Raw genomic sequence first — 71,243 nt, 5'->3', positions numbered from 1 at the left:
AGTACGTGTGTGGGTGGAGGGGGAGGGAGTTGGGGGGTGCTACCCTTAGAGGCATGTGGGTACATACACACTCTGTGGGAGTGGAGAGGCCGGAGGGCCTTGTGGAGCGAGACATATCTAGCCCACATTCTTCTCTGATCCGAGGTCAGGGAATGTGACAGGGTGGTTTGGAAAGAGGTCAGATCGTAAAGTGGTGGGGCCTTGTGGACAGAGAGCTGGGCCATGGCCTGTGCCTTAGGCTTGTCACTGGCCAACCCACGAAGTGACTTTGAACAGGTCTCTCTGGCCCAGCATCTCAGAACTCAAAGCCAGCGCCTGACTTGGGAGACGGGAACCAGGATGGTTGTGCTGCATCGCCCTCGGGCCAAGCTGAGCCTCCTCACCTCCCTCATCTCAGCCCAACTTGGCCTCTGCCTTTACCCAGGCTAGGGGCCACTCACCAGGGCACAAGAAGACAGCAAAAGCACCATCCATGAATGTTTCTATGGCCACGAAAATGAACTTAGCATGCATCACGCTACCTCTTCCTCATCAAAATAAAAAGGAATTTGACAGGCGCCAAAGGTTGCATCTAACAGGATGAGATTTAACAGGGATAAATGTCAGGCCCTGAACTTGGGTTTAAAAATTCAACTGCGTGAGCCCAGAGTGATGAAGGCAGGACTCAGAAATGGAAGATGCAGGAAAGTTCTTGGGGTCTTAAGGGATGGTATGTTTCAAGGAGGTGGCAGAAATGAAATTGGCCCTTCAGCTATACAAATATTTACAGTATAGCACAATCTCATGCTATTCTCAAAATAACCTAGGGGAGAAGTACTACCTTATCCCCATTTTGCAGAAAAAGAAACTGAGGCACAGAGAGATTTAAGTAACTTACCTAAGATCTTGTGGTTAGCAAGTGGTACAGCCAGGATTAATCTGGACCCAGACCCTGAACCCTGTGGAATGGAAGCATGGAATTTAGAACAGATGGGCAACAGTCATTCTCCACTCTGTGCTGACGAGAACCCATTTTCAGGAGTCTTCCATTTCATAGAATAAAAGAAGATCAGCACTTCATATCTTCATTTGAGGCAAAATGGAGCCTATTCAAAAGAGAGTGTTTAGGGATACTGAAGAAAGGAAACACCCTCTTTTCCTTACATTCTTCATCTTCATCTTCCCAGGTGATCCAGCCTACAACATGGGGAGTCATCCTAGATTCCACCCTCAAATTCATTCCCCCACGCCCACCCATTGCCAGCTCCTTGAGTCCCAGCAAGCTTAACACCCCCTAAAATCCTGAAAGCTTTCCTACACAATCCTAAGCCCCGCCTTCTACCTCCAAAATACATCTCGAGTTGACCCACTTCTAGCCATCCCCATGGCCACTTCTCCAACGTAAGGCAGCAGCAAGCCTCGCCTTGATCACTGCAGACCCCTTCTAACTACTCTCTCCAATCTCTCATCACCACACCTGAGTGCCAGATGGGCTCATCTAGCCAAATGGAATCATGCCACTCCACTGCTTAAAGCCCTTTCATCCTTTACATTCTACTTAGCATGTGATCCCACATCTTAAATCTGCACCCCCCTCCACCTCTTCTCTCACAGCCCCTCAGTCCTTGGCACTAGCCACATCAGCCTTCCTCCCATTTCTGCTACATGTTATGCCCCTGCTTGCCCAGGGCCCCCACACATGCTGGTCCCTCTACCTGGAATGCTCTTTCCCACCACCCAAATCCTATACCTGCTCCTTCTCATCCTTCAGATTTGAGCTCAAAGGCGATTTCCCCATATAGACCTTTCTTAGCCCCCAACACCCCAAGTAGGTTTGCCCTGTTATTCTCTTGCAGTGTCTTATTTTTTGATTCTTTAGTAGTATACAGCATGATTTGACATTATGTATTGATTTGTGCATTGACTATAAATCCCATGAGCACTGCAACCGTTTTGTTTTGTTCACACAGCCGACCCAATGCCAAACACAGAGGCACATGGTAAGTGCTCAGTAAATATTTACTGAGCAAATGAAGGGCTTGGAGAAGAAGAGGTCTAGGGAGCCTGTGAGGGCTATCCAGACCTGCAAGATAAGCTGGCAGCTGTGCAATCCCATATTTCAGAGCTGGGACCAATTTACTTAGCAAATGCTAACACAGGACTTACTACGTATCAGGTACTGCTCTAAGCACTTCCTAAGTATTAATTCAATTAGGCTGGGCATGGTGACTCACGCCTGTAATCCCAGCACTTTGGGAGGCCAAGGTGGGCAAATCACCTGAGATTAGGCGTTCCAGACCAGCCTGGCCAACGTGGTGAAACCCCGTCTCTACTAAAAGTACAAAAATTGGCCAGGCATTGTGGTGGCTGCCTGTAATCCCAGCAATTCGGGAGGCTGAGGTGGGAGAATCACTTGAACCCAAGAGGCGGAGGTTGCAGTGAGCCGAGATTATGCCATTGTACTCCAGCCTGGGTGATAGAGTGAGACTCTGTCTCAAAACAAAACAAAACAAAACAAAGAAAAACTCAATTAGTCACCCTAACAACGCTGTGAGGTAGGTATTAGCTCTGAGACCCAGAAAGGCTAAGGAATTTGGCCAAGGTACCACAGTTGGTAGAGGGCAGAGCCAGATTTTGAACCAGAGTCCATGTTCTCAAGCACCTCAGTATGAGGCCAGCGTGTGGAAGTTTCTGGAAGTCTCCTCTCTGGAGCAACAGAAGGCACCGCTGTCTATGGGGGTGGTCTCCAATGCAAGAGGCAGCAGACTCCAGGGGCCTGGGGAGCCAATGTGCTGGGAGGGATGCAAGCACAGACTCAGGGCCCTCCGCGGCCCTCAGGCCTGTCTCTCACCTTATGTCTGTCCAGGGCTGCCAGAGGGATAAAATGGATTAATAAATGAAGGTGCTTTGAAAAGCACCCGAATATATCTCGTTGTTCTTCCCCAGGCTGGCCTGGCCTGGAATACCAATGAGGCCTTCTAGTCTGAGGCAGGTCGAAGGGCACAGCCAGGCAGAGGGATGGTTCATGCTCAGCTCAATCAGCCCATCAATCCCCTCCGGCTGCTTTCCCTCTGTTCCTGACCACTCCCACCCCCTTTATCCCCCACCCCGCCCCCCAACTCCAGACAGGGAGTGGGAATGAGGCAAAAAGCAAGCAGGGAGCCGCCAGCACAAGAAAGGTCAGGTTGCTTACAAACCACTGCTCAACGAAATAAAAGAGGACACAAACAAATGGAAGAACATTCCATGCTCATGAATAGGAAGAATCAATATCGTGAAAATGGCCATACTGCCCAAGCTAATTTATAGATTCAGTGTCATCCACATCAAGCTACCAATGACTTTCTTCACAGAGTTGGAAAAAACTACTGTAAAGTTCATATGGAACCAAAAAAGAGCCTGCATTGCCAAGACAATCCTAAGCCAAAAGAACAAAGCTGGAGGCATCATGCTACCTGGCTTCAAACTATACTACAAGGCTACAGTAACCAAAACAGCATGGTACTGGTACCAAAACAGAGATATAGACCAATGGAACAGAATAGAGCCCTCAGAAATAATACCACACATCTACAGCCATTTGATCTTTGACAAACCTGACAAAAACAAACAATGGGGAAAGGATTCCCTATTTAATAAATGGTGCTGGGAAAACTGGCTAGCTATATGTAGAAAGCTGAAACTGGATCCCTTCCTTATACCTTAAACAAAAATTAATCAAGATGGATTAAAGACTTACATGTTAGACCTAAAACCGTAAAAACCCTAGAAGAAAACCTAGGCAGTACCATTCAGGACATAGGCATGGGCAAGGACTTCATGTCTAAAACACCAAAAGCAGTGGCAAAAAAAAGCCAAAATTTACAAATGGGATCTAATTAAGAGCTTCTGCACAGCAAAATAAACTACCATCAGAGTGAACAGGCAACCTACTGAATGGGAGAAAATTTTTGCAATCTACCTATCTGACAAAGGGCTAATATCCAGAATCTACAAAGAACTTCAACAAATTTACAAGAAAAAAATCAAACAACCCATTCAAAAAGTGGGCAAAGGATATGAACAGACACTTCTCAGAAGAAGACATTTATGCAGCCAACAGACACATGAAAAAATGCTCATCATCACTGACCATCAGAGAAATGCAAATCAAAACCACAATGAGATACCATCTCACACCAGTTAGAATGGCGATCATTAAAAAGTCAGGAAACAACAGATGCTAGAGAGGATGTGGAGAAATAGGAATACTTTTACATTGTTGGTGGGACTGCAAACTAGTTCAACCATTGTGGAAGACAGTGAGGTGATTCCTCAAGGATCTAGAACTAGAAATACCATTTGACCCAGTGATGCCATTACTGGGTATATACTCAAAGGATTATAAATCATGCTACTATAAAGACACATGCACACATATATTTACTGAGGCACTATTCACAATAGCAGAGACTTGGAACCAACCCAAATGTCCATCAATGATAGACTGGATTAAGAAAATGTGACACATATCCACCATGGAATACTATGCAGCCATAAAAAGGATTGGTTCATATCCTTTGAAGGGACATGGATGAAGCTGGAAACCATCATTCTGAGCAAGCTATTGCAAGGACAGAAAACCAAATACCTCAGGTTCTCACTCATAGATGGGAATTGAACAATGAGAACACTTGGACACAGGGTGGGGAACATCACACACCGGGGCCTGTCATGGGGTGAGGGGAGCGGGGAGGGATAGCATTAGGAGATATACCTAATGTAAATGATGAGTTAATGGATGTAGCACACCAACATGGCACATGTATACATATGTAACTAACCTGCACGTTGTGCACATGTACCCTAGAACTTGAAGTATAATTAAAAAAAAAAAAGAAAGATCAGGCCGCTTAGAGCAACAAGCCCCTCCTGATTTACAAGATTCGGTCCGCGCTTCGAGTTTTGGGATTCCACCGAAATCCTTTGGCCCATCCTGCAGTGGCTTGGCACCGGGTTTGTTTTCCAGGCAGATTGCCTCCACCTGCCCTGGAATTTTTCTGGCAATGAGGTCAGCACAGTCAAGGAGAGGGGTCTGGGACAAGGAGAGCTAGTAGCACCCACCCTGTGGAATGGCAGGAGGCTCTACAGGTCCCTTTGGCATTTGTCAGAGGAGCTAGGAAGGCGGCCTCAACTTCCACCTGTCCCCTCATCCTACTTCTCCCGGGAGCAGGCAGCTGGGTCAGCCAGCCAGCAGGATCCAATACAGACTCACCCTAGCTGTTTGGTTTCAGTCTGCCCAGGACGGCAGCTGGAGCTGCAGTGTGGTGGGCAGAGATAAGGTCTCCGCCAGAGGCGGGCACTGAGCAGGGCTGAGATGTCTGGGCGGGAATGGGATGTGGGAGGGGCCACCCTAATATGCGGGATATCATCAGTCTGCTGCCCATCTGAAAAGAAAAGACAGGGACAGGGGCACAGAGAGAGGGGTGGGGGTAGTTCTAAAAGCCCAGGGGAAGGAGAAAAGGAGGAGAAATCAGGATATTGAAGAAAAAATAAACAGATATGGTGGAAAAAGAAGGGAAGAAGGAAAAAATATTTTTGCATCCTCCTGGAAAGCAAAACAGAGAAAATAACTTCATTCCTAAATTGCAGCAGGAAGTATTGGGCTAGATGGGAGGAAGAAGAGAGGCCCTACCTAACTTTTATCCACTAGCCTGAGTTATACCGTGAAATGCCTTCCTTAGAAGCTCCAGGATAGGATGAAATGCTTTAGAGGGAAGAGAGGGGTCAGCCCTAAATACATGCAGGAAAGTGGGCCAAAAGACCTCTGAGAGGCCCTTCTAAGTAGACCTTATGATTTTCTAAGAGGGAAAAGACAGAGAAGGCAAAACAACTCCAAGAACCGGAGGAAGGGGCAGAACTGACGTTTATTGAGAGCCACCATATCAAGCACAGGGCTGGGCACGCTGCAGACATTATCCCATCTGTAATTCACACTCCAGCCCTCCAAAGTAGGTGCTATTTCTCTGTTTCACAAGTGGGTAATCTGAGTAATATACAAGGCTCTCTTAGTTGAATGGCAATTAAGTAGCAGAATCAGGATTTGAACTCAGGTTTGACACAAATATCCATGGTCTTTCTACCAGGCACCTTCTTGGGAATGGGCAGTTGGAGGATTCTTACTGGTGGTAGAGGAAGCTGAAATGGTATAATGGAGAGAAGACTGAACCTCAAAGACCAAGGTCAAACAACTGGATCCAACAAGTAAATGATGTCCTGTGACCTTGGACAAATAATTTCCATATCACAGTCTCAGTTTCCCATCTTATAAAGTGAGGGTGGGGGCTAGATGCTCTCTAAAGCCTTTTCCACCTCTGAGCATATGGAATTTAGCTGGAAACTGACTTCTCATTTACTACTGTAGCTTCTCATTTCCTACTGCTGGTATTATGTAATCTTCTGGGCATAAGCTTTAGGTGTGAGAACTGTTCCTGCAGCCTGTTCAAGATTGAAGTCAAGACTGGAAATTATAATGACATTGCCTTAAGTGAGTTTGATCAATGAATAACTAGTTAACCAAATAAAGAAATAATTCTTTATTAAGCCTCCCATGTGCCCAGTGTGATGTTTAACTGATAATACAAAGGAGAATTGGACTTGATCTTCAGCTCCAAGGAATTTACAGGCTAATCAGAAATCCACACCCACAAAGGATGTTTGCCAAGTGTGATCAGAAATCACTTACATCTTATGGAAAAGCTTTGAAAGCCATGCCTGCATCAGCCTGCCTCTTCCACTTAGAGATGGGAAAGTTTATGTGAGCTAGGGTCGAGGCTGTTTGGGACTGTGTGATCTCTGTTTTGACGGCTGTGCTTTGCCCCCCTTGATGCTGGCTGCCTCTCACACATTGCTGAAGCCGTAGTTAATTGTCTCTGACTGTAATTGATCATCTCGGAGTGGGGAATCTGGTGCACTGGAACATGACCAGTCTAGGACCATGACCATGGTTCAGTCTAGGACCTGTCTAGGGGGAGACAGACCAGGAATAACAATTCATGGGGATGGCGTGAGCATGCAGCAAGCAGAGAGCGGCATGTTGCACTTAGGAACAGTGACCAACCCGACTTCAGAAGGTGAGGTCCTCGCAGGAGAGACCACTGGTATCAGGAGAGATCAATGGTGTCAGGAGGAGCAGGAGAGACAGGGAGAGGTACAGGTGGAGGCCTTCCTGGCAGAGGGGAGGAGAGTTGTTCACACAGGCCTGGAGGAGAGAGAGCAAGGGTCTTGTCCCAGGGATTGCAAATAAATACTTGAGTCAGCTGGAATAGAGGACCAGGGTGCTGTGGGAAGAGGCAGTAATGAAGGGTGGGCAGAGCCAGATGAGAAGGATCTTGTGAGTGAACTGGGGGGCCTGGCTTTTCCTGAGCGTAACAAAGGAGCTGCTCCCCATGCTCCTGTCTAGAACAGCCTACTGTGGACTGTCCCCTTCCTTACCTCTCCTTTTAGGGCTCTCCGCTGCACAGGATACATTCCTTTCTACTTGGCCTGGTCAAATTCCACCCATCCTCTCTGGGCCCTGTTCAGATTTTCTTTCCTCCAGAAAGCCTTCCTAAACTACCTCATTCCACTAATTCACTCAACAAATGTGTACTGAGCTCCTCCAGCAGGCCAGGCACTGTGCTAGGCGGGCCCACCCTCAGGCAGCTTGCAGGGTGCAGTGGTGCACAACCCTCACTGACATTGCCTCCTGTGATCTCTTCCATGTGCCCAGCCAAGGTGGCTGTCAAGGACACGTCCATAAGCAGTCTCCTCTCTCCTCAATAGACAGCTCTTCTTCATCTCTGCATTCTGGGGCTGGCTGGCACAGTGCTGGGCACGTGGGGGTCCTCAGCCCATATTTTAGAGATGTCCGGATTTCCAGCAACATTAAACTGAGTGGAAATTTCTCCCAGCTGACACCCACTCCTTTCCCTATTCTCCCTCTGCAGAGAAGAGAGACGGAAGCTCCAGCAGAACCTTTAGCACCAGGATGCAGAAAGAGAATGAGAAAGAGGGATGGGAGGGGAGGAAATGCCTGGGCTGCGTGCCAGCCCCACATGCCTTGAGCCAAGCTGGGAGTTCGTGGGCCTTTGTGCTCTGGAATGTGACAGGGGCTTGCCAGGGCATCGTGGAGTGGCTCCTCTGCAAGCCACTCACTCCTCACCCTGGACAGAGCTGTGCTGGCAGCTCCTCCTGGGCCTTCCTTGAAGTGCACGGGTGCCCCACGGTGGACAGAAAGCAGGCCATGATCTCACTCCTCCTGAAGGCTTTTGTCCCATTAACTAAAGGGCTCAGAAGCTTTTGTCCCCATAGGGTGTTGTTCCTTCCCTTACATGGAGGTGAGCCTTGGGCTCCATGGTCTAAGAATCCCATGTTAAAGCCCTTTCTCTGACATGTGACCTGGGCTCTCTGGGTTTTTGCCTGACAGCGTGGTACACTCGTCCTCAGGTCAGCCCTGGGTCCCTGTGTCATCCTCTGCCAAATCAGGCAGACACCCACCCCCCTTCTCATGGGCGTATCTTGCCCAGTGCAACTTTAAGAACAGAATTCAACTCTTCTGAGATTAGTCTAAATGCCCAGATTGGGGCTGGGGCATCCTGTGAAATTCTCCCACCTTCAGGACCCACTCACTGTCTCCAGAGACGGTCCCTGCTCTAGGCAGAGGCATGGAGAGCAGAGGCAAAGGGAACAGAGGCCAAGGAGCCACAGAGGCTAAGGTGAAGGGCTGAGGCGCAAGGCTGCAGGAGGAGTGGGGTTCTCCCTGACTGAGGCAGAGCCTTGGAATGCTGTGGAATGCAGGAGCCTACATCTTTAAATTTTATTTTTTGTTTTTTCCTGAATAGCCAGCTGTGTGTAGCTGCTGGAAAGACAGGGGTGTTCACCCCCCAGAAGCCCTGGGATGGGCAGTTCTATCCCTCTTGGCTCATCTCTGAGCTGCCTGCTGGTCCCTCACCTCCTAGGGCATGAGCCTCCTGGAGGGACACTGCCGGTACCCTACCAAAGAGGCTAAGCTGGAGTGAGAGACAGAGATGCAGCAGGGGAAAACAGCTCCAGCGAGCAGTAACCAAACCGGGAAAGGCCAGGAGGACACAGGATTAGAGACAAGGAGGATGGAGGAAAAAGGCAGCTTGGAGGGATCAAAGGCTAAGGGACAGTCCGAGGGCAGGGAAAGTGAGCAGGGGCTACATTTATCCACCAGAGAGAAGGAAGCCTGCAGGCCCTTCCTGAGATCTATGAGCTAGGGGCTGGATTAGGGGCTTCTCATTTCATTTCATTTTCAGTGACACATTCCGCTTAATCCTCGTTGCAGCAAGGATCCATGCTGCTGTTACAGGAATCTCGTCCTCTGTAAGGAGTTCAAGTAATTTGCTTGAGTATCCAAGACTAAAGTGATGGAGTGGGGATTTGAATCCAGGTCTGTGTGATTCCAAATGGTCCCTAACCCTCTGTCAGCAGCTCACCTGAGAGAGAGGAGGCTGGATCAGTGGAGACAAGAGAACTTGAGCTCCAGAATTCTAGAATTTTAAGACTGACATCGGGGTCCCCTATACCAGCTCTAGCTCCAGGAGAAATTAGATGTCAGTGAGAATAATGTTATGTTTCAGTTAGGTAGCCAATTAATTTTGAAAGGAAGTTAGAAAACCAACCAATCTCTCTCCTCCTCCTTCTTTCCTATCCTCCCTGCCTTCCTCCTTCTATTCCTCCCTCCCCACCTTCCTCCCTTCCTCCCTTGTTCCCTCCCTTTTTCCCTGCCTTCCTCTCTCCCACCTTCCTTCCCTGCCTCCCTTCTTCTCTCCCTCTAAATTATTTATGGAGCAATTACATGTCAGGCATGATGTAAAGTCTGAAGAACAAACATGAATAAGAGCCAGTCCGTGCTCTTGGGGAACTCACAATCCCTTGGAATATTTCAGGAACCCGAGGCAGCTCTTTACGCGACCCTCTCTATCAGTTGTTTTTTCCTTCCTGTCTTTACTTCTGTACTTCCGCGTCCACTATCAGGCCCAGCAAACCTCTTCTCCCTCCAGCCCCAGATCCCTCTGTTTTGAGAAGCAGAAGGTCAAGCTCTTGACAAGCCCCTCCCGTCCCGGGGCTACACTAGAGTGGACAGTGATGCCACAAACAAGGCTTCTAAAAGCCCCGAGCCTTTGAGCTCCTTGCACTCATCTGGACGCAGCTGGGCCCGGGACAGCCCAAATTCTGCAGGTCATAAGTCACGCTGACTTCCAATTCTGGAACAAATGAACAGTTCCTTGGCATCCATCCTCTTCCCCTCATAGCCGCTGACCGACTGTCTCATATGCCCAGAGCCACCCACCACACCCCATTCCTCTCTGCTACTCATTGCAGAGACACTTAGAGCCCCATCACCCACATGGTCCAGTCTCAAAGTGGTTGTCACCAAATAAACTCAGTCCAGCAACCAAAAAATATTTCAGAAAAACTCAAGTTATCGGTACACCTTCTCTGATGCAATGAAGAGGATGGGGTAGGCCAGAACAGTACTTCTCAAGGTCCTAATTTTTCTCTCCCATTTATTTCTGTACATATCAGATCTGATCCGGCACCTCTCCTTTCCAAAACTCCCACCTCCCAAACTCCTCTTCCAGCTCTAACCACACACCCTTTCTCCTTCTTTTCTCCCTTTTCCTCCTGATTCTGCAACACAAAAGCCCTGCATATACAACCTGGCTAGGCAAGACCCTTCCTGGAGAGAGGAAAGGAAACGATAACTGAGTATCCTCTTTCCCAGGCAGGAAAGAGGGAAATGGCCAGAAACCCTCAGATAGTCATGTTGTTTCCCCATCATAATTGCTGTCACTCCAGGGAGCTCTTCCAGATCACTCAAAGCCCCAACTGGGCAGAACAATTTTTGGACAAAGTGACCATATATCTTATATACTATTGTGGTCAGCCCTGATTCAAATATTTTGTCCCAATTCCAAGCTACAATGGTCTACTATTAGTCAATTGCCCCAATTTTGAGTTGGAAAGATATGGTCAGCTATCCCTGACCGTCCCTTCTTGCTAGTGTATTCTGACTGGATTAAACACTTACCATATGCTGTTGATTGTGTTAATGTCTGCTTGGTCACCTAGAGACTCTAGGTTTCTGGAGCCCCCAAATTGGGTCTATTCTCATTTTGTCCTAAGCCTCAGGAATAGGTCTATATTAGCTAAAGCTACATAACAATTACCTTGAATATTAATGACTTAAAACAACAATAATCATGGACTGTCTCACATTGTTTCTATGGATCAGGAATCAGAGTGGCTTGGCTGGGTGGTTCTGGCTTGGGCATTCTCACGAAGATGTAGTCAAAATGTCAGCCAAAACTGCAGTGTCTAAAAGTTTGACTGGGGCTGGAGGATCCACTTCCAAGGCTGCCTACTCACATGGCTGGCAAGTTGGCACTGGCTGTTGGAAGAAGGCTTTGGTTCCTCTTCAAGTGTATCTCTCCATGTGGCATGGGCCTCCTTGCAACATAGTGGCTGGGTTCCAAAGGTGAGCATCTGGAGACAGAGAGCCAGCCAGAAGCTGAGCCCTTTTTTATGACCTAAGAGAATGTAAACCCTGCCTCTCGGTGGGAAGACTATCAGTTACAAGAAGAGCAGATGGCTTGGGATTAATGTGTAGGTGTGACCATCTTTGGAAAATACAGAGTGCCACAAGGTCTCTGACACTTTTGAGCCCATAACAAATGCTCTTTGGACAACTTAGTGTTTACTGACACCTGGCAATGAAACTGCCATATCACAGAGGGCCTGAGATAGGAAAATAATTCAGGGTTCCAATTCTTTGCTCTGTATTTATACCCTTTGCCATGAAATTTCATAATGCCTTCCTACCTGACACTGGCCAACAACTTGACTTGCCTTGACCAGTGGAACATCAACAGATGTGAGTCAGGCAGAGGCCTCAAAAAGTGCTTGCACATTTCTCCCTGGGCTCCTGCACATCTACCTGGCCATGCAAAATAAGTCCGGGTTAGCTGACTTACCTATTATCCCAGCTGAGCCACAAACATGTGAGCAAGGCCAGGAGAGATGAAAAGAACCACCCAGCAACCTGTAGGTTTGTGTCCGAATAAACACTTATGGTTTCAAGCCCCTGAGTTTGGGGGTTGGTCAGTTATGCTGTGCTTTGAGGTGATCACTACCTGATATAGCCCTTTCTTCATGCTAACAGGAGAAGCACCTCATGAGCTGGGAGCCAGGGACCTGTGTTTTAGTTCTGGCTCAGTATCTGTGGTGGATAGAATAATGCACCCCCATCCCCACCCTGCCCCAAAAAGATGCCTACATTCTAATCCCCCAACCCTGTAGACATGTTATCTAACACAGCAAAGGAGACGTTATAGATGTGATGAAAGATCCTGAGATGGAGAGATTATCCTGGATTATCCAGGTGAGCCCAGTGTAATTGCAATGGCCTTTACAAGAAGAAGGCAAGAGGGTCAAAGTCAGAGAAGAGGTGTGATGACGGAAGCAGAGGTTGGAGTGAAGACGGAGGATGGGGCCACAAGCCAAGGAATGCAGGTAGCCTCTAAAAGCTGGAAAAGAACAGGAAACAGCTTCTACCCTAGAGCCTCCAGAAGAAACTCAGCTCTTTATTTCCTCCTGTAAGGCATATTTTGGACTTCTGACCTCCAGAAGTATAAGAGAATACATGTGTGTTGTTTTAAGCCACTAAGTTTGTGGTAATATGTTACAGGAGCCATCAGAAATGAATGTAGTATCTAAGGACCCTGTGACTGAGAAGCTGTCGGTGAGCACTGTGGGCTCCACTTATTCCTTCTAGAAAATGGGGATATGTGGTAAATTCAAGAGGGCCCAAAATCTTTGCTATTCCTTCTTTTGAGATCTGGGTTGGCTTTAGTGGCTTGCTTAACCAATGGAATATGGCAGTTGTGATATTCTGGAACTTTCAAGGTGTGTAATAAGAAAGCTTGCAGCTTCCTTCCAGGTGGCTCTAAACACTCTCTGAGAGCCCCGGTCCTCTCTGTAAGAAGCCTGACTACCCTGAGACTGCCATGCTGGAGTGTGCACTCTGGTCAGCAGTCTCTGCTGAGCCCAGCCTCCCAGCCAGCCTGCCAAGGTGCCAGACATGTGGGCGAGGCTGTCTTGAACCCTCCTGATCAGCCCATCACCAGCTGAACACTGAAGTGACCTCAGGAAAAAACACACGGAACAGAAGAACCATCAAGCCAAGCCCTGCCAGAATTTCTGACCCACAAAATCTCAAGATGTAATAAAATGGTTTGTTGTTTTAAGCTACTAACTTTTGGGGTGGTTTCTTATGCAGCAACACTTAGCTGGCACAGTATGTTAATACATTATTTTCCCCTCTTATAGGATAATTAGGAGTCTCTAGTGAACAGCTTGGGTAAAGAACCCTGAAAGTGAAAAGTTAAATTATCTTCACACAAGAGCAAAACAACTGGTATGAAAGAGGACAGGCAATGCCCCTTAAGTGGATGGTGTTGAGAACAAGACACTATGAAAATGAGAAAACTTAGGCTCAGAAAGAGAGTGCTATAGACTGAATTGTGCCCCTCCTCCCCTCAAACTCATATGTTGAATCCATAACTCCCAATGTGACTGTATTTGGAAATGGGGCTTTTAGGAGGCAATGAAGGTTAAATGAGGTTATAAGGGTAGGGTCCTAATCTGATGGTATCAGTGATCTTATAAGAAGAGGAAAAGAGAAAAAGAAGTGAGAAGGCAGCTGTCTTCAAGCCAGGAAGAGAGTCCTCACCAGAACTCCACTATGCTGGATCCTGATCTTGGACTTCCAGTCTCCAGAACTGTGAGAAAATAAATGACTGTTGTTCAAGCCACCAGGGCTATGATATTCTGTTTCAATAACCCTAGCTAAGTTAGATTACCTAAGGTTCCACTGGCAGTAAGCAGGCCTGGGGCCTGGGGGCAGTTTGCTTTCCTGACTCCTGGTCCATTGTTTTTTCTGCTGTCTCCACTGTCTCTGAGAAGATCCTCACTACCCCGTGTCCTCTGGGTATCCTGTTGGCAGGTTTCTTTGACTAAACTGCTGCACAAAGGACAGGACAATTGGAGAAGTCAGCCCTATTTTAAGCCATGTCTGTCTCCTAAGCAGCTAGTTATCCTTGCTCAATCTTTCACCAAAATTTCTACCCCCTGGAGAGTCACTGAACCCCTCAGTCCCTTCAGACTCCTCAGGGAGATCTGAAGAGCAAAACTTTGAACAGGTGTCCACAGATGGACTAGACAGAGAGCCAGGCTATCACCCTGGTGGAATAGCTGGGTAATAGATTGGCTCTCCTCCTCTCTGTATCATTCTTTCCACTGGCTTCTGGAAACAGGGTAGCCTTGGCATCTTCCCTTGGAACTGTGATTCAGGGCTCTGTCTACCCTGCTGTTTTCCTGGAAGCTGGTGGGTTCAGTCTGAAGTTTGGTGGGGTTAGACAGGGTGGAGAGTATGGTTCATCAGAAGGTCTGTGAATTAGTCTAGATTTGGTCTGGGACACGGAGAAGGAAGCAAGCTCCCTTCTTTAATTTAGAGGAAGTTGTTGTTGCAGTCCCCACCTTCCAACTCACTTACTCCAACTTCCCTTTTCCACCAGCTTTTTGCAGCCATGACCTCCATGTACCTATTCCAACTTCCCTTTTCCACCAGCTTTTTGCAGCCATGACCTCCATGTCTGTATTTGCCAAACATAGGAACAGCATCTCCATTTTTAACAATGGAATTTTCTACCTTTTCCTAAAGATACCATCTACAATTTTAAAATATATTTTCTTCCTCCTCTCGTTTCACAGACTACTCCCGTTATCTCCCTAGCTTTCTCTATGTTAAGCATCTCTTTGCATTCTCTCCAGGAAATAGTGGAGTGTAGGAGTTAACATGTGGGCTCTGGAGTCAGATGCTCCTGGGTCTAAATCCCAGCCTACTTTTTAACAGCTGTACAACCTTAGTTGAGTTACTTAGCCTCTGTGTGCCTTGGCTTTTTTTTCTGAAAAATGAAACTAATAATAGTCCCTACCTCATAAGGCTGTTAAGGGAATTATAGAAGACAGACTACACCACATCAAGGGCCTGGCATATAGTAATTGCTGGAAAATGTTACACATTGTTATTTAAACTCTCATTGCCTGACTGGGTGCGGTGGCTCACAGCTATAATCCCAGCACTTTGGGAGGCTGAGGCAGGAGGATTGCTTGAGCCCAGGAGTTTGAGACCAGCCTGGGCAACATGGTGAGACTCTGTCTCTACAAAAAAAAAATAAAAGAAAAATTAGCCAGGTATGGTAGTGTGCACCTGTAGTCCCAGCTACTCAGGAGACTGAGGAGGGAGAATTATTTGAGCCCAGGGGGTTAAGGCTGCAGTGAGCTGTGATCACACCACTGTACTCCAGCCTAGGTGACAGAGGGAGCCCCTCTCTTAAAAAAGAAAAATGAAATAAAACAAAAGAGTCTGTGTCATTGCTTGATTAGGTCTGATCATTACACAACTGACTCTTTCTCTGTTTCTTTATCTAAAAGACAAAAATCTGGGGAGAAAGGGAGACAGGAATGAATGCCCAGACCCAAGGTGTTTCTATTCTCCACTCCCCCAAGGTCAGAGGTGATAGGCTAATGTGTTCAGAAATATTCCTGAATTTGACAAGAAACCCTGAGACTGGAGATGGGTAGTCATCCTCTCTGTTCTGTCCATTCTTTTGCACTAGCCTGTCTCCTGCTGGAAGAGGAGACCCTCTCCACTTGAGGATTAGGGAAGTCCCCAATTTCCCCTGGGGACATGAGCCAGTGTTTTATGGTCCAGATGATCTGGTAATGTTCCCTCCTGCAGCCAAAGCCCTCTTTTCCTTTCTGAGTGTCGAGACAGTGAACAAACAGCCAGGGCCCCGCTCTTCCCCAGCAAGCATATTTTCTAAATCTGCACAGCCTGTCCCAGTGGGAGGCCCCTGATGGCAGAAGGTTCCATGGCTCCACCTCACAAATTAGGGAGGGTGCAGGGGGTGGAGGGACAGGACTCGCTGGGGTGAGGTGGCCGTTCCAGACATCAAGGCGTCAGGGCACTAAATACACAAAGGTCAAGGGAGCCTGTGTCTGGAATCTCTGCTGGGCTCCCCTTACCAGGAGGCACCAGAACGCGCTGCATTCATGACCCATTACACCAACAGAAGTGGCAACAACTACAGAATTGCAAAATATTTTCCATCCCCAGTCCCTGTTCTGGTAACTTCTTTTTTCATTGCTCATTCTGCCAATTTTTCCACATTTGCCTGAGATGAATGAATGGCTAGATTCAAGGGATTTTTTTTTTTTCTGTGAAATGTTTAGAAAATGACTACTGGCACTACAATGACTTTCTTTCTCCTGGTTTGTTTGTTGGTTTGTTTGTCTTTTAAGGGAGTGGACTTGGATTTTTTTTTTCCCTTCTTTTTAAAGACACCTAAAGACTCAGGTTTGTTGTATAGTGACCGCTTGTCTTATATATATTCCTAAAGTCCCAGTATTTTTTAAGGCCAGTTCATCTATACATATGTATTATATTAAATGTATGGATTTTTGTTCACAATTTATGTGTGCAAGAAATGTGGCTTTCCTTTATTTTCTTTAAGAAATTAAATTTTTATGAACATATTCAGACTGGAAAACTAACATAACACCCAAAAAAGAAAAAAAAACAAAAATCAAAGAAAAAGTGAAAAACATAGAAATTAGATTTTTATTTTGACTTTTCAGTCTTTTAGGCTGGCAGAATCTTTGTCTTGGTTAACTCAGGAATCAACCTCCTTTTCCCCAGGGTTGGGTCTAATCTATAGGATGGGATGGGTCCAGGTCCGGGAACTCATTGTCACCTATTACAGAGGCATCCTCTGAGACCTCCATCAGTCTGTCTCGTCCTGGCTGGTGGGCTTGTCAGATAGGAAAAGATGCCCCTTGTCCCTGCCCCGTGGTCCCTTCAGGTTGGTGTCTTTCCCTGTTACTTCTCTGCTACTCAGCAAAGACTCTGGAGCTTCACCACATGCTGGAACAAACAGATTATATACGAGGAAATCATCTATTTCCTCCCAATAGTGTATTACCTGCCTAGGAACACGCAGCACTTCTCAGAGCTTGTTGCTCCATGGGTCTGTCCAGATATAGAAGGCACAGACCCCACTGTTCTTGGATCCCTCTTATCTCCTGGTATTTAGTCCCTCTCTGGGGCTAAGTTTGGTCCATGAACGAAGAAATGGGTGCAGGGCCCACTTCTCTAAAACTCACCAATTTCTGTATTCTCTTGTTCTCCTTCATCCTGTACACCTGAGTTTTAGGAGATGTCAATCATGCATGGGGTAGGGGCCTTACGATATTCCTCTCCCAAATCTTTTACCTAATCTATGTTATCTAGTCAAGGGAATGAAAGCTGGGTGCAGTGATTTTTTCTCTGCTAATACAACCCTGTCTGGAGGCTTTGGGAAGCATGGGCAAAAGAGGAGGAGGGAATTCTGGGGAGGAATGTAAGTTAGCATTTCAGAAAAATTTCCTGCCCCTCCTAAAGACTCACAGCCTTTTAATATGGTGAACACATGTCCAGTACTTTCTATAACAGTCCCCAAAAGGAATAATTTTATTCTTTAAAAGGTGATCCTTTATTAAATCTCTAGCTAAACATGTTTTAGCTTGCATCCTCTGGCGAGGCTTTTCATAAAGAAACATGAAAAAGTACAAGTGGGGAGAGGTGGGAGGGCTCTGAGCCCTGCCACTGCCACTCCCATGTGGGATGCATCATGGCAAGGGGTATGTCACCGGGTCCTGCCATGCTGACCGGAACAGGGATTTCTCAGAAACCCCCTCCAGAGGAAGGAGGAGCGTGCCTGAACTTCCTTCTCTTGAGGGACAATGGAAGTGTTCCTGGGCTCCCCCGTCCTGCCAGGGGAGCTGGCCACTCAGCCAGAGAGCTGTGGAATCCTATCTGCTTCAAGGACTCTCAAATGATCGCACAAGCCGATTATACCTGAACTTGAAGCAGTGACAATGACGCCTTTCACCCCTCCCTCATTTTGTCCTTGCTCATGTCATCCCCTGCCCCCACGGGCAGCATCCCTGACTTCCCTACTCTGAAGTAGTTTATTAATCAGGGTTTGCTTTACCTGGTGAGGTGTTCTTAAAGTAGCCAAGGTAAGTCCCGTGTGTTTGAGTCCCGATCAAGCCTGACTGTCTTTTGCTCTTCTCACCCCACACACCGCCGCCAACTCTAGGTCGTCCCAGCAACTCCCATGACTTCAGCTACCACCAGGCTGCAGATGAGCCAGATCTCTGTCTCCAGCCTACCCTTTTCACCTAAACTCCACACCGGCACACCCACCTGCCTGCTAGACATTTCCACTTGGATGTCAAATTTGAAACACCTCGGGCGGGCACGGTAGCTCACACCTGTAATCCCAGCACTTTGGGAGGCCAAGGCGGGTGGATCACCTGAGGTCAGGAGTTCAAAACCAGCCTGGCCAACATGGCAAAACCCTGTCTCTACTAATAATACAAAAAAATTAGCCAGGCATGGTGGCACATACATGTAATCCCAGCTCTTGGGAGACTGAGGCAGGAGAATCACTTGAACCTAGGAGGCGGAGGTTGCAGTGAGATGAGATAGCACCATTGCAGTCTAGCCTGGGTGACAAGGGCGAAACTCTGTCTCAAAAAAAAAAATTTTTTTTGAAACACCTCAAATTCAACTGTCCAAAAGTGAACTCGCTAATATCCCCCTTAACCGGGTTCTCCTTGTAGTCCATATCTCAGTGTGTCACACTTGACAGTGGTTTCACTGTCAGTGGATGGGCTTGGAGTGGGGGCAGTGTCTATGAACCTCCTGAAATTGCATGTGAGATTTTGTGTGTATATTCGTTTTCTTCCTGCAGAGAGGGATGGTAGCTTTGTCAGATCCTGTCTGAGAAACAAAATGACCACCGAGCTAGAGTCAAGCCCCTGTGTATTTCTCTGTTTTGTAACTTCTGGCAGTCTTTTCCCTGTCCTTCCACCCCCGCCCCTCATGAACCTATGCTCCATGGACACTGACTTGCCTCCTGCAGTTTCCAGAAAATGACACTGATTTAATGCATGCTGATCCTTCTGCCTAAAAGGTGATGCCCACCCACTTTGCATGAAACCTTCAGGCATCACCTCCTCTGGGAAGCCTACCCTGGCCCTGGCTGACCCAGGTGGAGTAGATTAGCCTCTCCCTAGGGCTCTCACATTAATATGCCACCCATCATACTACAGGGCAGCCTCTTGTAGATTTTAATGAAATGCAGATGTTCCAGCCCTGCCTCCACCCTAGTTAATCAAAACTGTGAGGGAGTGAAGCCCCAGGGGACACTGAGGCACACCCTGCACAGAGAACTACAGTTGTAGAGACGTTCTTTGTGTTCATTTTTCTTTGATGCAATAGATGATGAACTCCTTGAGAGCAAGGATCTTGTCTCAGTCAACCCTCTAATCCTTATGGCACTCAGGACAATGCCAAGGAATAATACTATGAGTGAACCCTGATGCAGCGTTTTATATGTGGCAGGCTCTGTCCTGGGAGATTTATGTGTATTTATGTGTTCAGTATCCTCACAATTTCCCCAGGAGGTGTACTACCAGTCCCATTTATAGATGAGGAAATGTTTGATAAATGAATGAATAAGGGAACCATACTTACTAGAGAGCTGATTGTTTTAGCAAAATCTGAATTGGATTCATTTCATAACATGACTTTATTTTTTGCATATATTCAGATTTTTCAGTGAGTGAGTGTAATATAGGTTACTAGCTGTGTCCTAAAATATGCCTTCTCCTGCCTTCTCAGAATAAAAACTACATTTCCCAGCCTATCTTGGGGCTAGGTGTGGACATTGGAGTAAGTGGCCAACAGGATATATACAGTGGTGGTCTTTGCTACTTCTAACAACCCTTCCCTTCCTGCCAGCTGGAAAGTTGGTATGAGGATGTGCCCTCTTGGGCCATGCAAACAAAGAGTCAGCTAGAAAAGAGGGGAGGATGAGGTAGAAAGCACCTTAGCACCTGCTGACTCTATGAAGCCAACTGTCATGCTTTCCCATGCTTTTTATACCAGCAACAAATAAACTTCTGCTTTGCTTAAAGTATTTGTATTTGTGGTTTCTGTCACAGCACATGAACTTATATCCTAACTAATACAGTAGGTTTGAGTGACAGTGTTTCATATGCCCAGGACCTTACTGGCTCTTTGGGACATAAGAGAGAGACATGCATAGGACTGCGTCCCTACCTTAGGACCTTGCATGGCGAGTGTGAAGACAAACGAATGGAGGACAGACCAAGGCAGCAGCAGAGGCATTCAGCTCAGACTCTACACCCTCAGAGCACAGGGCTGAGAAGTGTCTCATTCTTCTCTGACTGTATCCAGGGAGACCTTCTCAAGCGGTGCCAGAACCAGACGGGCACTACGAGAAACCCACCCAGGAAGACCCGGGACAGTCTAGCCTGAGCTGGCTCCTTGCCCAAAATGGGGGAAAGAATGGTATAGGACAGAAGTGGAGAGGGCCAGCAGGAAGGGAAGATGGCATTCTTGTTTCCTGCCTCCTCCTCCTCCTGGCCACCAGCCCCAGGATGCAGCCTCCAGCTATTATCTGCTCTCTTGGGAGGAAAGTGATCAGGAGAGCACTTTAAATAACCAGGTTGTTGTTATGAAGCATAGGAGGCAGGTGATCATGCCCATTCACAATTACCCCTAAGCTGAAAGAGACCACTGCCCCTTACCTCTGTCCATTTAATGGAATTAATAGATTTAATGAAATTAATGGTGGGACCATTCCCAGCCAGATGTTTGTTGGAAGGACAAGTGGGGTTCAGGAAACAGTGATAAAGATCAGTAGGAAGGATCCCAAACCATACCACAACCACGGCCCCTGGGGCACTCCCACCCTTACTCTCTTTTTCAGGGACCACCTGCTCCAGAAGACTTTCCAGAAATTGCCTGCTGTGTCTCCTCTCTGAGCTTCCCACGGCTCTCAGACATCCACACACAGCAGGCTTTCCCTTCCAGCTTCCTTCTCTCTTCCTGGTCTGTGAGTCCCAGCTTCCCCAGGGAGCTGTGAGCCTCATCTATCCCAGACTCCCCTCAGGAGCAGGCACCCCATTGGGCTCAAGAGATTTAGGACATCGTGACTGTTCCACTTGCTGGTGAGTTAACACCCAGTGAAATAATCTCCCACCATCTGTGTGAATACTTTGCCCTTACTTATTTTTTTTTTTTTTCCTGAGATGGAGTCTCGCTCTGTCGCCCAGGCTGGAGTGTAGTGACATGATCTTGGCACACTGCAACCTCCACCTCCCAGGTTCAAGCAATTCTCCTGTCTCAGCTTCCTGAGTAGCTGGGATTACAGGCACCTGCCACCACGCCCGACTAATTTTCGTATTTTTAGTAGAGACAGGGTTTCCCCATGTTGGCTTGGCTGATCTCAAGCTCAGGTGATCCGCCCACCTCAGCCTCCCAAAGTGCTGGGATTACAGGTGTGAGCCACTGCGCGGCCCCTACCCTTACATTTTTATGTAGATGTTAGGGTTATCTCAGCAATGTTTTCCAGAGAAAACACATTGAAAGAGCTCGGCAGGGGCCCTGACCTCTGCACCTACACTTACTGGATTCAAACCCCAGCTCTGCCACTTACAAACTGTAACTTCCCAGGCAAATTCCTTGACCTTTCTGTGCCTCAGTGTCCTCATCTGTAAAATGGGGATAATAGCCTATACCTCAGAGGGCCTGTGTGAGGAGTGAATGAGTTCATGCACATGTAGTGCTTGGAACAATGCCTGCCACATAGCAGGCACTCTTATTAATTAAATTCATTTGAGTGTCACAGAATCTCACTGGATTCTCACGACACTGGGGAGTAGGTAAAAATAACTCAGGCCAGGTGCGGTGGCTCACGCCTGTAATCCCAGCACTTTGGGAGGCCCAGGCAGGCGGATCACAAGGTCATGAATTCGAGACCAGCCTGGCCAACGTGGTGAAACCCTGTCTCTATTAAAAATACAAAATTAGCTGGGTGTGGTGGCATGTGCCTGTAATCCCAGCTACTCAGGAGGCTGAGGCAGGAGAATAGCTTGAACCCGGGAGACGGAGGTTGCAGTGAGCCGAGATCACACCATTGCACTCCAGCCTGGGCGACAGAGCGAGACTCTCAAATAAATAAATGAGTCTTCACAGAAGAGAAAACCAGGCTCAGAGAAATGAAGTGACTTGCCTTAGGCAACACAGCTAATAAGTGACCACATGGTTCCTTGAAGCTGAGATTCTGAGCCCTGCAGACGTGGCATGTGGAAGCCCTGAACGCTGGCCTCCCTGCCATCCCTCCATCTCCCCCTCCCCTGGCATTCCTGTGGCCTCCCCACACATTCTTGAAGCCTCCCAATAACGGTCGGCGTTCCTACCCCACACCCACCAAGGGCGGGGAAGTGGTACCCACCTCACCACACCCCTGCTTGCCTGGTCTCAGGCAGCGAGCCCAGTGCGAGCCACACGGCTCCAGCGGCGGTGCGGGTGGGCACCATGAGCGGAGGGGCCACAGCCCTCATCTGCCTCTCAGGGCCCGCCTGCACAGGATCCTGTAGATTATCTTCTGGCCTCAACCTGCAGGGCTTTGCTGGCATGCCTCCTGGCCCAGGACAGTGGAGCCTTGTTAGAGAGAACTCACAGACCCCATGGCTCTGCCACTAAGACAGTGTGGCAAAGCAGACGTGCCAGGAAGGGGGCTGGGTAGGGGTCCTTGGACAGGGGTCTTTGGACAGAGAGGAGTGAGCAGGTCACTGTCTGCATGGGAGCCAGATGTTATCTGAGAGGCAGAATGAGGCTGCATGGGATATTTGGGTGGGGTCCTCAGGCAGGGCTGGCCTGTATAGAGACACATCAGCAGCCCCTGATGTGTTGATGTGAATGGACGTGATGTGGAGCTTGATCCCTTCAGGGTGTTCTGGGCTTTGCAGCTCACACAGTCCCTTCACAAATGCCTCATCAGGTCTCATAACCACCCTCTGGGTAGGTATTACCTCTATTTACAGATGAGGAACCAAACTCAGAGGTCCTGACTTCAATTCAGAGGTCTTGCTACTTGACCTCACCATTTAGACAGACACAGGCCTAAGCCAGGGAGAGCAGGCAGGCCCCAGCCTCACACAGGAAGGGAGCTGGTGGGGCGCAGGGTGGGGCCAGAGGGCAGGCGCTGCTCCGGGCTGCTGATTGTTGCCAGGTGGGAACAAAGCCTCTTGATTGTGAGAACTTTGGGTTTTTCCAGAGAAGCTGGAAATCTGGATTTTTGAAATAAGAAATCTCCCATCCTTGAATGTTGACAACTAATTTAATTTATTTTAAAATGTCTAGTGGGCTAAACAAAACACATTTTTGGGCTGGTCTGGGCTCCAGGCTGCCAGTTTGCAGATTTGGGCCTTACGTTTCCTCCACGATGCCAATAAAGCCCAGATAAAACCTTCCCCACCCCAACTGAATTTAAAAATTCAAATGCCCCTGGGGTGGGTCAACACGATAAGATTATTTATTGAGCACCTATATGTCAGAGCTGGTTTTGGTAATATGAGATATAACTCAACAGAAACAGACAAAGCCCCAGCCTCATGGAGCTGTCATTCTAATTAGAGGACATAACACAAAGATTCATTTATAAAATTTATAATGTGTTAATAATCACTGCTAGGGAGAAAATAAAGCCGAAAGGGGGTTAAGAAGTTTTGTGTGAGTATTGCAATTTCAGGTAGGGTGGCCAGAGACAGCCTTGCTAAGAAGGTGAAATGTGATAAAGCCCTGAAGGATCTTAGGAAGAACACCCAGAAGGAGGGAGTAGGGGGTACTAGTTTGGTGCAAAAGTAATTGTGGGGTTTTGCCATTACTTTCAAGGGCAAAAAACTGCAATTACTTTTGCAACCAACCTAATACAAAGACCCTGAGGCCCAAAGGGGAGTGCTGGATTGGTTGAGAAATAGGAAGGGAGTGAGAGGGTCTGGGTGAATGAAGGGTGAGTAATAGGATTAACAGTCAGAGAAGTAAGAGGAGTGGGGACGGGGAAGCCAAAGGGCCCAGAGCCTTGGGTTTTCCTCTGAGATTGGAAGCCACTAGAGTAACAGGATTGTTCTTGCTGCTGTGTTGAGACTGAAATGAAGAGAAGCAAGAGAGGAAGAGGGGAAACCCTTTGAGAGACTATTGCAACAATAGTGCTGGGACTAGGGTGGTGGCTGTGAAGGTAGTGAGAAGTGATCAGAATCTGGACGTAGTTTGTAGCTAAACCCAGTGGTGTGCTGGCAAAGGTTTAACAACTGGCTCTTGGGAATGGGGGTTGGCTGATTTCTCTGATGTAAATATTCCTATCATGGCTGATTTCAAGCTACCAACAGGATGTCAATCAGCTTATGAGATTTCTAAAACTTGTAACTGTTGGCTCTTGGGAGTCAAAATAGGCCAGTTTCAGCACACCACTGAGTAGGTCTAACAGGATTTGCTGATGTGAGAGATGAGAGAAAGAGACCAAAGATGACTCCAAGGTTTGGGCAATTAATAAAATGAAGTTGCCATTTATTTAGATGGGGAAGAATATAATGGGACTAGGTCTGGAGGAAAATATCAGAGATCTCAGTTTGGACATTACAAGTTTGAGAAATCCATTATATCTTTAAACTTTAGACTTCACAAGACATTACTGTTACTGTTTTATACAATGAATGGTCATTTGGATTACCCACACATTTGCCACTTTATTGCTTTTCATTCTTTCTTGCCTCTCAGACTTTCCATCCAAGATCATTTCCCTTCTGCTCGAAGAATAGAATTTCCTTTAGAGGAAATCAGCTGGTAGCAAACACATCTTTGTTTGTTGTTTTTCTACTTTATTTTTATCATCTGAAAGCATCTGTATTTCACTCTCACTGTTGAAATGTATTTTCACTGAGAAAAGAATTTTAGGTGGGCAGTTATTTTCCTTCAACATATTAAAAATTTGTTTAGGGCAGGTGCAGTGGCTCACGCCTGTAAGCCCAGCACTTTGAGAGGCCAAGGTGGGCAGATCAGCTGAGGTTGGGAGTTCAAGACCAGCCTGGCCAACATGGCGAAACTCCATCTCTACTAAAAATGCAAAATTAGCTGGGCGTGGTGGTACATGCCTGTAATCCCAGCTACTCGGGAGGCTGAGGCAGGAGACTCACTTGAACCTGGGAGGCAGAGGTTGCGGTGAGCCGAGATCGCGCCATTGCACTCCAGCCTGGGCAACAAGAGCGAAACTCCATCTCAAACAAACAAACAAACAAAAAATTTTGTTTAAGATAATTTATCTTTAATATTGTTTTTTGTGTTTGGATTTACGCAAGTTTCATAATAATGTGTCTGGATGGGGATATCTGTTTATCCTTTTGGAGATGAATTTGTCTCCTTAAATTTGAGATTTGTTTCTTTCATCAGTTCTGGAACACTTTCAGTTGTTATCTGTCTACACATTGTCTCTGGCAATTACTCTCTCTTGTGTTTCTGGGACCCTAATTAAACATATGTTGGTTCTTCTCACTCTGTCCTCTGTGGCTCTTTATATTTCTTTTATCATTTCCATTCTGTTGTCCCTCTGTGCTACATTTTGGATAATTTCTTCTGCCTTCTAGTTTGAATTCCCTCTAGCTGTATCTTTCAAGCTTTTATTTGTATTAATCGAATTTGTTATTTCTAGAAGTTTGATTTGGTCTTTTTCTAAATCTAAATCAAATATTATAATTTCTTATTTACCATAAAATTTTCAAACATGACTTTTATTTCTCTAAGCACAGTAATCATAATTGTTTTATATTGTGTCTGATAATTATAAAACCTAATGTTTTTACAGTTTAGTTTCTCTTGTCTGTTGTATCTGTGGGTTCTTATGCAAGGTGTCTATTTCTGGTATGTTTGCTTATTTTTGTTTGTTTCCTGCTCATCATACTTGAAAAATAATTTGATGGAATAATTTGAAATCCAAGGAATGAGGGTGACTTTCTTCTAGAGAAGGTTTTTTTTTTTTTTTTTTGGCTTTGTTTTTTTTGCTTTGCCAAACACTTGTGGCCAGCGTTGATCTAAAACCACCTTAAATCAAGTGCGAGGAACTGAGTTTCCTTGGACCACAGTGACGAGAATTCTGCCTTCCTGTTGCCAGCCTGGTATAATCTGGGTTCACCTTTACTCCAAGGGTGTTGTCCTTTGTGGTCCTTGCTTATGGAAGGGATGGATGTCTCTCCACTTTCTTCAAACCCTGAGTTTTGATTTCTTTCTTTCTTTTTTTTGAGACAGAGTCTCGCTCTGTTGCCCAGCTGGAGTGCAATGGCGCAGTCTCAGCTCACTGCAGCCTCCACCCCCTGGATTCAAGCGCTCCTCCCACCTCAGCCTCCTGAATAGCTGGGATTACAGGCACCTGCCACCACACCTGACTAATTTTATTTTTAGTAGAGATGGGGTTTTACCACGTTGGCAGGGCTGGTCTTGAACTCCTGAACTCAAGTGATCTGCCCACTTCGGCCTTCCAAAGTGCCAGGATTACAGGCGAGAACCACCACGCCAGCCCAGCTTGAGCATTGATTTCTACCTTCTTTCCCTTGTAGACATCAAAACAATAGTTGAGATTTACTGGGATCAGCAAATACCCTCGGGGCAAACCTTTAGTTTCCATCTCTGAGGTTTCCATTTTTTTCCCTTTAATTTTGTCTGGTTGGTTGTTTATCTCTTGCTAAGTCTTATTAGCTCTCGTTTTTAAACAAAAAAATTTTTTAAAAATTTATCTGTCAGTTTTAATTGTTTTCAGTGGTAGGCTTGGTCCAAATAACCTTGTCCACTATTACTAGAAATTAGGGAATCCCACTGAAAGGTTTTGGGTTGGCGCAAGTGACATGACATGAAATTTTTCATGGTGATGAATATATTTTACATTTGACCGGCATATTTAAAAAATGCTTAGCATCACTAATCATCGGGGAAATGCAAAGTAAAACCACAAGGAGATATCACCTCACACCTATTAGAATGGCTGTTATCAAACACAGACACACACACATACAAAGACACGAGATAACCAAAGTTGGTGAGGATGTGGAAAAAAAGGAACCCTTAGGAATGTAAATTAGTACAACCGTTATAGAAAGCAGCATAGAGATTCCTCAGAAAAACTTAAAAATAGAACAACCACGTGATCCAGCAATCCACTACTGATATATATCCATAGGAAAGGAAATCAGTGTAGTGGCCCCCGCTTATCCATGGGGATACAAGTACTTAATTAAGTACTTATCATGCACTGTGGCTGTCACTTCTGCAATTTGAGGTGTGACAACAAAACTAGCATGAATTTCTTTTTCCTTCTTCACAATTTCATAGATAGAAGCTTCTTTCTTATCATAGCTGTTAGCAATTTCAGCCTACAATATTTTTTCTTTTCTTACTAAGTTGAAAACGTTCACCTTTTCACTTCAAGGAAGCACTCTGTGGTGTCTCTTTGGCATACTTGAATTGCCACCATCACTACTCTTGTGCTCTGGGGCCATCATTAAGTAAAATGAGGGTGACTTGGACACAGGCACTGCTGTACCGAGACAGTTGATCTCATTACTGAGATGGCTACTAAGTAACGTCTACAGTGTGTGTATGCTGGACAAAGGGCGGATTCATATCCCCAGCAGGATGAAGCGGGAGAGTGCAGGATTTCATCATGTTACTCAGAACAGTACACAATTTAAAACTTATGAATTGTCGGCCGGGCGCGGTGGCTCACACCTGTAATCCCAGCACTTTGGGATCCGAGACGGGCGGATCACAAGGTCAGGAGTTCGAGACCAGACTGGCCAATATGGTGAAACCCTGTCTCTACTAAAAATACAAAAATTAGCCTGGCATGGTGGTGGGCACCTGTAGTCCCAGCTACACAGGAGGCTGAGGCAGGAGAATCACTTAAACCCGGGAGGCGGAGGTTGCAGTGAGCTGAGATCATGCCACTGCACTCCAGCCTGGGGAACAGAGGGAGACTCTATCTCAAAAAAAAAAAAAAAGAATTGTCTATTTCTGTAATTTTCCATTTAATATTTTCAGGCCATTGGTGGTGGTGTGTAACTGAAACCACAGAAAGCAGAACTTTGGATAAGAAGGGACTACTGTATATCGAAGAGATATCTGCACTCCCATGTACACTGCAGCACTATTCACAATAACCAATGTGGAATCAACCTAAGTATCTATCGATTGACGAACAGATAAAGCAAATATGCTGTACATACACAGTGGAATATTATTTAGCATTAAAGAAGAAGGAAACCTTGTCATTTGCATGAACATGGATGAACCTGGAAGACATGTTAAGTGAAACAAGACAGGCACATAAAAACAAACACCATATGGTCTCACTTATATGTGGAATCTAAAAAAGTTGAAATCATAGAGGCAGAGAGCAGAATGGCGGTGACCAGGGGCTGGATGGGGGTGGAAGTGTTGGGGAGATGTTCGTCGAAGGATACAAAATTTCAGTTAGAGAGGAAGAGTAAGTTCAAGAGATCTATTGTACATGACGGTGACTGTAGTTAACAGGAATATATTGTGTACTGAAAATTGCTAAGAGAATACTTTTTTTATTCTCACCACAAAAAATGAGAAGTACATGAGATAATTTATATGTTAATTATCTCAATTTAGCCATTCTACAATGTGTATGTGTGTGATTGTATATATTTAGGTTATACAACATAATGTATGTTATGTATACGCACACATTATGTTGTATAACCTAAATATATATAATTTTTCTCAATTTAAAACATTTTTCAATACATCTGATTGGGGTGGTGGTTGCATGGGTATATATACATACACATATGTGTCAAAGTTTGTCAAGCTGTATACTTCAAATGGGTACCTATTTGTAACCTGTTACTCTATGCAAATTATAATTTTTTAAAATTGATTTAAAAAGTAAGAACTCTGGCTTCTGGTACAGAATGAATTATACAGTGGCAAGAGGCCCTGCAGTGGACCCCTGATGGGGAGTGTAAAGGCTAGGCGGTGTTCACCATCCCAGCCACCTGTGGAGCCCAGAGTCTAATTATAGATGGTGGGAAAGCCCCTTTTTATAAATGCAGTGTTAATGAGCGTGTATAGTTATTAAGATGGGTCAGTAGGTAGGACGTGGGGTAGAGTTGTTTATCAGAATAGATCCAGGGCTAAATGGAAATGGGTCTGGAGGAACCGAGGAGCTCGAGTTGAAGATGGATAGGATAAACCCGGGGAAGCCTCTTAGAAAAGAAAGCCTCGTCTTACAAGAAGAGAAGGAGCCAGAATGCTTTGCTCCTGCTGCTTTTGTGGGCAGACCTTGATGCAAGGGAGGGAAGGCAGGGAAACATAAAAGTGAAGATGGTGGGGGCACTGGGAGGTGGGTGGCATGGCCTGGAGATCAGAGTTTTTTTTTTGGGTGCCAGAGTGTATATGAGGGCACCAGGGGAGAATCCTTGACGGAGCAGGGAGGGTGCCAACCTCACTCTTGCTGGACTAGCAGCGGCTGTGTCTCCAGGTCCCCCACTCCCCGCCAGCCTGGTTCTCCAGCTTCTCTTGTGGGATCTTGGGGGCCCCTGGCCCCATGGAGCAGTGAAGAAGTATAAGACATGGATCTTCTCCTGGTGCTAGCTGTGTGGCTTTTGACAGGTTATTTAATCTGAGTTTCAGTTTCCTTTAAAGTAGAAATAAAAATCAAAATGAGGCCATACATTAAGATTCTTAACATATTGCCTGGCACATAATAGCCATTTAATGCATGGAAATGTATTAGTATTATTAATTGTGAGACAAAACTAATAATACAAGAGGAACAAATGGGAGAATAATTTAGGACAGGATATAATTAGAGATATTTTTAGGTGGCACAGACCAGACCAGCCTGCAGGCTTGGAAGCAAAGTAGAAAAGGAAATAGAAAAAAAAGTGGAGTTGGCCGGGTACAGTGGTTCACGCTTGTAATCCCAGCATATTGGGAGGCCGAGGCAGGTGGATCACAAGGTTCCAGGAGTTTGAGACCAGCCTGGCCAACATGGTGAAATCCCGTCTCTACTAAAATAAAAAAATTAGCCAGGTGTGGTGGCATGTGCCTATAGTCCTAGCCACTTGGGAGGCTGAGGCAGGAGAATCACTTGAAATCAGTAGGCAGAGGTGGCAGTGAGCCGAGATTGCGCCACTTCACTCCAGCCTGGGTGACAGAGTAAGACTCCGTCTCAAAAAAAAAAAAAAAAAAAAATGTGGAGTTAATTCATGATTCATGCATTCCTTTAAGGACTTACTACGTGTCCTTTCCCTGCTTCATTGCACCACCAGTTGTGATATACTTATGTTCATTTATGTGTTTGTTTATTCCTGTATTTTCCACTGGACCGAACACCTCAGGAGGACAAGGATGATGTCTGTTTTCTTCCCAGCTATACCCTCGGAGCTTACTATAGTGCCACCCACATAATAGGTGCTCAGTAAATGTTTGTCAAATGAATGCCAGGCCTGCAGGGTGCTGGGATATACTGTACGCCCTCATCGAGCTTTTAGTCTAAAGGGGGAGCCTGAGTAATTTAGATCACTCCTCTGAGGGTGGCTTGGGGACTCTGTGAGAGCGGAAGCTGTCACGCAAAAGGCCTGAGTGACCAGAGAGGAAAAAGATGGGCGGTGGAGGGACCTGGCAGGGCTGGCACAGAAGCCCCCACAGGAGGGCAGCAGGGCACCTGAAGATAGGCTCAGGAGCCAAGGGACAAAAGAAGAAAGTGGATGCTTTCCCTTGGTCAAATCAGCGCCCAATTCAGGGCTTAGAGCCTGGGAGGGAAACCCCTAGATGAGAAGCTGGAGTGAGCAGGCTTTGAACCACCTCCACGCCCACCCACCATGGGCTCCGGATGAGGGATGGGGCCTGGCTCTGGGCAACAGGAACTGGAGTAGAGTCAAGGCCAGACCAGGGAGCGGGACTGAAGGGCTCCAGGAGGTGCCTGTAGCTCTGTGAGGGCCCTAATGGAGAGAAGAGTGATGTCGGAGAAGCTGCCAGAATGATTTAATCCCACTGCAATGTGGCAGCTAATGAATTTCATATCCCCTCCCTCAGCTCAGCTGCTAGAGTAGCCCAAAGACAGAGGAGAGGAGAAGAAGGAGCAGAGAGCAAGGAGGGAGCTTAGAGTGCACGGCCGGAGGGGAGGAAAGGGTTGGCAGATGGAGGAATGGGAGAAAAGCGGGAGGCGCGAAGACGAGGGAGAAAGAAAAGGCAGGGAGAGGAAAAGAAGAGAAAGAGCCAGAGAGGGAGGAAGGAGGAGGAGGAGGGAGGAAGGAGGAGAGAGGGAAAGGGTCTCAGGTCCACAGCAATCAGAGTGCAACAGCCTCAGGAACCAAATTCCCCTTGGCCCACCCTCCCCATGAGTAGAGACAGCAACGGGAACCCACCAGAAACCTGGACTTAGAGGTCGCTGGCTCCCCTTATCTCTCTGTGTCTTTCCCTTCCTCCTTCTGCCCACACTTCCCCACACCTCCCTACCTCCCCTTTTTTTCCCTCTCTCCAGAAAAAACAGGAGAGAGGGTGGCTGCCTGCCCAGAGAGCTACTGCATTCAGCAGGAGCCCGGCAGATGAGTAATGCTAATGGCATAATAGTGCTAAGGACAACACCTGCCCTTCACCCAGCACCTGTCTCCAAGGAGCCCAAAGCTGTCCTCAAATCCAAATTCCACTCAAGATGGAAAAGGGCTTCTCTGTCTTCCAACAAGGATCTAAATAGAAAGAAGCCTGAATTCCAGCATGAGAGAGGCAAGGTAGATGGAAGGAAGAACTTCCCAACAAGGTCATTTTAGCTTGAAGTGCTAGGCTGACCATGACTGGGGGAATGAGGCACAGTGGGGTAGACAGCCTTCATTTCTGAGGGTCTCTAAGAAAGCAGAGCCATCACTGTCCCGGGCTGCCTTTCCCCAGGCCCCGCACCACTTCGGTAACTCCACAGCCTTTCATGGAGCCCTGGCCCATGGAGCAGACAGTTGGGGCTGCCAGCCACCTTCCAAAACATGTTTTGCCTTTTTGCCTTCATTCTGTGGCTTGGCTCAACTGGGCCTGAAAATTCCCCACACCTGGGTTGGGCCAAGATGGGATGCTCCATTGCTCACATAACTGTTTCCAGCCCCAGAGCCCTGCTCTGTCTTAGGAATGGCCTCCTGGAATGGGACAGCTGGCCCTGAGGCCCTGAGATTAGCAAGGGGCAGCTCCCAGGGACCATGTGGGGAGGAGGCCATGGCATGGAGGGTCTGGTCTTGCTGCTGCATGGACCCTAGTCCCACCCCAGAGTGCCTCCCAAGAAAGGGCACCTAGGATGGTCTCCCCAGGCATGGCTGGGGTGGCTGCAGTGCACTGCAGAGAGGTGACTGGATGGAAGGGGCAGCATTTGTACCCAACAAATTACTTCCCGAGCTCGTAGCCTCGGCCCGGAGCTCTCTTGGCTAAATCCACTGTTGATGACGCCAAAGCCAGCATAAACACTAGAAGGAAACACAGTGTCTCTTGGCATGGACACCTCATGACAATGCTCTGGATCCTCCATCGTGCTATTTCACGAGCCACAGCCATAGAAAGTCTTTATCCTTTACTATGTACCTTTGGGGTCAGACAGTCGTTATGGGTCCTGGTGCCCTCAGATCATCCTGTCTGCTTCCGTATTGCTCATTTGAGGCTGTGAGTAAGCTTTTAGTGCAGAAGCAAGCATGCCTTGCTCCATGGAGCACTTTGACTAGCCCCCAGGCCCCTGCTACCCTCTCTGGGCACCAACCTGGGAGGGAGAACAAGGATAAAGCCAAGCGTGGCCCCACTTTCCCACACCATCAGCTGGGAGACTCCCTTCTCTTGGCGCTCTTGGGAAATGCCAGGCTGATCAGGGATACACAACCCCTCTTCCTGAGGCATATTCCACAGATCTAAAGGCAGAGCCAGGCTTTGTAAAGCGTGGGCGTAGGGGTTCAGGGAAAATCCATAAGTGAGTGTGTGCGAGTGGAAGGCAGAGTAAGCATAGGAACAGAGGGGTCTGCTCAGGTGGGCTGCCTGCCAGGGAAGAATGCCAGCCTAGGAGGGCTCAGGCAGTAGACAGGTAGGGAACATGGCTGGTGACATCCTGCAGTAGCAGTTCCAAGCCTGGGAGGCTGGGGAGGGAGTACATGGACTGAGCATGTTCTTGTTATTGGTCTTTGCCTCTGGCTGGGTCATTTGCTTGTGGTGGGGCAGGAGTCGGGAGGCTCACAGGCTCAGAAGGCAGCGGGGTGGGCAGACACGTGGCCCAGCCCCTGAACCCTGTGATTTGGCTCTGAACAAGGCCAGGGCTGTGCATGGGGGGTTAGAAGGAGGGGCCTGGAGAGGCCAAGAGGAAGACCAAGCACCACTCCCCGAGCTGCAGGCCAACCAGTCATTTTTCCAGACTGGCCAAGCAGAACAAAATAAAGGAGAAATAACAAAGAAAGGAGGCCGAGGCTTGTGGGAGAAATGAGGGGAGTGGGCGAGGGTGGGTAGCACCTGCTGGAAGAGATGACAATTCTGTTATTTCACTGAAAGCCACAGTCTGTACCAGGCCTCAGGAGAACACCTTTCCAACCCAGTTTGACACCAGAGCTTATGTGGGCAGGGACAGAGTCATATCATGTCTTGTTAACACACACATACACACACACTCACTAGCTCAGAGCCTGCAGATTACCATTCATTCTAAGGGCATTTATTAGGACCGCATAGACAGCGTGAATCCCGGAGTCAGGCTGCCTGGGTTCAAATCCCAGCTTCAACCCTTACTGTAATACCTTAACCCTTACTGACTGTATGATAACACTCTGCTTTAGCTTCCTCATCTGTAAAGTAGGGATGGTAATAATAGCTCCTACTCTTGAGGTTGTTATGAGGATTAAATGAGCCAATGCCCTGTAAAGCACATGCATGGCACATAGTAAGTACTCTGTAAGGGCTAGCTATCCTGACCATTATTATTTAATTATTTGCCAGGAGCTGGGTTTCTGCCTTGGAGACCCTTCAATCACACAGTAGGCAGACGTGGAAACAAGAAGTAACAGTGCTGTGCAGAGCTGTGGCCCAGGGAGGCACAGTCAAGAGTGAGCTCACTCAGCCCGTGGGAACCGAGGAGAGCCTCACACAGGAGGTAACATTTGATTTGGGCCTTGCAGGATGAATAGGAGTTCCCCCAAATGGAGAACAGGAGAAAGAAGGACAGCTGAACTCAGACTGGGCAAAGGCATAGAGGCATAAAAGCTCAGGGAACCAGCCGGGTGCAGTGGCTCATGCCTGTAATCCCAGCACTTAGGAAGACCAAGGCAGGTGGATCATCTGAGTTCAGGAGTTTGAGACCAGCCTGGCCAACATGGCGTAACCCCGTCTCTACTAAAAATACAAAAAATAGCCAGACATGGTGGTGCGCACCTATAATCCCAGCTACTTGGGAGGTTGAGGCACGAGAATCGCTTGAACCTGGGAGGTGGAGGTTGCAGTGAGCCAAGATCATGCCATTGCAATCCAGCCTTGGCGACAGAACGAGACTCTGTCTCACAAACAAAACAAAACAAAAAACCCAGGGAACCGGGATCCCATGAGTCTGGTTCTCTGGTTCCACAGGAACTATGAAAGGAAATGAGAATGGCAAGAAAGTCAGGTCAGGCTGCAGGGTCTCAAATGTCATGCCAAGGCATTTGAATTTTATTCTATAAATACCTGAGAGACATTGCAAAATTTTAAGCAAGGGAATTACATGATGGGGTTTGTGTTTGGGGAAATAACACACTTGTTCGGTCATGGAAAACAGATTAGAAGATGAGAAGGCTTCAGGAAAAAAATAAAAACAGGAGGATTTTGCAATTATTCAGACAAACACGCTAAGAGGAGATAGTGTTCTAGCGCTTCTCGGCTCACTGCCCGATTCCTGCTGGGGCCAGAGTGCAGGATCCTGAGCGCCTACTCTGTGTTAGAACCATGTAGGTCTTGGGACTCCAAGTAGGAATCCGGTTTGGCACAGGCCCATGGGAGCTTGTGGATAAGGCAGACAGGAGAGCAGAGAAGGGCGAGGAAGTGGCATGGTTCCTGGGAGGGCCATCCACTGGGGGACTGCTGCAGCAAACGGAGAGACCAGGGGTCAAAGAGGAGAGTGCTGTCGGGAGAGCATCCTAGAAGATGTAACACCTGGGGGGTGAAGGGCTTTCTTTTTTTCTCTTTTCTTTATTTCTTTCTTTCTTTCTTTTTTTTTTTTTTTTTGAGATGGAGTCTTACTGTGTCACCCAGGCTGGAGTGCAATGGTGTGGTCTCAGCTCACTGCAACCTCCACCTCCCGGGTTCAAGCCATTCTCCCGTCTCAGCCTCCCGAGTAGCTGGGACTACAGGCACATGCCACCACACCCGGCTAATTTTTGTATTTTTAGTAGAGACAGGGTTTCACTATGTTGATCAGGCTGGTCTCGAACTCCTGACCTCGTGATCCACCCGCCTCGGCCTCCCAAAGTGCTGGGATTACAGGTATAAGTGAAGAAGGGCTTTCTACATGGAAGGAGCAGTGGGCAAAGGCATGCAGAGGTGAAATCTCTTGGAGTACTCTGGCTGCTGTGAGACAGTCACATGCTTGGAGTCTAGACTTTGAGAAACAGGGCTGGAAAGGTAAGCAGGAGACAGACCATGGAGCTTGGACTGCATTCTACAGGTCTAATTATCAGCAAAGGGCACAGATCAGAATCACTCATGACGACAGCCTGGAAAACGCACATATATTTGAACCAGCATCTCTAGGGCTGGGGCCTCAGGCACTATCAGGAACACTTAGGTGAATCTAACATGTGCGGTGGGCCAAGAACAATGGTCATGGGGACAGGGAACCATGCAAGGTGACCTGAGGAAGAGCCAGGTGGAGGGTGGAGGGCAGGGAGACCCATCAGGACACCGTAGCAGTGGGCCAGGGTCTAGAGGAAAACAGTGCCATGACAGGAGAGAGGGGGCCAGCTGTCAGGCAGGCCATCGAGGAAATAGAACTGACTGGACTTGGAGAGTCCAGGGCGTGGGGAGCAGGGTGAAGGGAACAGTTGAAAGCAACTCCGTCTTTTAAGAAGGAGTAACTGAAACCTAGATCAGTGGTTCTTAACAGTTTTAAGTGCAAAGATTTCTTTTCAACTTAAAAAAGAAGTATGTGATGATAGTTGGACTTGTATGAATACGTAATGACACAAAGCTACATGAATTTAAAGATGATTTTAAATAATCTGCATTTTATTCATCACAACAGTATACATATACACAAACAAGAACATCATAGGAAGACGACCTGGGTTCGAATCTTATCTCTGCCAGTACTAGATTTGTGACCTTTGGAATGTAAACTGTCTGTGCCTCAGTCTCTCACCTGTTAAATGAGTATTATAGCAGTCCCTGCCTCGAAGGGTGGGCTAAGAAGGGTGCTTTGCCTATAATAATTCTCAAGAGGCTTTATTATTGTTACTGTTATTCAATTTAGAGACGTTGCTTGGTGCACAAATGGATGTGGGGACCCCCAAGGTCATGTGTGGGGGTCCCTGGCAGGGCTGCCTTGCTCCTGCCCTCCTAGACCTTGTGACATGCGGCATAACTGACCACACATGTCCACAGACTGGCCATCGTCGCAGGATGCAGTGGGACTGTGCCTGTATGAGGCAGTGTCATTACCCAGTAGTCTATTACATGGAGCAGGATGGCATTTGGAAGCTTGCTCAGGATGATACCTGGAACCTGGATATTCGATCCAGGTGCTTGTGACTTGCTGTGACTTGTGACTTTTACAACACAAAATTAAATTAGGCTGGGGTTTCAGGATGATGTGATTGGGAGATCCCAGAACCTAGGAGGACCTCACCTTGGAAGGCAAAATGCCGTCACCACTCACTCGAGCCTGGCTTCTGGGAGACCTAGGGAAGCCCAGAGCAGTGCTTACTGAGCAGCCCCAGGCTAGTGCTGTATGCTAACACCAGCTGACGGTGTAGCCTTTGCACTTAGGCCTAAAAGCCATGTCTATAGCATTCGTGTATCAGCACCCTCATTCCCACCAGGTGTCAACAGCCCTTTCTCTGTAGGACTGCTCAGATGATCCACAAGCTGACAACCCCTCAACAGGATCACAGACAATTCGCACAGAGGGATTTAGGGATTCTCCAGTCCGGCTGTGCTCACTGTGTGGTCGACAGATAAGTTTTATTTCTTCCTCCGTTGCCTTTGCCCTGTCCCTTCCTCTCATCGAAACAAGCAGATCAGATCTGTGGGGAGGCAGGAAGCAGAAGCTGCCTGCATGTGCCTTTGGCTTCATTTTCCATAAGCCTAGGTTCTTGGGGGCTTCTGGGCATAGACACAGTGTCTTGGCCAGAAGAAAGGGGAACATGGAAACTTCTTTCCCCAGAAAAGAAAAGGGCCCCTGGCTTTAATGTGCATGTAAAAGGAGTTGAGCTGGAGGAGAATGAGAGCCCCGAGAGAGGGAATCGGGGAGCCTGCCCCTGGCAGAGTGCCAGGCAGCCAGCATGTTTCCAGAGAGGAAAGTTCCTGCAGAAAGTTCTTGTCCCCTACATGTAGCCTAGGAAGTGTCAGAGGGCTGCTCGGCCAGAAGGGGCCTGGTGGGATGGAGGGTGTGTCCCACAGCAGCATCAGCCAGGAGCCATGTACGTCCCCTCCCCACAGACACCCTCCATCTCCGTTGGAGCCGCCACTGCATAAACCTGCCTCAAGCTGCTGGGCGGCCCCCCAGCAGGTACCAAGGACTGAGATGGAGTATTTCACGATCCTGGTGAAATGAGCACTTGGATCCAGAAATTACAGAAGTGAAATGATAGGATAAAGTTGTGTTTCTGTCACTACTGAGCTGATGGACTGCCTTGAATACCTGAGACATAAAAGGAGAAAACTGAGGCTCAGGAAGGGCTGCGTAGCCCAAGGCCGCCCCGTTAGCATGGAGAGGAGGCAGAGCCAGGCCTGCAACCAAGTTTGTGAGACTCCAACTCCAGCACTGCCTACCTTAAAAATGAGGAGGTCTCCATCCTGGCTAACGTGGTGAAACCCCGGCTCTACTAAAAAATACAAAAAATTAGCCAGGCGTGGTGGCGGATGCCTGTAGTCCCAGCTACTCGGGAGGCTAAGCCGGAGAATGGCGTGAATCCAGGAGGCGGAGCTCAAAGTGAGCCAAGATTGCGCCACTGCACTCTAGCCTGGGCGACAGAGTGAGACTCCATCTCAAAAAAAAAAAAAAAAAAAAATGAGGAGCCCAGGCCGGGTGAGGTGGCTTACTCCTGTAATCCCAGCACTTTGGGAGGCCAAGGGAGGAAGATTACCTGAGGTCAGGAGTTCGAGGCCAAGACCAGCCTGGTCAACATGGTGAAGCCCCTTCTCTACTAAAAATACAAAAATTAGCCGGGTTTGGTGGCAGGCACCTGTAATCCCAGCTACTCGGGAGGCTGAGACAGGAGAATCACTTGAACACCGGAGATGGAGATTGCAGTGAGCCGAGATTGCACCATTGCACACCAGCCTGGCGACAAGAGGGAGACTCCGTCACAAAAAAAAAAAAAAAAGAGGAGTCCAAAAGTTCACCAAGAGAGACTGCTCAAATAAATAAATATTGGGGGGTGGGGGCAGAGAAAGAATCACCAAAAGGACCAATATGATCATCTTCAAAATATACCTGTACCACTAAGTGAAAATAAAAGTGCATAGCTGCTTATTTGTTACTAGTGTGTACATTAAATAAATCTGTGAGGACACAAGAAACTGGCACACAGTCTTCTGGGGGAAAGTGAGTGATGAGGGGATAGGCAAGGGAAAAGACTTTTTCCCTATGCAAGCTCTTATACCTCTTAGATTTTCAATCAAGAGAATGTATTACCTATTCAAAAAATAATAACCTTTTTTTTAAAAAAAGAGGGTGACAGAGAATCTCCTTGTTCAACCCTCTTAAATTCAATGAAACAGACCCCTACTGAGCACCCAGGGTGTGCCAAGCCGTTGGTGGGTGCTGTGGGTTATACCATGATGAACAGGATGCTGTCTCTGCCCAGCAGGGGCCCACTCACCCCAGGCAACCCAGGCCCCCCAGGCTGGAGGGTGGGACAGGCTGCCACAGGACTCACACAGCTTCTCCCCCGTTATGCATTTGCCCAGACCCCACCCACCCTGGACTGGGAGCCTCAACTAGTACAGGGTGAGGGTCCGTCCAGGGCCAGCCTCTGTGGATCCTGATGACCACTGAGCAGTTTGAGCCAAACTCTTCAGGCCCACACTGCTCCTTCCCGGCAAAGTCTCAGGACCACCACGGGGGAGGTGGGAAGCTTGAGTACCTCCCTCCTGTACTTCTATGGAAAGAGTATTACACAATTGTGTCCTTTCTTCTCTTGCTTTAAGCACTCACTGCTTGTAACCAAGGCAGCAATTACTGTGAGGGTCAAAGAAATGGTAAGCCCCCCAGATGGATTTCGGTCTGGATGGGAAGTGTGGGCAGGTCCCAACTCTGCAAATGCAGCTGAAACCCACCAACTTGGAGAGCCCCCTCCCTCTGCTGCCTGGCCTTCCCTGCATTCTGTCTCCTAACCATGCTGCCCCTAGCCCTCTCCTAGGACCAGGCAGCAGTAGCAGCAACAATGTGCATATCTGGACTTCTCACCATATGCCCCAGCATTCACATCATGTGCCTGTGACTGTCCTCTGGCTACACCAGCAAGAGATAAATACCTCCCCTGGGTTGAAGACACACCACTGGTGTCCCTGAGACTCTAGGAGAGTAGAGGAGGCTCTTCCTGGAGGATCCACATAGTCCCAGGGTGCATGAAGCCAGTATCACAAAATACTCCCCTGCCATTGCTTCCAATGATCCTCATGTTATCTTGGGTATACCCTGGGAGGGAGATGGGGCAGATGAGAAAACCAAGGCTTGTGTGCTGAGACCTGCTCACCAGGTAGTTAGGGAACAGCAGAGTTGACATCTTAATCCAGGTTTCCTAACCCCAAACCTTATACTCTCTCTTCACAGTATTGTTGGAAGAGCACTGAGAGGTCATTTGGTACAACCTCGTGTTTTATAAATGGAAAACTGAGGTCAGAGAGGGAGAGGGATATCTTCAAGGTCACACAGCATGCAATGGGGCAAAGCCACGTCCCAAGAACCTGGACCCCTGTCTACCAGGATGGCGACTGTGTTGAACTGGGAAGTGCTTGTCCTCCCTAAAGGTGTTCAAATCCTTTTTTTTTTTTAACCAATGCTTCAAAATATACCAGTAGGGTTTGTGGGAGTGGGGAACACAGAAGAAACAAGATTGGCCATGAGTCGGTAATTGTTGAAGCTAGGTATTAGATAATAGGGATATTGATACTATCCTGTGTAAGTATGTATACGTTTTAAAATTTCCACAAAACTGTTAAAAAATTAATGTGCTGTCAAAAAAAATTAGGTACTCAAGCCATATTAGGTCCACAAGTCACTGATTAGCAAACTCTATTCTGGACACTCCTGAATATCCTGCTGGCCATGTCTCTACTTCTTTCCAATTCTCTCTGCATAGCGTGGGATGCAGGAGATAGGAGAGGGAGGAAGGGAGATAACTGGCTTAGGCAGGGCTTGGAAGTTGGCCATCCATTCCCAAGAGCATAGACTCTTGGGATTTGGATGGCTGTCATACAAATGGATACAGGTGACACCCCTGCCCCTGCCCATACTCCACACTCCTTCCAGTCTGTCTATCCCCACAGACACTCTACCCATCATCCCTGCACCTCACTGTACTTTGCTCACCTTATTATTTTTTGAGACAGGGTCTTGCTCTGTGACCCAGGCTGGAGGGCACTGGCGTAATCATAGCTCATTACAGCCTTGGTCTCCTGGCCTCAAATAATCCTCTCACCTCAGTCTCCTAAGTAGCTGGGACTTCAGGTACACACCACCACACCCAGCTAATTTTTAAATTATTTGTACAAACAGGGTCCCCCCATATGGCCCAGGCTGGTCTCGAACTCCTGGGCTCAATTAATCTTCTGCCTTCGTCTCCCATAGTGCTGGGATTTCAGACCTGAGTCTCTGTGCCCAGCCAGTCTTTTTTGCCCTCTATCATCTACCACCCACCATACCAAGGGAAACAAGCAAATCTGGGGTCTGATGTTCCCGGCCTGCGGAAGACGCCATATCCCATCTGGATGAGAAATGAAGCACATGAGCAGCCTGGCAGAGCCACAGTTAATGTGAACCTGGAGAGGAACCGTGCTGTCTTCCAGCAAGACCTCACCAGCAGGGTGTGAAGCCATGAGATCTGGGGTGGAAGGGGGTTGGAGAAAGGTCTGGGTTTTATTTTTCCTTCTCCTTTTCTTAGGCTAATTACCATTCATCGTAATCCCTTTCCTAAACCCTAATATCTTCCCAGTTTATAAAGTGCTCTCACATTTACAATATTTAATCTTCCCAACCCTGTGAGGTCAATATTATCCACATTTTGTAAATGAGGAAACTGAAGGTCCTCATGATCAAGTGATTCACCTAAGACCATATAGTTTGTGAGTGGCTGAGCCCAGCTGCAGACCCTAATTTTAATGTTCTGTCCTCTGCCCCATATTGGGGAGGGCAGGCAGGCAGTCCCCTGTCATGGGGCTCTGCAGCTCTCCATGGAACCAATAATGGAGAAGAAAATTGCGTTGCATTTTCTAAGTAGTCAGCTGGGATGGCAGGAATTTTTTTATTATTATTATTATTTTTTTTGAGACAGAGTCATGCTCTTGTTGCCCAGGCTGGAGTGCAGTGGCACGATCTTGGCTCACTGCAAGCTTTGCCTCCCGGGTTCAAGCAATTCTCCTGCCTCAGCCTCCCTAGTAGCTGGGACTACAGATGCCCGCCACCACACCCAGCTAATTTTTTTGTATTTTTAGTATAGACAGGGTTTCACCATGTTGGCCAGGTTGGTCTCAAACTCCTGACCTCAGGTGATCCGCCTGCCTCTGCCTCCCACAGTACTGGGATTACAGGCGTGAGCCACTGTGCCTGGCCATGGCAGGAAATTTTGATGGGCATCTACTTACCTGCAAGTGTGTTGTGCTTTCTTAATTGAGGGGCATTGTTAGAGGATTGTTAGAGGTAGTGGTGTTACTTGACTGGGTCTTCTGGGGTGTTGATGTGCACAGGGGAAATTTGGATTTCCCATCACTTTGTGTGATGACTACACAGCCCCTAAATCTCACCTAAGTGTGATATGGAGAAGCCGAAAGAAGCCACTACATTGTCCACATGAGCTAGGAACAGTGACTTTAGGTCTTACATTAAATCTTAATTCTGCCTTAACTTTGCTGTGCAACTCAGGCCAGACTTCTCCCTCTCTGGTTCTCAGAACAGCCCTGGCAGCCAAACCGAAGTTATCTCCTATGCCAGCCTGAGACTCCACTCCCTTTGCAACCTCCTGGAGAAGATAACTTAGGGAAAGACTGTCACTGCTCAGAGGAAGCATCCCAAACCCCTCACTGGTTTAGGAATTTAACACTACGGAGCAACGGCCCCAGAAGGCAAGGCGATTGTTAGGAGGAATTAAACAGGCTAGTGCTGGACCCAGCCATCCAGTCCTGGCTTACACAGAGGTTGCTTTTCATGCCTTTTCCCTCCGTTAATTTGACTTGTTTTCCAAACATGGGTCAAACAACCCCTCTCCAGAAGTGGCAGCAGCAGAAGGAAATGTTATTAAAAACGAGTCTGTTAGTGGGAATGGTGTGTGGATGAAGTCTTTGGGAGGTTTGGCTGCCAAATAAAGACTTTATTGTCATTCCTCCTTTCCCAAGCTCCCTCCCTCTCTCCTCCTCCCCCCTCCCTCCCTCCTCCCTCCTCTCCTCCCCTCCCTCCCTATGATCTGCCCCTCCCTCCCCCCAAGCTAACCTCCCCACCCCAATAGGATCTGGTGGAAGAAAAGTCAGGCAAACACAAGCACGCACACACCACTGGGAGATCAGATCTTCTAGCTGGCTGTCTGCTGCCACAGCTCCGCTGAAGGGAGGGGGTGGAAGAGGAGGACTAAACTCAGAGCTGAGAGGAGAGGCAGGTGTGTGCAGGTAAGCCCAGTCGGGAGATGGGCAGGAGACTGGGAAGAATCTTTCATCCAGTAAGTTTCCTCCAGATCTGTCCATTTATTGATCTAGTCTCTATCCTCTCACTCCTTCCTTCCTCCCACCTCTTTCTCCTCTCAAATGAGTTCAAATTTAGTCTTCCTAACTTCCTTCCTATAGCCTCTTCCTCTTCTTTTCATCACTCTGTACCCCTATATTTGCTTACTGCAAAAGTTAAGCTTTCCTGCTACAGATGTTTGTTGTAGCACAGAGAGCCACGCTGCACAAAGTGTTTCTACAGATCAGGTGTTTCCATAGAAACTGGACTCCAGAACCCATTTCTTTGCACCTTTTGTGTATTGTCACACATTGTGGAAGTCACACACATCACACGGAGGCTGCACTTTCACTACCATCACCCCACATGACCATACAAAATGAAGACATCCTGTCCATTCACCTCTGCTCTCTGCATCTGACATGCAGAGCTAGACCACATCGTCACCAGACACCAGCAGACACACACACACCTGCATGCACACATGTTCCCTGCATCTTGTCTCTCGCCCTCTCACACACACCTCCCTAGCTGTAAGAGCAAAGATAAAGTACGTTTTCCCACTGAGATGGCAGAGCCAGAAGAAAATCTTGCATCCCAAGTCCAGGCCGAATAGGGAGGAGATAAGCAAGAGCGGGAGCTGGAAGGGTTTCTTCATTATTTAGGGCTTCACTGGGTAGGAGGGAGAGAAAAACAGCTTTTTCCAGCCTGCACAGTGTCTTCTCAGCAGCTTTCAATTTCTGTCTCACTGGTCCAAACCACTTGGCTTTTGGAAAGAAAGAAGAAGGCGACCCAGTTCCCAATCCTTGAAGGTCCTAATTCCCAGCTCTGGGGACAGTTCATTTTTTTATTTTTTTTTTCCTGCAGGCAGCCAGAAAAATATTTTTCTTTAAAGCCGTTCTGAAATTATTCCAACCATTTAGGTTGGCAAAAGGTCCTGTGGCAGAGGAGAAAAAAAAAGGGCAGCAGTTCCTTAAGCAGTTGGGGAGGGGAAAACTGAAGGGCGGCCCCTCTCCTGCTCCCCTGCTCATTCCTCTCTATTAATAGAGAGGGTCTGTCCCAAGGCAGGCGGGGTGTAGGGAGATCAGGGGTCCCACACACAGCTGATCTTCACAGTCACCTAAGGGCAGGAGAGGGAGGAGTGTGGAGGGCTTACTAAAAATACAGACGTCGGCTCTCACTGCAGATCTACTGAATCAAGACCCAGGAATCTTGTTTTAACACTTCAGGAGATTCTGATGGTCCACCAGGGCTCGAGAATCAGGGGCCTGAGAGAGAGCTTTGCTGTAATTTTTAAGCCCAAGACTCTGGCAGTGTTAGCTGGGCAGAAGGACTGTGTCCTGGAAAAGGAGCACCAGAGTGTCCCAAATAGGCCATCTCTTTTTTGGGGAGTGGGAGTAAACAGGGAAGAGCTGTCTCCCTCTCTCCTCCTTGCAAGCACAAGCAGCCATATATACCACAGAGGAACATTCCAGTAAGAAAGTTCCCCCAAGATGGCTCCACAGAACTTCTGTTTCCCCTCACCTGCTAATCTGCCTGCCCCAGGACCCCAGGAGCATGTGCTGGGCCCTTCCCCTGACCCTTATAGGTCCCTGCTCCTCCTTCCCAGCAGCCACCTGTCTGGGCTCTCACAGAGGGTGAGCTGAACACTTTCTTCATGCCCCCTCCACCTCCTTAGTGGGCAATCCCATTTATTGGGCATGTGAGCGAAGCATTTCAAGGCTGGAAGGGGCAAAAAGCTGGGTGCAAAAGGCTGGGAGAAGTCAAGAATCGCAGTGGAACTCCATGGCCCGCTGAGGAAGGCAGACTTGCACCTTCTGTGGCCAGTGTCCCCTCACCTGTTGCAGAAAGCATCGGTGAGAAGTTGGTGAATTAGAAAGACAGAACAAGCTTTCCCTAGGTGGCTGGGGACTTCCAGAGTCTCCTCAGTTAGTTGTTTCTGAGACCCAAGTGTGATCTCACAAACCACAAAGGGGAGGAAGTTGCTCTGTGTGGAAGAGCTGGTACCCCACTCACAAGGATCCCTGCCTTCGAGCAGTGCATGGGGGCTGCCCTCTAGCCAGGCTGGAGGGAAGGAGACCCCATTACTTTGAAATAATATCAACAAGACCTTAACATTCACAAAACACTCACTTTGCATGTATTAACTTATTTAACCCTCAAAACAGAAAAGAAGGTGTTAGTATCCCCATTTTATAGAGCAGAAAAGCAATTGCTTTGCCTAAGCCTACCTAGCTAAGCATCTGAATGTAGAACTGCAGGATTGGGTCTCAGATCTATAATCACTCAAGGCATCAGACACACTCTTCTAGGCTTTCTTCAAGGCTTGGAGATGCTGGGGGAACGGGGCAGAGGATATGATAGGTGGCGGGCTGTCAGAGAAGAGTCGTCTCACCCTGGTTTCTTCCCCACCGCTCAGAATGGAAAACTTTCTCTTCTAAACTAGTGGCCTGAGGCCAGAAAATCTTCATTCTGTTTACACTTTGCCTTGTGGTAGACACTGGGGAGACAGATGGTCTCTCCATAATAGTGTTATTTTTATTTTTAGCACTTTTTGATCTGTAGTGCATTTTAAAGCTGCTAACTGCACTTGCTTCTGACAACTGGGTAAGGAATATAGGTATAGGGAAGATTTTTTTATTCCCATTTTACAGATAAGAAAACTGAGGCCCAGAACAGGGTTCGCATCACTAGGTAGTGGTGGAGGGGCGAGAATCTTCTCTCCTAACTAGTATGCACCACAGGCTGTCCTCCCACTGCCCCAGGCAAGCTCATCCTTGTATCCTTTCACCTTCCTAGAAAAGGGCATCTTGAAGTCATCATGCCCCCATAAGCTTCCTTTGTTATCTCAGGACCACATCAGCCCTAATGGGCTCAGGCTCACTCCTCTACTAACTCTGCTCATAAATTGGCAAAGACTGCCTGATTCTCCCTGCTTCCAACACCCTTCTGGACTACAGGAAGAGATAAAGAGAGCAGGATGGCTTTCAGACACCTAGGTTGAGAACAGAAAGAAGGGAAAAAAGAGAGAGGGGTGTTCCGATGTTCACCGGCACAGCGCTGGGTCAGAAGCAGCCCCATTCTCCACTGCAGGGTAGCTCTGGGTCAAGGCATGGAGGCTTAGGGGTGACCAATTAGACAGGAGATCTGACAAGTAAGAAGAATGCCAGTTCAGAGTGCGGCGTAACCCTGCTGCTAACCCTGCCTAGCCCTGGGAGACAAACCCAACCTCATTCCCAGCCCAACCTCAACCTCTCCATACAAAGCCAATTAGCCTTAAATAGCTGCTCCTAATGACTTGACCAACCCATCAGGACTTCCACCCAACCCTGCCCTGAGCAGAAACATTCCACCACTCCTGGGTTTTAACATTAAATTAATGAGAGAGATAGAGAAGGGGGCTATCTCACTTTAAAAATCAAGGAGTCCGTGGGGCGCTGTGGCTCATGCCTGTAATCCCAGCACTTTGGGAGACTGAGGTGGACAGATCACTTGAGCTCAGGGGTTGGAGACCAGCCTGGGCAACATGGTAAAACCCCATCTCTACAAAAAACACAAAAATTAGCCGGCTGTGGTAGCACATGCCTATAGTACTAGCTGCTCAGGACGCTGAGATGGAAGGATCACCTGAGCCCAGGGAGGTTAAGGCTGCAGTGAGCTGTGATTGCACTACTGCACTCTAGCCTGGTCAACAAAGGGAGACCCTGTATCACCAAAAAAAAAAAAAAAAATCAAGGAGTCTCTCTAGAGAATCTGCTCTTTATAAACAAATAAATGAGTAAGTAAGCCTCTGCCACTTGCAGAGATTTTGCACTTTATAACATGCCTTCAAATGCATGATCTCATTTGATCCTCACACAGATGAGGAGCCCGGGTTGGAGAGTCAGAGCCAGGAGTCAAGCCCAGATCCACAATAGTTGGAATTGAAATTAGAATTTAAAACTCTCTTAGAGGCTGGGTGCAGTGGCTCACACCTGTAATCTCAGCAATTTGAAAGGCCGAGGTGGAAGGATTGCTTGAGCTTAGGAGTTCAAGACCAGCCAGAGCAATATAGTGAGACCCCCATCTCATTTTTGTTTAAAGTGAAAAAAGAAAAAAAAAATTAAGATTCTCTTAGGAAACGTTCTTTAATGTGGAGAGTGAATGTTGGGTTGGGCAAAGCAATTGCCTTTCTCTTCCGTGAAGCAGCAGCTTTTCCAGAACTGATGGTGGAGAGCAGAACTGCATGCAGTTGGCTGTTGTAGGTGGTCAACAAACCTTCACTGATTGAGCAATAAGCAGAGCCCAGTAGAAAGCTGTGGGTGGAGAGGTGCACTTGTGAAAGCATAAGAAAAATTTAAAAACACACACATGGACCCATCCTAAGGAATCTTATGATTGGACAGAAGTTTCTAGAAGGCAGGAGCATAGAGTGTGGGTCTGAGGCTTTGTAGGAGGGACTATGACTACCCATGGAGTCCAGGTACCCTCAATCTGTCACACGGATTCTGGTTTCAGAGACCTAGGACATCACGGAGCACTGCCAGAGAGAATGGCTGTGCTGTCAGCTGTCAGAACTTTTCATCCTGCCTCATGGCAAAGCTCCAGCAGGAAGGGGCATCACCCCTTGAGAAAAGCCTTAGAAATGAATGCTATTTCCTTAAGAGAGAAGCATCCCTGCACTTGGAATGGTTCTGATTCAGCCCTGGGGCTGAGGGAAGGGGAGGAGAGCAGGCTCAGCTTCCCCACATAACTTTCTCCTGGGAGCATTTCCTGGGGAACCTCCTGTTGGCTCTGGGAGCAGCTTGGCTAGGCCCAGAGGCTTGGAATGTAAACGGGTCAGAGGACTAGTGAAAAGATAAGTTCCCAAAGGGTCTGGTGCTGCACATGGGGATGAGGAAGGCCTGTGTTTACTGTGGATGAGAAGGCACGCACAGCCAGCCTGCTGGGTGGAGCTGTGAGTAACCTGCCTGTTCCTCTCACCCCTGACAATGAAGACCAGGGCTGCCCTGGCACTGAGCCAAGGAAACCCCCCCCCGCCCCCCCCAGCACAGATCACAGCCACAGTGCCTCACTGCTTTTGCTGGAAGCCCTGGGCAAATTGGTGCCCAGTCCCTGGCATATGCTTTCGGTGACAAAGGCAATGAAGGGATATAGAAAAACTCCCGCCAGTTCTGGGAGCCTCCTTGGGACAGGGCTTCTCACAGTATGAAAGATTTCTAGCTCATTTCTAGGCTTCTGGGTGATTAGAAAATAAATTTTTTTTTTAAATCAGGGTCACAAAAATTGAGGCTTTTAGAAATGTTTGTTTTAGAATACCAATGCTTTAACCACCCCCTTAATTTATATGCAAGATGACTGTTCTGTTTTCCAGAAAATTACAGAACTTACACAATGTTAATTCATAGTTCACCAATTACAAGTGAAGTGGGGTTCAGCCAACAAGACTCAAGCTTAAAGTTTTGCAATTAATGCCTTCTCTTTTTAATCCTTGCAATGTATCTCCGACAATGTTATATCCTTAACAGGAGATCAAGCCAAAAACCTAACTGCAAGGTCCTTTGTGATAGGAGGCCAGGGAAAATGGCCTTCCAGACCTCCTTGGAGAGGCCTGCCTTGGAAGAGACCACCTTAGAGGGAGGTGGAGAAAGACAGTCTCTGCCTTCCTTCCCTTCCGCCTTCCTTCTTTCCTTCCAATACTCAGTGTACTGCATATGGGCTCATATACGCACACAGAGGATAAGTGAGTGAGTTTGCTTATGTGCATGGGACCTGAAGAGGTGTGTGTGTGAGAGTGTGCAGACTGGGGGGTCAAGGGCGTGTGTGTGTGTCCATGCACATAAGCTGCGGTGAGACACCCTCCACCCATCCATGGCTAAGCACTTCTCTTTCCAGTTTCTTGTCACATTCAGCTTCTGAGCATCTGTCCTAGAATTTGGCAGCTGGTGAGTGGCTTCTGTTGTCTTTCTTTGATCAAAGCCAGCAAGGAGCCAGGCACTGGGTCAAGCAAGAAAAGTCTAAGCTGACATGGGTTCAAAGGGAAGGTGGGAGAGGCAGAGTGTCTGAATCAGCACAGTGATCACAGGGTCCAGACGCAAGCTGGGGACATACTCCAGCCCACCCTATCTCAGAGAAGCCTGCATCCCCAGTGTGTCCAGACCTCCAGGTAGTGGAAGGGGCACCCCAATTTTGAGGAAGAGGCAAAGAGGGCCAGTTGAAGCAATGTGGGAACAGGGATCCTGGCTGGGGGTGTCATAGGAATGATATCCTTGGATAGGAGAAGGTACAGGGCATCCCCTCCGGGGACCCTTCCTAGCCTAGGCCAGGGGGATGCCTGTGGGAGCTGCCTCTTTCTGTTTGCAGCCATGAGTCTGTTGTTATTTCCCCAGTTTCAACTCAACTCAGACCACATGGCCCTGTCTGGGGGGTCACCGGGGCCAATGGGAAGGAGGGCAACACCAAAACATCCTTCAGCTCCATATTTCAATGTCACTGAGGCTAGCAGGAGGTTCTTCTTGATATCCCACCCCAATACCACCAACTCCAAAAGATATGGGAGCAATATGTTATCAAAAGAAAGGAAAGTGTTTTCTCCTCATCTTTCAATCCCTTCCCTGTTTATTTTCCCGGGAGCCTCCATATCTGGGGAGACGTTCTTGGCATATCTCCCAATGGCAAAGACCAGTGTTCTCTGAGCCAAGTGCAGGGAGTAGGGAGATGGGTGGGAAGGCCCAGAGCATCTGTGAGCCAGGGTGGATGCAAAGGTGTCAGCAGCACTTCCCTCCCTTCCCAAGATCCCACTAGCTCTCCTCTGGAAGGGAGGAGGCCTTGGTTCTTGCCCTGGGTCTGCTGTTAAACAGCATCTTGGCCTTGGCGAGCCACTTCTTCCTTCCAGTCCTCAGTTTTTGCAAATGGTGGGGTCTGGAGTTGATTGGTGGATTTCAAGCCATTTTTAGCAAAGAAACGTGTCCCCTGCCCCTCAACAAATGAATGCTTTGGCTAAACCTCAATATATATAATAGGTTTTTTTAAAGAGAGCTGCTGAGGTTGGCACAGGGATGGGTTGAGGGTACCCCAGGGCCATCTCCTCAGTCTCCTCCCCACAGGGGTGTGCCACAGAAATGAAGGCAGAGTTGGAAAACCACTATGTTATAGGATCTTTAGGGACCTTTCTGGATTTAACCAGGACTCTAAGGTTCATACATCCTAACATCCCTCTCATGAAGACACTGATGATTTTCTCATGCTGTGAATGGGAGGACTGAGGGCCAGAGTGGTTAAGGGTCTTCTCTGACAAGCCCCAGGACTCCTGACTTGGAGTCCAATGTGCTTTCTTTCTTTTTTTTTTTTTTTTTTTTTTTTGAGAAAGAGTTTTGCTCTTGTTGCCCAGGCTGGAGTGCAATGGTGCAATCTCGGCTCACTGCAACCTCCTCCTCCTGGGTTCAAGCGATTCTCCTGCCTCAGCCTCCCAAGTAGCTGAGATTACAGGTGTCCACCACCACACCCTGCTAATTTTTTGTATTTAGTAGAGATGGGGCTTTTCCACGTTGGTCAGGCTGATCTCGAACTCCTGACCTGAAGGGATCCACCCGCCTTGGCCTCCCAAAGTGCTGGGATTACAGGCGTGTATGCCACTGTCCCACCAGCCCCAATGTGCCTTTTTTTTTTTTTTTTTTTTTTTGAGACAGAGTCTCACTCTGTCACCCAGGCTGGAGTGCAGTGATGCGATCTCGGCTCACTGCAAACTCCGCCTCCCAGGTTCACGCCATTCTCCTGCCTCAGCCTCCCGAGTAGCTGGGATTACAGGCACCCGCCACCACGCCTGGCTATTTTTTTGTATTTTTAGTAGAGACAGGGTTTCACCGTGTTAGCCAGGATGGTCTCGATCTCCTGACCTCATGATCTGCCCACCTTGGCCTCCCAAAGTGCTGGATTACAGGTGTAAGCCACTGCACCTGGCCAACAATGTGCTTTCTACCAGCATGCCCCCCCTCCCGCCCTCTTCAGAGCAGGCTCAACACATCGAGTGGCTAAGCCAATGGCCAGGGAATCCAGAGCTTCAAGCCCTTGTTATTCCCTTACCTGCTGGGTACAGGCAAACAAGGAGATGCTTCTACAGCTCCCTGAGCTCTGCCCATCTTCCCTGGAGCTCTAGTTCTGCCCAACTCTGGCTTCAAAAACATGACAACTAGTTACTGAGGGCCCAAGGATAATGACCTTATGTGTCTTCTCCCTGCAGGTGCATCACCTGGATCATGAGGTCACCCCTCTGCTGGCTCCTCCCACTTCTCATCTTGGCCTCAGTGGCCCAAGGCCAGCCAACAAGACGACCAAGACCCGGGACTGGGCCCGGGCGCAGACCCAGGCCCAGGCCCAGGCCCACACCCAGCTTTCCTCAGCCTGATGAACCAGCAGAGCCAACAGACCTGCCTCCTCCCCTCCCTCCAGGCCCTCCATCTATCTTCCCTGACTGTCCCCGCGAATGCTACTGCCCCCCTGATTTCCCGTCTGCCCTCTACTGTGATAGCCGCAACCTGCGAAAGGTCCCTGTCATCCCGCCCCGCATCCATTACCTCTATCTCCAGAACAACTTCATCACTGAGCTCCCGGTGGAGTCCTTCCAGAATGCCACAGGCCTGCGATGGATTAACCTGGACAACAACCGAATCCGCAAGATAGACCAGAGGGTGCTGGAGAAACTGCCCGGCCTGGTGTTCCTCTACATGGAGAAGAACCAGTTGGAAGAGGTCCCCTCGGCCCTGCCCCGGAACCTGGAGCAGCTGAGGCTGAGCCAGAACCACATCTCCAGAATCCCGCCTGGTGTCTTCAGCAAGCTGGAGAACCTGCTGCTCCTGGATCTCCAGCACAACAGGCTGAGCGATGGCGTCTTCAAGCCCGACACCTTCCAGGGCCTCAAGAACCTCATGCAGCTCAACCTGGCCCACAACATCCTGAGAAAGATGCCGCCCAGGGTCCCCACCGCCATTCACCAGCTCTACCTGGACAGTAACAAGATTGAGACCATCCCTAACGGATACTTCAAGAGCTTTCCCAATCTTGCCTTCATTCGGCTTAACTACAACAAGCTGACAGACAGGGGACTCCCCAAGAACTCCTTTAATATCTCCAACCTGCTTGTGCTCCACCTGTCTCACAACAGGATCAGCAGTGTGCCCGCCATCAACAACAGGCTGGAACACCTGTACCTCAACAACAATAGCATCGAGAGTGAGTGGGGTGGGCCGGGGCGGGGCCGAAGGCAAGGAGGTTGGCTTGTGTAGCACCTCCACCCTCTCTAGGGAGACTCAGGGTGGGGTGGTATAAAAAGCATCCACTTTGGCACTGGACTTCAATTTATGGCGTTGCCACTTGCTATCTGGGTGACCTTGAAAAGATATTTGACCAGTCTGGGAAGTTTCCTCATCTGTAAAGTGAGAATGGTAATAATATCTTCTGTCACAAAGGTGATATGAGGATGTAATAGTTTAATATGGAGAAAGTGCCCAGAATACCATACTTGGAGGGTCATAGGTTTTCTTCCTCCATTCTTCCTCAGCCCCAGTTCCTTGGCAACTGGATCTATAGGTAGGGTAGACATGGAATATACTCCTGGACATTCTGCTAAAAACAGAACAGAGACATTTAAATACCTATCCTGAAATGTCCTGGGTCTGCCCTCTGCAGAAACCTGCCCCTGTGGGAAGATGCTTCTTCCCAAGCCTGAGCCTGGGTTTTGATTCAGGGTATGCAACTGGTAAAAATGTGGCAGTCAGGAAAAGAAGGTCTGCATGCTGGTGCTTTCTGAATCTATCTGGAAGGGTGCGATGTTTAGGTGCACTTAAGGAAGAGTTTGCCTAAGTGACATTTACAGGGTTCTGGACTTGGAGTATCAATTGCAGCCCAGGAGAGGAGGCTGGAAGTTGCAGTTTTGCTTCAATCAAAAATTTCAGCTCGGAGCGGAGCATTAGCAGAAAGGTTTAGAAGTGAAATAATATTTTCTGGTCCTTGAACAAAATCAGCCTACATTCACAGAAGGGATGCAGCAGCAGAAGGGAAGAGAGGGATTGAGGGAAAAGAGAAGGACCCCTAGAATGATATTTGGGGATCCTTAAGTTCCAAACCAAAGAATGAGATGGAGATTGTTGGTGTCTCTACCGACACCAACAATGAGCGAATAGATCGTTCACTCATTTGGGATAATTTCAAGAAGTAGGGGAGGATTTTTTTTTAATCTTACAAAAAAAAATGGGAAAAGGGGAAGACTGTCTAATTTTACCCTGGAGACAGCACACTAAAATAAAACACATTACCCCCAGGAAGCTATGAGGCCAAAATACAGACAGAACGGATACCTTGATTAATAAATGGCTGATAGGTCTCTACCAGATTGTGGAAGAACAGGTTGCTGGAGGATATCCCAGCCTTCTAAGGTTGAAGTCAGAGAACTCACACCTCACCCACATGAGCCCACCCCATCCAGCCTGTCTCCTGTGCCTTTCACAGACAGAATGGGCTGAGTGGGGCCTAGGTCAGTGGGATGATTACGTTCTTCACAATGACCGTAATGCTGCCACTGGTACTGTCCTTAAACAGCTTACAAAATGCCTTTGCCAACATTCTCTCCCCTGATGACAGGGCAGGCACCACTCTTACCATTTCACAGATTGAAGAACTCAGCATGAGGGTGGCTAGGCCACAGCCCCAAGCTCATAAGAGAAAACCCCTGTGTCAGGGCCCTTCTGCTACTCCAATGGCAAAGAAGAAAGATGAGGAAAAGGAAGAGGAAGACAATTACAATGAAGATGATGCCTACTCTTCCTCCTCCTGCTCCTCCATAAATGATAAGTGAGGCAAGGCTTAGGGAGAATAAAACAGTTCATTTAAATGCTGGCATGCCTGGTGCCACAGGCATCCAACAAGATGTGATGGAGGAAATGGAATCTCAGGCCATGGACCCTTCAGAATCAGTAGGCTCATCATGTCCCTGGGGTTCCGGAGCTCTCCCCAGATCCTCTTTCCTCTTCCTGTCATCCTTATTTCAGTTACCATCTTTTGCCCATCCTCATGTCTCACATCCAATTCAAAGGAAAACCTGCAGAGTAATTTTCACATCCACCTGCTGGCTTCAGATCTCACCTTACTCCATTGCTTCTCCACAGTGTAGCCGGATTATCTTTGTACAGCATAAACCTGAACATAGGGATCTCTAAGGACCCTTCCAGATTTAACGCTCCAGGATACCATGGTTCAAGTATCCTATTAATAACATCGCTCTCACAAAGACAGTCCTGTTCACTGCCGTTCCTCAGACCAGAGATCAAAAGCCTCTTAGTGAAAGACTGTTTGAAAGCCTAACTACCTTCCCAGCTTACTCTCCTTAGAACATCACATTGCACTATTACTATTCCCAGATTCGCCCACAAGCAGAATTTTGGCCTCCACAACTTCATTCAAACAGATTCCTCTATCAGAACACCATCCCCCAGGTCTCCACCTGTTGTAATTCTACCTATTCTTGAAGGCCCAGTTCAAAATTTACTTCCAATTCTCTAGAGTGAACTTGCAATAACAGTTGTTGATCAATTCCAACTTAATTCATTTTACAAATGAGTAAACTGAGCCTGGAGGTCAAGGCAGCTCATCTATGATCACACATTCCCAAAGCTAGCCAGTTTCAGAGAGAAGTCTACAGTCCTTGCTCTCGGGTGTCTTCCCCCTTCTCCTTCCTCTTCTTGGCTGCCAGCCTCCACTCCCTTCTGATTTCTCGTCTTCTTTTTCCGTAGAAATCAACGGAACCCAGATTTGCCCCAACGACCTAGTGGCGTTCCATGACTTCTCCTCGGACCTGGAGAACGTGCCACACCTGCGCTACCTGCGGCTGGATGGAAACTACCTGAAGCCGCCCATCCCGCTGGACCTCATGATGTGCTTCCGCCTCCTGCAGTCCGTGGTCATCTAGGCCCCACTCCGCCACCGGATCTGCTCTGACCGCACTTGAAGGCTGGGGCCCAGGCGCCTGTGCCGGCCATTCGTTTTCTCTCTCTCCCTTTCTTTCTCCCAGCTTCGCCTCCCTTATCCCACCCTCGAGGCAGGGAAAAGCCATCTATTCTTCTGCAGCCTCAGGAGCGAGACTTCCAAGGGCTCAGTTTGGTTTCACCCAGTTGAAAGACACCCAGTGCACACCCAAACTCCTGGCCTTCTGTGGTTTCCCTTTGCTCCAGAAACACAGATGTGTCTAAAGACTTGGTGTCCCCTTCTCTCTCCTCCCCCACCCGCCACTCCTGGGTACATCTGGGCCGTGGACTATCTGATCTTGGTCCTGGCCGAGCAAACAGCCCGGAGGTAAGGTTCAGAAAGTCCCCCTGGGGACTCCTCCATCTTCGGCAGCTCTGGCTCAAAGAGGCCGAGAAACCCAGTTCTCCTGGGCCAAGGATCCCTTCTGGCAAAGCTGCTGCTCCGCCGCTTGGTTCCCCGGCACCAGACATCGCCCTGGCCCTGCTGGCCCGGGTATCGGGAAGGAGGAGCGAGGGAATGACGGAGGTAGGGTGCAGGGTCAGGGCTCCCGGCAGGGGCCTGCATCTGGCCAGCAGGACACAGGGATGCGCAGGGCGCCCCCTTCCGTTCCAGGGCGAACATAGCACACGCCCTCCTGGCTGGGCCTCAGGAGGAACAGCCAAGGAGAAGAATGGCCCAAGGAACTAGGAAGCAGCCATGGGATAGGGGAAGGGTTCAAGCCCGGGATGGGCCCGCGTGACGTCGATGGGTCCTGCGGCCCCCTTGCCCAACCTTGGGTTTAGGGAGGAGGGTTCACAGTGTTTTTGTGGGGGCGGGGGAAGGAAGAGGCAGCAGCCCCGCCCCCGCCATCTGTTCTCCATCAGTGTGCGCGGCCCAGCCATTTCCACCCTCGGGAGGCGGCTCCTGAGAAACAGGGAGGAAGGGGCGGAGCACCTGGACATCTCCCAGAAGCCCCACCACGTTTCAAATTGCGCCTCCTCCTCGGAGACAGACGCATTGGTGCCACCTAGTGGCTGGTGGGAGTAACAGCTGGTCCCAGTCTTGCGCCTGGCCCTCTTCCTGGGGTGATTTTCCTCGGTGGAGGAGGCCCGTGGGGTCCCAACACGGAAGAGCCATGGGCCGTGTGCATGGTGTCGCTCTCCTCTAGGGTCTAACGGGCACAAACGTCCCCAGGCTGGGCTCATTCCCATCGTGAGTGAGCCCAGGTGAGGACATAGTCGGCTCCCGTTTGTTGTAGGCCCTTTCCAGGTGCCTTCTCAGCTCCCTCATCTGTAAACCGAGGAGGTGGATAAGATGCTCCATGCCGGGCGCGGTGGCTCACGCCTGTAATCCCAGCACTTTGGGAGGCCGAGGCGGGCAGATTATTGCCTGAGCTCAGGAGTTCGAAACCACCCTGGGCAACATGGTGAAACCCCCGTCTCTACTAAAATAAAATTAGCCAGGCATAGTGGCGCGCGCCTATAATCCCAGCTACTGGGAGGCTGAGGCGGGAGAATCGCTTGAGCCGGGGAGGCGGAGGTTGCAGTGAGGCGAGATTGTGCCACTGCACTCCAGCTTGGGCGACAGAGTGAGACTCCGTCTCAAAAAAGAAAAAAAAAAGATGCTCCTCTGAGGTCCCTCCGGCGCTCATGTTCCGAGTCTGCAGCTCCACACTTTAAATCATACTCGAATGCAGGACAAGTCCTAAATATTTGCCCCTTCCCTTGCAGTAATTTATTTTCTGTATGGACTGTCCCTCCCCCAGAGGCTTCCCCACCCTCCATTGCCTGGCCCAGGTGAGCAGCTTGGCAGGTCTCCAAGTGGAACCCGGTCCAGACAGGGCTGCCGCGACTTCACCTTTCCCCCTAACTTCCTCCAAGGGATGCTGCCCCTTCTCAGCCCCCTGCGTGTGTATATTGGTGGGAGGCATAGAGGATGGATGTTCTAGAAATGAGTAAGACACAGTGCCCACCCCCAAGTCAGGATGAAAAAAGTTCCAGAGGTTTTTAAGAAATTGGATTAAGCTGGGTCCCTAACTTCAAGAAATTCCCATTATGCTCCTTCTCACCTTTCTTTTTTGCTAATTATGGAAAATAGGGCCCATTTCATTATAGCCTCCTTTCCCCGTGCTCCACTACAATCGCCGCATTCTTTCTAGCTGCAGCTGGTTTCTTCAAGGCTCCTGCTTAAAGTCCACGCGTTATTATGGCCAAAAGCAACCTGGTGCTTCGGCCTGGATAAGAGCCCCTTCTGCATCTTATTCACAGCTTGCAGCCTCAGCCCCTTTGATGAGGCCCTCAGGGGAGAGGTCATTACCTTGATCCTGCAAACCCAGACTCGTTGAGCAGCAACGCAATCACCATCATCCCACTGCCAAATCTAGAATATGTCTGCTCTCCGTTGCTCTCTGCCCTGTAAGCCAGAGGGGATTCAAGGTAAATAGGCTTTACAGGCTCCCCTCCTCCAAACACACACAGAATGGGCTTTCTTTCAAGTTTAAAAAAAGCCCCCTTCTCCATGCACAAGTTCATTCCCTCCATGCTGTCGTCATCGACATATACAGGTGTGTACGTAGGTGTATGTGTATACTCTGCACGTATATCTCTTCTCTCTTGAAGACCCTGTTAACTTTGTGAAATAACTTCCACATTTCAACACACTTCACAGTACAGGAAATAAAGTAATATGAAAAACACCCTGCGTGAACTCAACGGTGTGAACAGGTCAAGAATAACACTTCAGAGTCATCTTGCCAGCCAGGCGTGGTGGATCACGCCTGTAATCCCAGCACTTTGGGAGGCCAAAGCAGGCAGATCACCTGAGGTCAGGAGTTCAAGACCAGCCTGGCCAACATAGTGAAACCCCTTGTTTACTCAAAATACAAAAATTGGCTGGGTGTGGTGGTACATGCCTGTAGTCCCAGCTACTTGGGAGGCTGAGGCAGGAGAATTGCTTGAACCCGGGAGGCAGAAGTTGCAGTGAGCCGAGATTGCACCACTGCACTCCAGCCTAGGAGACAAAACGAGACTTCATTTAAAAAAAATAAAAATAAAAATAAAGTCATCTTGCCACCCACCCCCTACCATTGAGCCACCATGCCCAGCCCCAAAGCCTCTTAATTGCTCTAACAAGATGAGTGGGGAAAAGATTATACTCTTAAGAAATTCCTACGAAAGCTATCCAAAAGCCTTTTATTTCCTCTTTTCTTCTCATTATTTTTAAATAGAGGCAGGGTCTCATTATGTTGCCCAGGCTGGTCTGGAACTCCTGGCCTCAAGTGATCCTCCCACCTTGGCCTCCCCAAAGTGCTGGGATTACACACGTGAGTCACCATGCCCAGCCCCAAAGCCTTTTCTTGAAGAATTTCTCGCAAACTCACAACCCTCATGAAAAATTAATCCTCAATTCCACAAGACTGCCCACCCACAGACAAAAAAAATATATATTCCTAAAGTCAGACCAGAAATCTGAAAGCTGCATTTGAAACCCAAAGCCTCGGGTTCTTTCAAGCTACATGTACTAAATTGTCGAAGGTCTCCCAGGAGCTCTGTACTGAGGCAGACACAGAAAGACACAAAACGGTCGTCTTTCCTGCCCAAGTAAAGCTAACTGGGGAGATGCAGTGTGCATACACAACAGTAAAAGAGCCATCTCAACGACAGAGAGCATAGACCAAGTCATCTGGAATGGTCTACATGCCATGCGGAAGTCCACAGAAGGGTTAGAACAGGGTGTCCCAGACTCTCTCTTCTGAGGGAAGGTTGGTTGCAAAAGTGGGATTCATGACCCTCCCAGGCTACACCATCTTCTTTAGAATGAGAACTGCCAGGTGACGCCCTCGCTGCTCCTACCTGGCTACTAAACATCTACTTCGGTTCACTTCACGGATGTTCAGTGGATATCGGTCACGTGCCAGGTCCCCAGCTAAGCGTTCAAGGATGGATAATATACATAGCAGCACACCCTTGAGGAACTCATACCTTGGTAAAGGGAAAGAAATCCATGAATGGATACCTCTGTGTCCTAAGTGTTTGTAATAATGCTGTGCATCAGGCCTCTGAGCCCAAGCTAAGCCATCATATCCCCTGTGACCTGCACGTGCACAACCAGACGGCTGGTTCCTACCTTAACTGATGATATTCCACCACAAAAGAAGTGAAAATGGCTGGTCCCTGCCTTAACTGATGACATTACCTTGTGAAATTCCTTCTCCTGGCTCATCCTGGCTCAAAAGCTCCCCCATTGAACACCTTGCAACCCCCACCCCTGGCCACCAGAGAACAACCCCCTTTGACTGTAATTTTCCATTACCTACCCAAATCTTATAAAACGGCCCCACCCCATCTCCCTTCGCTGACTCTTTTCGGACTCAGCCCACCTGCACCCAGGTGAAATGAACAGCCTCGTTGCTCACACAAAGCCTGTTTGGTGGTCTCTTCACACAGACACGAGTGAAACTGTGTATGAACAGTATAAAGGAAAGGGCTTTTACCTCTACCTGAGGAAAACCAGAAAGACTCCTACCATGTGAGCTGGCTCTTAAGGGATAAATCAGATTTTGCCAGGTGGATGAAAGAAAAAAAGATGCCACCTGGACAGGAAACAGCATGAGTACAAAGGTAGGAAGGTGTGGAGTCTACCCTGTGGGGCTTGTGTGTCTGAAAAAGAGGAAAGGGTCATGTTCCGGTCATGGAGTGGAGTTGTGTGGCTACAAGCCCTCAGCAGGGGATATACCCCTGTTATCCAAAACACAGGAGGGTTCCTGAACTTCCCCGCCTCTCTCTCCCTATCCATGAAAAGGGCAACAACAGGGTTGGCTGGTCAAACTTCTGTCATACCACCTGCCACCTCCGATTCATCAACACGCCTTTTGCCTCTCCTAATGAGAGATTAGGATTAGGACGCCTCCCCCACCTCCTGCTTCCTTTGCCAGGCTCTTGGGGAGCTGGGCTGCCTGGAACAGCAGTCTGTGGGGTTAGCCGTTTCCCCCACCAGGTCACATGTACACATCCATGGACAGCCCCTAATATTCATGAGAACAAGAGTGTGTGACCTCTGAGCTTGGGAAAGCAAGAGGAGAAGTTGGGAGAGGGTCTAGGATGCGAGCCTGAGTCTGGATGTGGCTCCTGCAGGGAGTGGGGGGAGCAGGTGTGTATGCATTGGGGAGGAACGATGGTGGGGGTGTGGCAACCAAGCAGGGATGGCAGGACCGTATGTCTCTGGGAAAGCAGGGAGGGAGAGTGGGAGCAGGCGGCAGGGAGAGTGAATGAACACTCGCATTTGCATTTCTCCCAGGAATAAATGTGTGGGGTGGGAGTGGGGAGATTGCCTAGGCTGGCTGTGGGGGCGGAGGGCCTCTGGCTGCAAAGCCCAGGCTGTGGAGAGAAGATGGAGGCATACAGCCCGCCAAATGTGCCATCTGCCTACTGGATGCCCTCCAGGATCCAGGGCTATCTTTCCCTCCACCCAGCAGAGCCTCTGATGGTGTCTTTTCCCAGGTGGGGGGCTGCCAGGGGTACAAGAACATGCTCTTCTCTGGTGACCAGGTTCTTGGGCTGAGGGAAGCCCCCTCTCGCACCAGCTGGTGCCCAGGAACACAGCAAGCCAAATGCTGCCCTCGAGGGCCAGGCTATTAGATCTGCCTCTTCACCTGGTGTGCCAGGGCAGAGATGAGTTCTGCCAAGCCATCTGCTCTGAGGGCCTGGAAACACATGGATTCAGGACTCCTGGGGAAGAAGGTGGAAATGGGGAGGGTCATATGAACTAAAGAAAACTCTCTGACCCGAGAGTCAAAAAATCTGGGCATTGGCCCTGGCTCTGTGTGACCTAGGGCAAGTCACGCCACCTCTTTGGGCCTCACTCTCCTCATCTATACCACAAGGACTTGGACTAGATCTTTAGGGGGCCTCACAGCTGGAATTCAGTATCTGGTTGGTGGAAAGGAGTAGGGAACAAGGAGAGTCACTGAGAAACCTGGGTGGGCGCCGGGGCACAGGCTGGCAGAAGCTGGGGAAGACTCCTTAGCCACCCCACCTCTGCCTTCAGCAAGGACTTGCTCGGCAGCCTGCTCGAGGCACCAAGGAAAGGGAAGTGTTTCCAGATGAATGCCGTTGGCCCTCTGTATCTGTGGGTTCCACATCCGTGGATTCAACCAACCACAGATTGAAAATATTCAGAAAAAAAAAAATTCACAACGTTCCAAAAAGGAAAATTTGAATTTGCTGTGTGCCAGTACTATGTGGAATCCATGTGAATGGAGTGAAGTGTAAGCATTGTGTTTGGTGTTATAGGTAATCTAGAGATGATTTGAAGTACACAGGAGGATGTGCGTAGGTTATATGCAAATTCACCATTTTATATAAAAGACCTCAGCGTATGTGGATTTGGTATCCACTGGACGTGCAGAACCAATCCCCCATGGTTACTGAGGGACGACTGTACATCTCTGAGGGTGCGGGAGAGGATACTTCCCAGGCCCCTGAGGACCCTACACAATGTCTACTGGTGTTTATGATCCTTTCTAGGGCCCACCTCCCAATTTCCATTTGGTTTCCTCCTAGCAGATTTAGAGAATTTCCTGTATCCTCATGATCATCATCTGTGAACTTGAAGTTGGCTTTCAAATCCTATCTCATCCCCCATACACCTTCTCTTTGAACTACCTAGGCCTGCAGCTCCTGTCTCTGGTGATTTTATTCAATTATGGTCTCTGTGCTGGCGCTCTAGGTGAGGGTGAAGTGCCTCATTTCCACCTCTTTTTATCTTTGGATTCTGGCTATGAAGCTGAAGCCTTGTCACTCTCTGGCTGGAGAAAGAAGCTGCAAAGACAAGCTCTATCTCTCCATATCCCCCCACTCCAGCCTTCTCTGAGGGCTCAGAATCTGAGGGATGGGGCCCCTTCCTTGCAGGGGATGGCACTGCCTGTTCCTCAAAGATGTGGCCTTATCAGGAGAGTGGACAAGGAAAAGAAAGAAGGAGCTGACAGAGTAAGAGGAGAGAGAGCAGGAGCTGGAGGTGGGGGGTGAAGCGGAAGGTGGGGGGAGAATTCTCTTTTGTCAAACACAGGAATGGGGCAGGGGACCCCCTGAGGAAAGAGGAGGGGAAACAGCTGGACATCAGAAGGAATGAGAAGTCCGATTGGTCACAGGCCTGGCCAACTCCTTGCCCTCCCCCGGGCACCACTGTGTAACCCAAGCCCCAGTTCAGACAGCCTCCACCAGAGTCCCCACCTTTCTGGAAGCTGCAGGGCTCTCCATCCAGGATCCAGAAGCATTGAAGGGGTAAGGCTCAAGGTTGAGGCCTCTGGCCATCGGTGTGCAAATGAGGGCAAAGTGTTTGGCTGGGGCAGGGGATTGGGAAGGGAAAATGAAGAGAGTTTAGGCCTCTGGCCAAAGAAGTTGGACAAGAATTTTGGGTGGGCACTAAACTGTCTTAGAAAATTTTTTTTTGAGATTATGTAATTCGTTTGGGGTGAGGTATGGGAGGTAAGGTGAAGAAACACCTCTTGCTACTGCTAGAGGCTTGCCCCCTTGCCCAGCTAAAATTAAGAAAGGATGGGGAGGTTAACTGGGCATGGTAACACACGCCTGTAGTCCCAGCTACTTGGGAGGCTGAGGCAGGAGGACTGCCTGAGCCCAGGAAGTTAAGGCTTCAGTGAGCTGAGATCATGCCATAACACTCCAGGCTGGGCAACAGAGTGACACCGTCTTAAAAATAGAAAATAAAATAAAAATTAAAAGATTAAAAAAATTTTAAAAGAAAGAAAGGGGGAGAGTCTACTAGAAACTTGTGCAGCTAGCTTTGGGGAGGGCTGTGTTAAGCCTACACTGGATATGACTGTTGTATACACTTATGCCTGGATACAACACCACACCACATGCATTTCCTGACCCGTCTATACATATATGAACTACATGAACATTTGTACTCACATGCACATCACATACATACGCAGGCATCTGTGTGCGCACACACACAAATATACACAGGTATCTAAGGAACTTTCCAGATGCGTACACACTCATGCAATCACACACAAAGAACTCTTGTATCTGTAATAATCTGTTTCTAAAAAGCTGCATTTAGAAGTATATTTCATAAACTAACATTCTTTTTTACATTGTATGTTTCATTGTAAGTCCATGTCTCCTAAAGAGACTAGGTGCTCCTAGGAAGGGCTGTGCCTCATTCATTCTGTACCCACAGAGACAAGTCCTGTGCCTGGAACTCAATAGACACCCATAAATGTTTGTTGAGCAAATGCATGAATGGATGATCTTTATAAAAAACCGCAAGAGTCAACTGGGCGCGGTGGCTCATACCTGTAATTCCAGCACTTTGGGAAGCCAGGGTGGGTGGATCACCTGAGGTCAGGAGTTCGAGACCAGCCTGGCCAACATGGTGAAACCCCTTCTCTACTAAAAATACAAAAATTAGCCAGACATGGTGGGTGCCTGTAATCCCAGCTACTCAGGAGGCTGAGGCAGGAGATTCGCTTGAACCCAGAAGACGGAGGTTGCAGTGAGCCAAGATCACGCCACTGCACTCCAGCCCGGGAAACAAGAATGCAACTTCGTCTCAAAAAAACAAACAAAAAGACCCCATAAGATTCTTTGATGTTGACATTCTCTAAATCGAGCTTAGTGACTAGCAGTCATGTTCTGAGCATGGGGTTGTTTAAGAGAGGACATCTGTGTGCATGCACCAGTGTGTGCCTCGTTTGTAGACAAGGGGACTCTTGTGAATGTGTCTGTGTTGAGATGTGTCTGCACATGCCTCTGTGAGTGAATATCAGTGTTTGGGTGAGCGTGTAAAAACACTCAAGTTGGGGCGGTGGAGGGAGGGGGCTGCTAGGAGATACCCCCCAAGACATAGTCCCAGCTGGTAGGGAATTTGTGCATGTGATGAGAGCACTGAGTCTGCAAGTGTGGGGGTGGGAAGTGGAGTAAATCTGCGAGCCATTCCCACAACCCTCTGGAGAGCCTGTCCCTCAGATCGCTGCCCTTCCTCCTGCCCACTTGCCAGGACCAGCCACTGAAGGGATTCTCAGTCCCATCCGACTCCCCATGAGGCTCCTGGCTTTCCTGAGTCTGCTGGCCTTGGTGCTGCAGGAGACAGGGACAGCTTCTCTCCCAAGGAAGGAGAGGAAGAGGAGAGAGGAGCAGATGCCCAGGGAAGGCGATTCCTTTGAAGTTCTGCCTCTGCGGAACGACGTCCTGAACCCAGACAACTATGGTGAAGTCATTGACCTGAGCAACTATGAGGAGCTCACAGATTATGGGGACCAACTCCCCGAGGTGAGGGACACAGCAGACCAACTACATTCCCTGCATGACACTGGGAGTCAGAGGACAGGGCCCTCCCACTGCCCCGAAGTGCGGGTGTCTCCAGCCTCCACCTCTTTCTCTATGAGGTGGAAATTCTTATCCCTCCATAGGGACTTGTCACTTAGATGATACTAAGAAACAGGACACAAACCTGGGACTTCTTCTTCAAAAGTCATACTTGCCTCCCCCTGCCAAAGCTATGTCTCACTGGGGGAGGGGTTCGCAATGTCCTCATCATATTCTCTAGGAAATAAAAGTGCCACATCCCCCATCTCTTTTCTGAAACTGTCCTCCAGTCTGAAGTTCTTTCCCAGGCCCTCTTGGCCTTCACTGCAGCAGCGTGGGGTGGCAGCCCAGAAGCCCCTACTCAATTGTGCGTGAGCCTGATCAGTGTGAAGGGAAGAGTGCCGGCCTGGGAAATCAGGAGAGCAGGTTCCGTCTCTGCCTTGACCACCTGCTGGCTCTTTGATCCTCATCCCTCTCCTCTCTGGGCCCCGGTTTCTTCATCCATAGGATGGACATGCTGGACCTGATGCTCTGTCAGATCCCCTTTTTGCACAGTCTTTCTGCTATCCCTCCCTCCTCCTCCTCCACAGTGACTCTTCGCTGGTTTGAAATCCATCACTGAGGTTCCCAGAGTCCAAAGTTAAGTCCCTTTTGTGCAAAAGCTGGGCTACTGTGTACTCTGTGCTACATCTCCAGGTTAAGGTGACTAGCCTCGCTCCTGCAACCAGCATCAGTCCTGCCAAGAGCACTACGGCTCCAGGGACACCCTCGTCAAACCCCACGATGACCAGACCTACTACAGCAGGGCTGCTACTGAGTTCCCAGCCCAACCATGGTAAGTGCACAGTCACATGGTCGCAATATCCCTAGGTCATAGGCCAAGCAGCTATGACCCAGCACCAGGGGGTACCAAAGTGGAACGTGGTTGGGGTTGGGGCATGGAGGGTCAGGGCTACCCTTACTAGCAGGGAGAGAAGGGGAAATAGCCACAGTAAGAACAGGAAAAAAGAAATCAAAGACAGGCACTGGCTGTGCCTAATACTTTTGCCTGAATGTACAAGTTGAGTAAGAAGCAAAGAAATGCAAGAACTCCCTTATGCCCTAGCAAAGCCACCCTGCCTTAATTAATAGCATGATGGGGGAAGCAGGTTGAGTGGTAATTAGATTACAGACAATTAAAAGCCTGTAGAGAACAATAACTAACTTTGTGGCTGTCACTTGGCATGGGAGCAAATGAAGCAGTCACACTGCTTTTCAGCTTCAAAGTCCCTCCTCAGCAGCTCTCTTTCCTTCCCTGATGCCCTCCTGGAGGCTGCGGCTGGCATCCCTGGCAGTGAGGCCTCAGCAATCTGCTGGAAATCAGAAGTGGGCAGAGGAGGGGTGAAGTTCATTCTGGACCCGCTTGCCCGCAGCTTCCCTGTTCTCTTCTTGGGATGTTTGCCTTGGGTGGACCTGGGGTATTGGGGCATTGGCAGGAAAACCATTCAGTCAGGAATCCATGACCTCTCAGAGCTACAGTCTCAGGCTTAAAGAGGCCGTAAAGGGCCTCAGCTGAATCCGCCATTCAAAGCCTCAGGATAAGAAAGATGCTGGGGACCCTCTGCTCTACCCACTCCTCCTGGTCACTGCTGGCAGAGAAGAGCTCCTTAATCTGGGGTCTGTGTCACTGCTACCAGAGTTATTCCTTGAGTTGAGCTAAACTGGTCTCTCAGTAATCTCTGTGCCTTGTGATAGCAAGTGACAGAAACCTCCTGCACTATTCAGTTGTATGATCCAGTAAAGTCTCCCCAACTACTTGGGGTGGCTGACCTGGCCTAACCTCACGACCCGTGGGTACAGAGAGAGGGTCATGGACAGAACAGGAGAGGGCTGCTTCCCAAAGAAAAATTGGCATGCTGATGCCATAAGAAGGGGAAGTCGTTGCTGGGTAGGCACTGTACTCCACCTTGGTTCTATTGTGCTTCTTGGAGCCACACAGAACATGTCTAATTTCTCTTCCCCAAGGCAGATGGCAGAGCCAGCAACCACTGGCCATCCCACTAAAATTCTGGCTTTACTTTTTGGGACCAGAGAGGAATCCTGTGGAAAAGAGATCGAGGGATTTCCTAGAAACACCCACATAGGCCCAGGAAAAAGTACACAGAACCAGGGTCTGCTGAAAGTATAAATGGGCTTGGGCTGGGTAGTAACTGAGGATGGACCTGCCTCTCTGGGGTAGAGGACAGAGTGACAGGGGAGCAGACAACAGCACTGTGTACATGGTGCCCGTCAGTTCTGGGCAGCAACCTATAGGCTATCAAAAAGGCACAGATGGCCGTGGTTCAGACACTCCCTGGGGCGAGGGCCATTGGCCCCAGAGGCTAAAGAGATCTCCCTTTGTTCTGTCTTCCACCTGGGCCAGGTCTGCCCACCTGCCTGGTCTGCGTGTGCCTCGGTTCCTCTGTGTATTGCGATGACATTGACCTAGAGGACATTCCTCCTCTTCCTCGGAGGACTGCCTACCTGTATGCACGCTTCAACCGCATCAGCCGTATCAGGGCCGAAGACTTCAAAGGGCTGAGTATGTAATGCCCTGGGAAAAGAGGAGTGGGGGCAGGCATATGCAGCCACCCTGCCACTAGGACAGTCACCAACACTGTGTTAGTGCCCCCCCGTGTTAGCTCTTTCCTGTTGGCTCTCAGTCCCTCCAGCTGTCAAAGGGAAATAGACCGAAGTCTCTAGAAGTCCCTTCCTTGAAGTATTTAGATGGTGGAAGGGACCTGTTTTTATTTGTTCTCCAAAAAGGTCTGGGAAGCTGGGAGGGGAAGGTATGATCTGCCAACATCTTCAGGATGTCCCAGCAGTGACGGCTGTGTGATCAGCTGGCCTCTGGGCAGGACAGTCTTAAATCTACTCTCCATGGCACTGATGCTGTTTACATGGTTGTTTGTGTGCTTTTAGCTTCTTTATGCCTTATGCCCTGCTTGAGACAGGAGACCTGGGCTGTGATCCAAATTCTACCACTAATTACCCAGAGCCTTTCCAGGCCTCAGTGCCCTTTTGTTGAGATTCACAAGTGGAGGTGAGGTGGATCCAGGGATTCCTGGGCCTGTTGGTTCTCACTTTCAAGAGGCTTCTTCTAAAGGATGCAAGATGGGCGGCCACTGCACAGGACAAAACTCCAGGGAGGGGCACTGAGGCATCCGAGGGCTTTTCCAAGGAGTCCTGGTTTATGTTATTTCCTCTGGTTTGGGCCTAGTGCAGGTAGAGAGCTGGTTAGAATCCCCTCATCCTGAGAGGGATGGGGCAAGGTGTGGAGACAGCTCCAACCTGGACAAGGAAAGACAGTGTGTTCTGGTTTCTCTCTTTGTTCTCCCCTAACCTCTCTCAGCAAAGTTGAAGAGGATTGACCTCTCCAACAACCTCATTTCCTCCATCGATAATGATGCCTTCCGCCTGCTACATGCCCTCCAGGACCTCATCCTCCCAGAGAACCAGTTGGAAGCTCTGCCCGTGCTGCCCAGTGGCATTGAGTTCCTGGATGTCCGCCTAAATCGGCTCCAGAGCTCGGGGATACAGCCTGCGGCCTTCAGGGTGAGTCAAGGCCTTACACCCACTATCTATCACCTCCACCACCCACCTCCACCACCCACCTCCACCTCTACCACCCACCTCCACCTCTACCACCCACCTCCACCACTATCACCCACCTCCACCACCCACCTCCACCTCTACCACCCACCTCCACCACTATCACCCACCTCCACCACCCACCTCCACCACCCACCTCCACCTCTACCACCCACCTCCACCACTATCACCCACCTCCACCACCCACCTCCACCACCCACATCCACCTCTACCACCCACCTCCACCACCCACCTCCACCACCCACATCCACCTCCACCACCCACCTCCACCACCCACCTCCACCTCTACCACCCACCTCCACCACCCACCTCCACCACCCACCTCCACCTCTACCACCCACCTCCACCACCCACCTCCACCACCCACCTCCACCTCTACCACCCACCTCCACCACCCACCTCCACCACCCACCTCCACCTCTACCACCCACCTCCACCACCCACCTCCACCACCCACATCCACCTCTACCACCCACCTCCACCACTATCACCCACCTCCACCACCCACCTCCACCACCCACGTCCACCTCTACCACCTACCTCCATCTCTACCACCACCGACTTCCACCTCTACCACCCACCTCCACCACCCACCTCCACATCTACCACCCACCTCCACCACCACCACCACCACCTCCACCTCTACCACCCACCTCCACCTCCAGCACCCACCCCACCCCTACCACCACCCACCTCCACCACCACCCACCTCCACCTCTACCACCCACCTCCACCTCCAGCACCCACCCCACCCCTACCACCACCCACCACCACCACCACCCACCTACACCACCTACCACTACCACCACCACCACCTACCTCCATCACCTACCACCACCACCACCCACCTCCACCTCCACCACCCACCTCCACCACTATCACCCACCTCCACCACCCACCTCCACCACCCACATCCACCTCCACCACCCACCTCCACCACCCACCTCCACCTCTACCACCCACCTCCACCACCCACCTCCACCACCCACATCCACCTCTACCACCCACCTCCACCACTATCACCCACCTCCACCACCCACCTCCACCTCTACCACCCACCTCCACCACCCACCTCCACCACCCACATCCACCTCTACCACCCACCTCCACCACCCACCTCCACCACCACCCACCTACCACCACCACCACCACCACCTCCACCTCTACCACCCACCTCCACCTCCAGCACCCACCCCACCCCTACCACCACCCACCTCCACCACCACCCACCTACACCACCTACCACTACCACCACCACCACCTACCTCCATCACCTACCACCACCACCACCCACCTCCACCTCCACCACACACCTCCACCACCTACCACCTACCTCCACCACCACCACCACCACCCACCTCCACCTCCACTACCCACCTCCACCACTATCACCCACCTCTACAACCACCCATCTCCACCACCACCACCCACCTCCACCACCACCATCACCACCACCACCACCACCACCACCATCTCCACCACCACCACCCACCTCCACCTCTACCACCCACCTCTACCCTTACCACGACCCACCACCACCACCACCCACCTCCACCACCTACCACCGCCACCACCACCACCCAACTCCACCTCTACCACCCACCTCCACCTCTATCACCACCCACCTCCACCTCTGCCACCTCTACCACCCACCTGCACCTCCACCTCCACCACCATCACCTGCCTCCACTGCCACCCCCACCACCCACCTCCACTCCTACCACCCATATCCACCACCACCACCCACCTGCACCACCCACCTGCACTCCCACCATGCACCTCCACCACCACCATCCACCACTGTTTTCATCCTTTTAAATTTGCTATTTATTGATTCTTTCAGTTGCAAGAAACTGATTCTGACCCAAGAAAAGGCCATCCCAAGAACCTCCATGAATGGAAACAGTACTATCAGGCCTCATGGGCCTGTTACTGGCTGAGCATCCCTAACCTGAAATCCAGAATCCAAAAGGCTCCAATAAGCATTTCTTTTGAGCACTTTGTTGATGTTCAAAAAGTTTTGGGTTTTGGAGCATTTTGGATTTTGGATATTCAGATTTGGGATACTCAACCTGTACTGGGAATGGGGGTTCAGAAGTCCAGGTGGACAACTCTCTCTCCCTCTTTGGGACACACGGCCTCTTGTCTTGGCTTCTTTCTGTGCATCTGCTCAATTCACCTGTTTGCTCACCAGCATCCTCTGCACACTCACAGGTTCTGCTCCCTGAAAACATACACGTGAGTTTGGCTTGGAATAGTGCTGATTCTGGCCCTAATTCTACGTATCCTTTTATTTCCAAAACCCTTCAGTAAGTGACTGATGAAACATTGTCTTTCTATGATCAAATGCTCAAGAGAGACTTTTGTTGTTGTTGTTTTGAGACAGATCTGACTCTGTCGCCCAGGCTGGAATGCAGTGGCATGATCTCGGCTCACTGCAACCTCTGCCTCCCGTGTTCAAGCAATTCTCCTGCCTCGGCCCCCTGAGTAGCTGGGATTACAGGCATGCACCACAATGCGTGGCTAGTTTTTGTATTTTTAGTAGAGATGGGGTTTCACCATGTTGGCCAGGCTGGTCTCGAACTCCTGACCTCAGGTGATCTGCCCACCTTGGCCTCCCGAAGAGCTGGGATGGCAGGCATGAGCCACTGTGCCTGTCCAAGAGAGACTATTTGATTGGTCATTGGCTGGCCAGTTTTGATGGGAAGGGCTAAGTTGTATGACACAAATATGCCCACTGGGGCAGCCCATTCAATAGGGCTAGGAAGAGCCCCGGGTGTGTTCGCCCATGTGCTCTCTCTCTTTCTCTCTCTGTCTCTCAAGTAGTAGAATCTTTTACGCAATCTAATTCCTATTTAGAAGCATCAAATAAACCAAATTAGACTTGCATTTTTGAAATAGGATGAGAGCACAGAGGCATACCTGCTTGCTCTCTGCCCTGCCCTCCCCAGTGCCTTCCACCCTCTCAGCCTTCTCCTGTCTGCAGTGGTCTTTGAGGGAGTTTTACAGAACAGCATCACTACCACTGTTGTGGTGGAAGAGCACTAGACAGGGAATCAGAAGCCGGCCACGTGACCCCGGGCCTCAGTTTTTTGGTCTCAAAGAACGGGATTGCATGATCCCTGAAGTTCCCCACTGCTCACTCAGCCTCAGCAACATGCCA

General features: G+C 49.0%; 2 protein-coding genes across 4 annotated transcripts in view; both read left to right on the top strand.

Annotated features, from left to right (window-relative positions):
- Positions 1-42,918: 42,918 nt before the first annotated feature.
- PRELP (proline and arginine rich end leucine rich repeat protein) lies at positions 42,919-57,813 on the top strand. Of its 2 annotated transcripts, none has more exons than XM_004028191.5 (3): positions 42,919-43,093; positions 51,364-52,352; positions 54,908-57,813. In XM_004028191.5, exons 2-3 carry the CDS (start codon positions 51,380-51,382, stop codon positions 55,081-55,083), a joined length of 1,149 nt encoding a protein of 382 aa, XP_004028240.1. In that variant the 5' UTR covers positions 42,919-43,093; positions 51,364-51,379; the 3' UTR covers positions 55,084-57,813. The 2 variants fall into 2 exon arrangements, with proteins under 2 accessions (XP_004028240.1, XP_018884557.1); XM_019029012.4 differs by having other exon boundaries at positions 42,922-43,083.
- A 6,329-nt stretch (positions 57,814-64,142) lies between these two features.
- OPTC (opticin) overlaps positions 64,143-71,243 on the top strand; it is a 14,130-nt gene continuing 7,029 nt past the window's right edge. The window contains exons 1-4 of one of the 2 annotated variants that reach the window (XM_019029015.4): positions 64,143-64,414; positions 65,147-65,285; positions 66,852-67,010; positions 67,821-68,023. In XM_019029015.4, the coding sequence (XP_018884560.1) occupies positions 64,184-64,414; positions 65,147-65,285; positions 66,852-67,010; positions 67,821-68,023 (732 nt within the window). In that variant the 5' untranslated portion in view covers positions 64,143-64,183. The remainder of the gene's footprint in view (positions 64,415-65,146; positions 65,286-66,851; positions 67,011-67,820; positions 68,024-71,243) is intronic. The other variant, XM_063709362.1, reaches the window with a different exon arrangement.

Source organism: Gorilla gorilla, chromosome 1, assembly GCF_029281585.2.
Source record: "Gorilla gorilla gorilla isolate KB3781 chromosome 1, NHGRI_mGorGor1-v2.1_pri, whole genome shotgun sequence".
In the NCBI taxonomy this organism is placed as follows: domain Eukaryota; kingdom Metazoa; phylum Chordata; class Mammalia; order Primates; family Hominidae; genus Gorilla; species Gorilla gorilla.
The sequence above is the reverse complement of the archived record's forward strand: the minus strand, read 5'-3'. Positions and strand labels throughout refer to the sequence as shown.

Excerpts from the sequence above, each read along its gene's own strand:
- PRELP (XM_004028191.5), top strand. The coding sequence starts at position 51,380 with ATGAGGTCACCCCTCTGCTGGCTCCTCCCACTTCTCATCTTGGCCTCA. Across the intron at positions 52,353-54,907 it reads CAACAACAATAGCATCGAGA|AAATCAACGGAACCCAGATT; the intron begins GTGAGTGGGGTG and ends CTTTTTCCGTAG.